Genomic DNA, 72089 nt, shown 5'->3' with positions numbered 1-72089 from the left:
GCTGACACTGGTGCAGGGAGGGTGTGTGTTGGTATGGCTGTACATTCTGGTATTGTAGTGCTGCTGCTACACATTTCAGCACATTGGGTTTGGCTGACAGTGGGCACAGACAGGGTCTGGCTATGTAGGGGGCACTTGGGACCACACTACCTTGTCCCGACTTATTGCTGTTGCACTTGTGACACATCTGACTGTGGGCCTTTACATTGTTGAGATGGAATGGTGTCAGGATCAGCTGCACTCCCTATCAGATAAGATATAAGTAGCAGAGTTTTCGACGAACTGAAGGTTATGCAGGGTGGAAGGCTGGCCAGGAAAGCATTGGATAATGGATAATGGATGGTGGAGGTGACAAAGTCATGGATGAGGGGTTCAGTAGCAGGTGGGCTGAGGTGGGGATGGAGGTGGCAATGTTGAATTCGGCAGTCTATGTGATGGAGAGGATACGGGGTCAGAGACTCAGCTCAGGGTCGAATTGGATGTTGAGGGTGTATTGGCTGGTGACCCTGCAATGTTAGTTGGCAGGATTATCAGTGTTGGTCTTCAGCTGCATGTAGTTTAATTGATGGTGGAAAGGCTGGGAGAAATGATTGTTCCTTTCCCACCTTTCAGTGCCTCTGCTGCTTGACAGATTCCAGTTGACGTCCTTGTGCCAAGTCTGCACATTCCTTCTCCTTTCCTGTTGCTGCCAATCAATCTAATGTTGAATCTCCACCAAGTCTATCTGAACCCCTCCCTCTGTCCTCTTCCATTCTCGAGATCTCTTCATTGCAAACTGTCGACGGGACATTGGCCATCTCAATTTCTCTGCTCCACTCACTCACTCCAAACTACCTCCCTCTGAACTTGCAGCACTCCGCTCTGTCAGATCCAATACCAACTTCGACATTAAACCTGCTGACTACCAATGCATTCACTATTTCTAGGGCCACTTTCTTAAGTACTCTGGGATGCAGACTATCAGGCCCCGGGGATTTATCGGCCTGTAAAGTGGACAAAGGAGAACCAGTTGATGTGGTATATTTGGACTTTCAGAAGGCTTTCGACAAGGTCCCACACAAGAGATTAATGTGCAAAGTTAAAGCACATGGGATTGGGGGTAGTGTGCTGACGTGGATTGAGAACTGGTTGTCAGGCAGGAAGCAAAGAGTAGGAGTAAATGGGTACTTTTCAGAATGGCAGGCAGTGACTAGTGGGGTACCGCAAGCTTCTGTGCTGGGGCCCCAGCTGTTTACACTGTACATTAATGATTTAGACGAGGGGATTAAATGTTGTATCTCCAAATTTGCGGATGACACTAAGTTGGGTGGCAGTGTGAGCTGCGAGGAGGATGCTATGAGGCTGCAGACTGACTTGGATAGGTTAGGTGAGTGGGCAAATGCATGGCAGATGAAGTATAATGTGGGTAAATGTGAGGTTATCCACTTTGGTGGTAAAAACAGAGAGACAGACTATTATCTGAATGGTGACAGATTAGGAAAAGGGAAGGTGCAACGAGACCTGGGTGTCATGTTACATCAGTCATTGAAGGTTGGCATGCAGGTACAGCAGGCGGTTAAGAAAGCAAATGGCATGTTGGCCTTCATAGCGAGGGGATTTGAGTACAGGGGCATGGAGGTGTTGCTACAGTTGTACAGGGCCTTGGTGAGGCCACACCTGGAGTATTGTGTACAGTTTTGGTCTCCTAACTTGAGGTAGGACATTCTTGCTATTGAGGGAGTGCAGCGAAGTTTCATCAGACTGATTCCCGGGATGGTAGGACTGACCTATCAAGAAAGACTGGATCAACTGGACTTGTATTCACTGGAGTTCAGAAGAGTGAGAGGGGACCTCATAGAAACGTTTAAAATTCTGACGGGTTTGGACAGGTTGGATGCAGAAAGAATGTTCCCAATGTTGGGGAAGTCCAGAACCAGGGGTCACATTCTAAGGATAAGGGGTAAGCCATTTAGGACCGAGATGAGGAGAAACTTCATCCTTCTCACTAGAACCACTGTCCCCAAGTACATTCGGAAGGTTATTTGTTTCATTCCTCGTGAAGACAGAACCGAAGTATTTGTTCAATTGGTCTGCCATTTCCTTGTTCCCTATTATAAATTCACCTGAATCCGACTGCAAGCGACCTACGTTTGTCTTCACTAATCTTCTTCTCTTCACATATTTATAGAAGCTTTTGCAATCAGTTTTTGTGTTCCCGGCAAGCTTCCTCTCGTACTCTATTTCCCCCCTCTTTTTTAAACCCTTTATCCTCCTCTGTTGAATTCTAAATTTCTCCCAGTCATCAGGTTTGTTGCGTTTTCTAGCCTATTTATATGCCTCTTCCTTGGTTTTAACACTATCCTTAATTTCCCTTGTTAGCCACGGTTGAGCCACCTTCCCCCATTTTATTTTTACTCCAGACAGGGATGTACAATTGCTGAAGTTCATCCATGTGATCTTTAAATATTTGACATTCTCAACCCTTTAAGTATCCCGTGACAGTCTATTCTAGCCAATTTACGCCTCATAGCGTCGAAGTTACCTTTCCTTAAGTTTAGGACCCTAGTTTCCGAATTAACTGTGTCACTCTCCATCTTAATAAAGAATTTTACTATATTATGGTCACTCTTCCCCAAGGGGCCTCGGACAACAAGATTGCTAATTAGTCCCTTCTCATTACACATCACCCAGTCTAGGATGGCCAGCTCGCTCGTTAGTTCCTCGACATATTGGTCTAGAAAACCATCCCTAATACACTCCAGGAAATCCTACTCCACCGCATTGCTACCAGTTTGGTTAGCCCAATCAATATGTAGATTAAAGTCGCCCATGATAACTGCTGTACCTTTATTGCACACATCCCTTATTTCTTGTTTGATGCTGTCCCCAACCTCACTATTACTGTTTGGTGGTCTGTACACAACTTCCACTAGCGTTTTCTGCCCTTTGGTATTCCGCAGCTCCACCCGTGCCGATTCCACATCATCCAGGCTCATGTCCCTCCTTACTATTGCATTAATTTCATCTTAAACCAGCAACGCCACCCCGATCCTTTTCCTCTCTGCCTATCCTATCCTTCCTAAATGTTGAATACCCCTGGATGTACGGTAGCACTGCCGATTACAGGAATCAGTTCTTTTGTGTAATTTCTTAGTTTCGTGCGAACTGGAGTTAAGACTGGCCTTGAGGCCTTGTTGCACCACAACCTTTGAAAGTCTTTTTGCCTGTGTCCAGCTCCATTGACACTGGGAGTCCATTTAATTCAACATTCAGCATTATCGGGGGACAATTCGTGGTGAATGTGTGCACCTCATGTACCTCTGCCTCCTCTATCTGAGGCTCTGGTTTGTTGTGATCCTCCATGGATCTGTCCTCCTCTGCAACATGGTGGTTTGCAGATTTAACAGGCTTAGCAGCTCACCTGCAAACTCATTGGAGGTGTCCCATTGTTCCACAGTCCTTGCAAACATACTCTTTGAATCGGCATGAATGGAAATGATGATCACCCCCGCAGGGCCAACAAGGTGTTAATGGCCTTGCATTCAACACCCTTGATGTTGGACTCTGAGTTATCTGCGGACATGTAGCTGCAGGTATGTGTGACCTGCTCTGTACGTTACGATTCGAAAACAACATCGCTTTGTTCACAGTAATTGTAGCAGCACTTGTGTGCTGAGAGATTTGTTTCGTATTGTCACTGGTGGCAATGAATGCCTGGACTATCGCTATAGCCTTACTCAAGGTTGGGGTCTCTACAGTCAAAAGTTTGCGATGTATGATTTTGTAGCCAATGCCAAGTACGAAAAAGTCTCTGAGCATGTGCTCCAAATGTCCTTCAAATTCGCAATGTCCTGCAAGGCGTCTTCGCTCAGCGACATAACTCGCCACTTCCTGACCTTCAGAACTTTTGTAGGTGTAGAACTGGTACCTCACCATCAGAATGCTTTCCTTCGGGTTCATATGCTCTCGGACCAGTGTACACAAATCCTCGTATGATTTCTCCGTGGGTTTCGCTGGAGTGAGAAGATTCTTCATGAGGCCATACGTTGGTGGCCCACAGACGGTGAGGAGGATCGCCCTTCATTTGGCAGTGTTCTGTTCCCCATCTAGCTTGTTGACCACGAAGTATTGGTCAAGTCGCTCAACAAAAGTTTCCCAATCATCTCCCTCTGAGAATTTCTCCAGGATGCCCACTGTTCTCTGCATCTTTCGGTTCGCTATCTATATCTCGTCGCTAGTTGTTGTGTATGGAGAAAGAATCAGACTGAACACTGTGAGCTCAAAGTAAAGTGTCTTTTATTGCAGGTCTCCAGAGTGCCTCTCCAACCTGTGAAGCCTCCTTAAATACCTGTGCTCCCAAGGGATTATGGGATCCCTTGGGACTCCAGGGAATGAGCCCTCTGGTGGCTGTACAGAGTAAATACAAGTCAACATATATAACAGGGGGCAAAGACAGGATCTAGCTATGTAGGGGACCCTAGGTGCTATACTACCTTGTCCTGACTTGTTCCTGTGACACTTGTAGCTAATCCGACTGTAGTCCTTTACATTGTTGTTAAGGAGGCCCTGGCTTCATTGGAGCCAGAACTACATGGAGTGTGGATAAAGAGAAACCAGCATGGTAAAATTTCAAATTTAGTTTGAGGATGAGAAAGCTAGGTCTCAAACTAGTGTCCTAATTACAACGGTATGAAGGCAGAGTTGGTTAAAGTGGACTGGCAAGATATATTAAAAAGAAAGAAAGACTTGGATTTATATAGCACCTTTCACAACCACCAGACGTTTCAAAGCGCTTTACAGCCAATGAAGTACTTTTGGCGTGTAGTCACTGTTGTAATGTGGGAAACGCGGCAGCCAATTTGCGCACAAGCAAGCTCCTACAAACAGCAATGTGATAATGATCAGTTAATCTGTTTTATGTTGATTGAGGGATAAATATTGGCCAGGACACCAGGGATACATCCCCTGCTTTTCTTTGAAATAGTCAAGGGATCTTTTACGCCCACTTGAGAGAGCAGATGGGGCCTCGGTTTAGCGTCTCATCCGAATGACGGCACCTCCGACAGTGCAGTGCTCCCTCAGTACTACACTGGAGTGTCAGCCTAGTTTTTTTGTGCTCAAGTCCCTGGAGTGGTAAGACTGAAGAAAAGCAGTGGCAAACATTTAACGAGATATTTTATAACTCTCAGCAAAGATATAGTTCAGTGAACCATCTGTGACTAACTAAGGAAGTAAAAGATGGTATCAGATTGAAAACAAAGGCATACAATGTTGTGAAGAACAGTGGAAGGCCAGAGGTTTGAGCAAAGGAAGACTAAAAAATTGATAAAGGAAGAGAAGATAGCTTATGAGTGTAAACTAGCAAAAAATGTAAAAACAGACACTAAAAGCTTCTACAGATATCTAGAAAGGAAATGAGTAGCTAAAATAAATGTTGGTCATTTAGAGGAACCAATAATGGGAAACAGGGAAATGGCAGAGTCTTTGAACAAATATTTTGTATCAGTCTTCATGGCAGAAGACACTAAAAGCATCCCAATAATTGATCATTAAGGGGCTATTGGGGGGGAACTTAAAACAATCACTATCACAAGAGAAAAAGTACCCGGCAAACTAATGGGACAAAAATTGGACAAGCCCCCTGGACCTGATGGCTTACATCCTAGGATCTAAAAAGAGGTGGCTGCAGAGATAGTGGATGCATTGGTTGTAATCTACCAAAATTCCCTGGATTCTGGAGAGGTCCCAGCGGACTGTAAAACCGCAAAAGCAATGTCCCTATTAAAGAAAGGAGGGAGACAGAAAGCAGGAATCTATAGACCAGTTAGCCTAACATCTGTCATTGGGAAAATGCTGGAATCCATTATTGAGGAATTAGTGGCAGGACATTTAGAAAATCATAATGCAGTCAAAACAGAGTCAGCATGAATTTATGAAAGAGAAATCTTGTTTGACAAATTTGCTGGAGTTCCTTGAGGAAATAACGAGCAGGGTGGATAAAAGGGAATCAGTAGATGTCGTGTATAATATTTGGATTTCCAGAAAGCATTCGATAAGATGCCACATAAAAGGTTACTGCACAAGATAAGAGCTCACGGGGTTGGGGATAATATATTCGTGTGGATAGAGGATTGGCAAACTGTAACTAGTGAGGTGCCACAGGGATCACTGCTGGGACTTCCACTAATTACAATTTATATTAATGACTTGGATGAAGTGTAGACAGATTTGCTGATGATACAAAGATAGGTGGGAAAACAAGAATCTACAAAGGGATATAGATAGACCAAGTGAATGGACAAAAATTTGGCAGATGGAGTATAATGTGGGACAATGTGAGGTTATCCACTTTGGAAGGAAAAATAAAAAAGGGAATTATTATTTAAATTGGGAAAGATTACAAAATGCTGTGATACAGAAGGATCTGAGGGTCCTTGTACATGAAACAGAAATACTTAGTATACGGTTACAGCAAGTAATTAGGAATGCAAATGGAATGTTGGTCTTTATTGCAAGGGGATGGAGTATAAAAGTAGGGAACTCCTGCTACTACTGCAGAGGGATTGGTCAGACCACAACTGGAGTACTGCGTACAGTTTTGGTCTCCTTATTTAAGGAAGGATATACTTGCATTGGTGACAGTTCAGAGAAGGTTCTCGAGGTTGATTCCTCAGATGAAGGGGTTGTCATCGGAAGAAAGGTTGAGCAGGTTGGGTCAACACTCATTGGAGTTTAGAAGTTTGAGAGGTGATCTTATTGAAACATAAGATTCTGAGGGGTCATGGCATGACCGGGTAGATGCAGAGAGGATGTTTCCCCTCGTGGGATAATCTAGAACTACGAGGCATAGTTTCAGAATAAGGGGCCGCCCATTTAAAACGGAAATGAAGAGGAATTTCTTCTCTCAGAGGGTCATGAATCTTTGGAATTCTTTAACCCAGGGAGCTGTGGAGGCTGTGTCACTGAATATATTTAAGGTGGCGATAGACAGATTTTTGAACGATCAGTGAGTCAAGGGTTATGGGAGCGGGCGGGGAAGTGGAGTTGAGGCCAGGAACAAATCAGCCATGATCTTATTGAATGGTGGAGCAGGCTCGAGGGGCCAAATGGCCCACCCCAGCTCCTATTTCTTATGTTCTTCTCACGATGACATGCACTCAGAGGACTCCTCAGTGACTGCTGCAAAAAGCATCAGAGCACAGCTCATCACTGAAGCCCTCTCTTCTGTATAACACTGTCTACCTTTGAGACCAGGGCCTGACCTCCTTCTCTCACACTTTCAGATTAAGGAACATTCCCTCAATCCACTACCCATCTACAGCATGACAAAACATTAGTCCTCTTTGCCCCAACAGCAGCATGCCAATACTCATCACATGAGTGAATGTCAGCACCAAATGAGTGTAAGCTGAAGGCCAGTATTGGAAGAGGTGATTGGTTGCTCCTGCTCTACTGAAGGATCATGGGACTGAGGTGACCCTCCTGTTGTGGTGGCTTGTTCCTGGAATGGAGCCTCTGCTGGCTGTATCTCTGGAGCTTGTTCCTGGAATGGAGTCACTGCTGGCTGTATCTCTGGAGCTTGTTCCTGGAATGGAGTCACTGCTGGCTGTATCTCTGGAGCTTGTTCCTGGAATGGAGCCTCTGCTGGCTGTATCTCTGGATTGTTCCTGGAATGGAGCCTCTGCTGGCTGTATCTCTGGAGCTTGTTCCTGGAATGGAGCCTCTGCTGGCTGTATCTCTGGAGCTTGTTCCTGGAATGGAGCCTCTGCTGGCTGTATCTCTGGAGCTTGTTCCTGGAATGGAGCCTCTGCTGGCTGTATCTCTGGAGCTTGTTCCTGGAATGGAGTCGCTGCTGGCTGTATCTCTGGAGCCTGTTCCTGGAATGGAGCCTCTGCTGGCTGTATCTCTGGAGCTTGTTCCTGGAATGGAGCCTCTGCTGGCTGTATCTCTGGAGCTTGTTCCTGGAATGGAGTCGCTGCTGGCTGTATCTCTGGAGCTTGTTCCTGGGGAGCCTGGTCTCACCTCCCATGTCTGGCCTGGTGCTCTGAGGGGGAAGGCCAGAGGCCTGGCATGTGTTGCTGTCCTGAGTCGAGTAAATGGAGTAGAGGTACAGACCAGAGAAGACCACCATTGACTGCAGTGAAACTATTGATGAGGCAGCCAATAAAAGTGCAAGACGAGCTGCAGCTTGCTCTGTTTACAGAAACAGAACTTTCCAATTCTGGATGAACAACTTGAGATGGCAAACCAGCAAGTAACATGTGAGTACTGCATGATCCATTGAAATAGTGCTGGTGAGGGGTCCTCCCTGCTGGTTATCGCCATGTTGTGCTGTGTGAGGGCAGCATGTGGTGAGTGAAGCGCTGGGACAATCGAGAACAGAAAACGGGTCCTTCAAACTGCGCAGGGCCTAATTTAAATAACACATTTTGTCCCTTTAGTAATCTGAACGGGAGCTCCTGATGCCAGTGCATCCACCTGAACCAATATGGCTGAAAATGTGCCTGCGCTTCCTGCCCGCCATATTGGGACCTTAGTCGGCCGGTTAGCGCCCAAAAACTGTGCTGCGCAGACAAATTTCCAGGCCCTCGTCTTTAATTTAAATGTCTGAACAATTTTCAAGCACTTTTGGCGAAAGCACAAAAGTCATTTCCAATTTCTAACCTTTCTTACCCGGCAGCACCACAGGTACAACGTGTAACTAAATAAGTAGAAGAGTTCCAAGACTTACATCCTCATAAAAAGCAAAACTCTTCAAAGAAGTTGAAACCATTTGATTGATTACGTTATCGGCATTGTTAATCTTCATTGTGCAACACAGTACTGTTGGGGCAGACAGAATTGAAGGTTGTTCATCTCATTTAAAATGTAAAGTGTTGTTTCCTAACACTGTCTTATGTGTGCACAAGGATCTGAGACAGACCTTATGGTTTTGGGGAATGATATTAAGTTGAAATTAATATCTTGCACCTTAACTAGTTTTTCTTAAATCTCACATATATATTCACGTTCCCCAATAATTAACGTAACAACCCCAGATACAGGTTGAACTTCTCTTATCCGACACCCTTGGGACCTGGCCTGTGCTGGATAAGGGATTTTGCCGGATATGGGGAGGTCACGTTAAATTGGATGATACAGGTACTGAGCAAGGGGATATCAGGACTGGTTGGCTTGGGGCTAGGAGTGCGGCAGAGCGATCGTGGGGGGGACGGGGTTGGGGACGGTGGTGGATCGCGGGGTCAGGCCAACGATTGCGGGAGTCAACAGCGAGGAAGGACTTCAACCTGTTCATATCGGAGTTCTGCGCATGCGCCACCTGGTGGCCGGGAATGGTGCCGGACGAGGGGTAGTGCCGGATAAGGGAGTTCTGGACAAGGAAGGTTCGACCTGTACCTTAATTGCTGTCAACATTCACTCCTTATTGCAAAGTCCTGACCCTGCAGTACAGACTTACACGAGGCATATGTTGAAGTCAAGGTCACTCTGGACCTGCTTATTTCACAGCTCTCGAGTGCCACACTTGCCTGAGACCTGCCTTTATATACCTGTGTGGAACAGGTATGCAGTGTCTCCTGCAAGTGCACCCCTGGTGGTAAAGTATGCTTGTGGTTACAGGTTATATCTAGTTACAGTCATGTATAGCATGGTAAGATACAGTTATATACAGTCGTGTGAGATACATGACACTTATTTACTCTCATACCCCTTAAAGCATCAATTCCCTGTTATGGGTGATTAGCTCAGCAGTGCCAATTGCCACGTGACAATCACGTGTTGTGAACTCAGGAATGTTGACATCATTTACTGCAGTACTTTACTGCAGTGGCCACTGTAGAAAACCAGTTTCATAATTTAATCAGACCCTCGGCTGTAAATTCAGGTGAGTTGGCCTCAGTTACACCAATTCAGTTCAAACCCAAAAACGGAGAAAGTCAATGAGGCAGAAATTGCTGGAGTGGGGCATCTCGCGTGCTCCATTTGTGAGACTTTGTCCTCACCCTTCAGTTTGTGAACTGCTGGAAATGCGAGTTGATAACGGTGAGTTAAATGTACACGGCATTATTAGTGTGTTGTGAGGACAATGAGCGTCTCGAGCCTCAGTGAATGATGGGACCAATAATCTGTCTCCTTAAACAATGAGATTTAAGGATTGGGAAAGAAACAGGGACAACAGAGTAGGAGAGCGAATTAGAGCCAAATTAGGCCCAGAAATAGATAGAGAGGGAAAAAAAGACTGGATTAAAGAAAGAGAGATAAAAAGTGACAAAGGAAAAGTAAGAAAATAACATTTAAATTTTTAATTTTCAAAATCTCTGAGGACAATTTACTCCCTGCAGGAATGAGAATCCACAGTTTAAATGTTTGCCTTTCTGGGCTGGATGGGTTGAGTGGTATTGCAGGAACATAAATCTCATCATTAAAAGGGTCCTTATGTTGTTAGTTCTTACTGCCCTAATGCAGCAATTTCTTGACCCACACGGGGGCGTGGTTTCTCCTGAGACAGGCACATCACACTTTAAAAAAATCACTTTAGATTCCTGGTTTCGCTCGCCACTAAGATTCTGTGTAAGATTCAAGCTGATCCCTTGTCTTACTAATTACGAGATCCCAGAGTCTAGTGTCAGCAAAATTAACACTTTATTTATACAAGACGTATCTTGTCCACCAATTATAGTACAATGCAAGTCCTGCACATCCACGGTAACTTATATCAGATCAGGTCAGCTCGCTGCATGAAACCTTGGTGTCCCACGTTCAATCTGCCCCCTGACACCAAGACTCTCACTATTTATACCCTTCAGTGAACAATCCATGTCACCGGTCCGACCCCTGACCTCACGCATGGTCACAGTGAAAAACTACAGCTCGTCCCCTTTCCTATCTGTGCTTCACAAGGACACATTCCTTGTACCTTGCAGCTTCCGTTACATTCCTCATTCCTTCAGTCATTTTCTCATTACCCTGAAACTAACTTCCTGACTGTTCAGTGCATTATTGATTATAATTTCACAAACATAAGTATAAACAACCACGTTATAATCTAATCTATTCGATTAGCCACTCTTGCTGAAGCAAATATTTCCTTATCTTGTTACAACAGTTGTTTTATCCGTGGTGCCGTGATAAACTATCTGCATCTTTCTATCCAGCTCAGGCTTGCTTCTCTTTTCCATAATGCTGATTATATCAATCACTTTATATCAATGTATTTAGCCTTTTTATGTTAATGTACATATATACTCAATGGAATGGGAGTGCACACTCAATGGAATGAGAGTACACATTCAACGGAATGGGAGTACACAGCCAATGGAATGGGAGTACACAGTCAACGGAATAGGAGTACACAGTCAATGGAATTGGAGTACACACTCAATGGAATGGGAGTACACACTCAATGGAATGGGAGTACACACTCAATGGAATGGGAGTACAGAATTAATAGAAAGATGCTGAAAGGTTGTGGATGAATGGAAAGACTTGGGGATTCAGATTCAGATTCAGAATTCTGTGAAAATCTGAGTGCAGGTAAATCAAGCTACAAAAAAGGCCAATAGCATTTGGGGCAAAACCCATTATTGAAGAGACGGTAAGGCCATAGAGAGAGTGAAGAGATTCACCAGGGTCACCGGTGGTGGAGGCGGTGGATACGAGTCCAGTGGCAGAGGCAGCAATCACCAAACTACTGTGTCCTGGATGGTGTTGAGCTTCTTGAGTGTTGTTGTACTGCACCCATCCAAGTGAGTGGTGAATATTCCGCCACACTCCTGACTTGAGCCTTGTAGATGGTGGAGGCTTTAAAGGCTGAGCAGGTGATCCCTCGTCCTAGACAATCCAGCCTCTGTCCGCGCAGCACTCTGGGTTGGTTCAGGTTTGAGACCAATGCCGAAGTTAATGGACACATCTTATCTTAGAGTTCTGCAAAGTTGGGAAGTTAAATGTATGGTAAAGTGACACTGGGTTTAATAGGACTTGATGGAAATCCACTACCCATTTGCCACATATATGAGGGACTGAAGTTTGTGGTGTGTAACTGGTTACACTGCACTGAGAAATTAAACAACACCTGAACTAACTCTCTTTATTGGCACACTTAATGTACCCAATAGGTCCAGGGAGCTGAAGGCCACTTTCACCCATGGGCTCCTGCCAACAGCAGGAAATATTTACAGTTGTGGTTTTTCAGAGAAACAGAGAGCGCAGGAAGAGGAACTGTGTGAGATAAAAGGTCGCATTTCGCTAACTGCCTCTCACATGTTCTTCAAAGACCAGAAGTTCTTCCAGCTGATGACATGGAGCTCGACGATTATCAAACTCTCAACAATTTTCGTCCTGACCGACTGAGAGGAGACAGAGGAACACAGGAAGCGTTGAAGCCAGGTACCCATCAGTGATCTGATCATTATTGTATCATTTATTCAGTTTGAGTTAATCAGCTCAAATTCACTAACAGCCTCAGATCAATTAACAACAGCGAAAAGGTCATTTCTCATTGGTTGAGAGAGCATGTTGTCAGGAAATTCCATTTCTTCAGAAAAACTGATGGATTTTAGAGCTGAACAGTGAATAAAGCAGTGGGGTCATAAACCCCTGTAACCATCCCTTTAACTGATGGTGTTAACACACAGTGAATAAAGCAGTGGGGTCATAAACCCCTGTGACCATCCCTTTAACTGATGGTGTTAACACACAGTGAATAAAGCAGTGGGGTCAGAAACCCCTGTGACCATCCCTTTAACTGATGGTGTTAACACACAGTGAATAAAGCAGTGGGGTCAGAAACCCCCTGTGACCATCCCTTTAACTGATGGTGTTAACACACAGTGAATAAAGCAGTGGGGTCATAAACCCCTGTGACCATCCCTTTAACTGATGGTGTTAACACACAGTGAATAAAGCAGTGGGGTCATAAACCCCTGTGACCATCCCTTTAACTGATGGTGTTAACACACAGTGAATAAAGCAGTGGGGTCAGAAACCCCCTGTGACTATCCCTTTAACTGATGGTGTTAACACACAGTGAATAAAGCAGTGGATTCATAAACCCCTGTGACCATCCCTTTAACTGATGGTGTTAACACACAGTGAATAAAGCAGTGGAGTCAGAAACCCACTGTGACCATCCCTTTAACTGATGGTGTTGTTGGCTCACACTGAAATCTGTGAGGAAGGTTTTGAAGTAAAGATGCTGGATGAGGGATGGTGAAAAGTTGAAGAAATGATGAGGATAGAGGTGTGAGCTGAACGAATGGTCTTTATTCCTTGTACCTTGCAGATTACCCGAGTCAATGATACTTTGTGACTGCTATTTGTAACTGTCCGTAACTTGTGTCACTTCAATTTCCTGCCCAGTTTAGGGGCCGAAGTTGTCCCTCCCGACAAGGCCTCTGGCCACCTGAAAGTGTCTGCCACGGGGCAGCGCTGTATAGCCGCCGAAACCCTCCCTTGTGGGCCGGTGGACCGAACTTAAAATATGCAGAGCTCGCAGCGGCTCTCCCCTTTAACTGAAGGGCACCTCCGCTGCGGTGAAAAACTTATAAAAACAGAAGGTGCACCTCGTTTCGGGTGGAGGTGAATTTTTAACCCCTCGATCTCTAACCTGCTGCTGATGAATGTTCTTGAATTGAAGAAATGTGCGTTCGATCGGCCCAATCATGCAAAGTTTAAAAAACTCCAGTGTTGACAAGACTCGGCTCCTCTGCCTCTTCTCCAGGTCCAAATGAGAAAAGGTTTGGAGCCTTTTCCACAAGATGGTTCCCTCTCATCCTTTCAGTGATGACTTGCACTTACACTTTGCAGAACATGGTGTGCGATCAGCAGAGCCTGTCCGAGGAAAACAGTCATCTCTGGTCATCTACATTCTCCTGGGTCTCTCCATCCTGCTGTCTGTAGTCATTCTTGGCACTGCAGTTATACTGTGTAAGTTTTGTGAAATTTTAAACTTTGGAACTTATTGTTGTGAATTCTGCAATGACAGTTAACAAAGCTAATACAGCGATGTGCATGAAGCAGCATGTATTAATAATGTAGGTACTGGGCCGGAATTTGCTGAAACAGTAACTGTGTGAATGCCGCACGCCACTATTAATGTACAAATCGGCCAATAACTTGTGGCGGGGAAGGGACACCCTTGATGATTTGCGCTGCTCTGACGTTACCTTCGCAAAAAACGATATCTCGCCCTTAATCTCCCCGTGAGTTTCCTGAGGTTGCTTCATAGGTACCCTGTTAATAATGTGATATTTGTTAATGAGTGCTAGTCAACCTCCCTGGTCTATAAAGTGAACAATTAAATGTCTGGAATCTTATTCCGTCAATTAGTGAATTGTTGTTGGAGATTTTAAAAATGTCAAATTTAAAATTTTATTTTTTTCCTACTTTTCCTTCCTGTCTCCTTCCTCTGTCTCTCTTAAACCGATCTTTTGCTGACATTGAATTTACTCTCAGTCATTCCTAGTTCACTTCTCTGTGTTTAAATCTCATTAGTTAAGGAGTTAACCTGTTGTTCCCGTCCTTCACTCAGGTCCTAGATGCCCCTTTGCCCTCGCCACGCTGCTATGAGCTCGAACTTCCAGCAAGTTACAGCACAAAAACCCTTTGAGCTGAAGGGGGCAGGAAAAGTCCAACTAACGGCACATGGTGCGAGTTGCCCCACTCCAGCAAAATTTGGCCCAATATTAATTCAGTAGTGGGACCGGGGACCAGTAACAGTAAAGGTGATCCTACTCGACAGTGTGGGGCAGGACACATAACCACACCTTGTAGTAAATACAAGCTCACTGGTCGAACAGGGAATTGGTCACATCCTTACACTCCTGGGTTGAAGTTCCTTACAGCATTAGAGCAAAGATACACACATAGGGCTAGATTTTCGGTTCTGCTCATTTCAGAGTGGTAATGGCGGCAGGGCGGTAAAGTGAGCCTGGGTACAGTTTGCGTCTCAGTTAGCAAAATTCATCAGCTGGGCCCTGAGTGTGAGGCAGAGCGATAAGGGAGGCGTTACACCTCTTTTAAGCCGGCTGACCAACTGAAAATCCATTGCCAAAGAGCCGGCCTCGGAGTGCTCCAGGAGAGGATTCTGTGGCAAAAAAAAAATCACACCTGAAAGCACAACAAACATTCCCAATACCTTAAACATCCCACAATAAGCTACATCGCAAAAATAGAACAAAACAAAACCATCACACTTACCTCATTCACCAATTCCAGCACTCACCGCTGCTGGGACAGCTCTGATCACCTGGTTTTCCAGGCCGTCCCACCGTGGCACACTACGGGACGCTATATGGTGAGCACACAGCAAATTTCAATGTACGAGCAAAATACTGTGGATGCTGGAATCTGAAATAAAACCAGAGAATGCTGGAAATCTCAGCGGGTCAAGCAGCATCTGTGGAAAGAAAAACAAAGTTAACATTTCAGGTCGACGACCTTTCGTCAGAACTGCCAAATGTTCGAAAAGAACAGGTTCTCAAGCACTGAAAGGGGGAGAGTGAGAAAGAACAAAAGGGAAGGTCTGTGATAGGGTGGAAGGCAGGAGAGATTAGAGAGACAAAGGGGATGTTGGGTCGAATTGAAATGGTAATGGTAGAAGTTAGAAAAAAGTCAATCTGGATCATCATATGCAGTCTCTCGAAATTGAGGAAGACTTGCTTCCACTCTAAAAGTGAATTCTTGGGTGACTGAACAGTCCAATATGGGAATTACAGTCTCTGTCACAGGTGGGACAGACAGTCGCTGAAAGAAAGGGTGGGCGGGACAGGTTTGTCACACGCTCCTTCCATTGCCTGCGCTTAATTTCTGTATGCTCTCGGCGACGAGACTCGAGGTGCTCAGCGCCCTCCCAGATGCACTTCCTCCACTTAGGGCGGTCTTTGGCCAGGGACTCCCAGGTGTCGGTGGGGATGTTGCATTTTATGAAGGAAGCTTTGGGTGTGTCCTTGAAACGTTCCCTCTGCCCACCTGGGGCTCGCTTGCCCTATAGGAGTTCCGAGTAGAGCCTTGCTTTGGGAGTCTTGTGTCAGGCATGCCAACAATGTGGCTTGCCCAACGGAGCTGGTCGAGTGTGGTCAGTGCTTCGATGCTGGGGATGTTGGCCTGATCGAGGACGCTAACGTTGGTGCATCTGTCCTCCCAGGGGATTTGCAGGATCTTGTGGAGACATCATTGGTGGTATTTCTCCAGCGATTTGAGGTGTCTACTGTATATGGTCCACATCTCTGAGCCATACAGGAGGGCGGGATTGGGTGTGAATGGCAGAGTAATGACCAGCTGCCATTATAGACAAAGATTTAAAAAACGGAGAAGAACAAAACATAAGATGGGGGGGGAAGACAGCCAAAGATGGCCAGAGGTTATGCTCTGAAATTGTTGAACTTGATCTTGAGTTCAGAAGGCGGTAAAGTGCCTAAACGAAAGATGAGCTGCTGTTCCTCGAGCTTGCGTTGAGCTTCACTGGAACAGTGGAGGAGTCCGAGGATGGAGATATCAGAGTGGGAGTGGAGTGGAGAATTAAAGTGACAGGCGACCAGAAGCTCAGGGTCACACTGAACGGAGGTGTTCAGCAAAGCGGTCACCCAATCTACGCTTGGTCTTCCCAGTGTAGAGGACACCACATTGTGAGCAACGAATACAGTGTACGAAATTGAAAGAAGTACACGTAAATCGGTTTCACCTGGAAGGAGTATTTGGGGCCCTGGATAGTGGGAAGGGAGGAGGTAAAAGGTCAGGTGTTGCATCTCCTGCACTTGCACGGGAAGGTGCTGTGGGATGGGGAGGGGCTGCAGGGGGTGACTGCGGTGTGGACCAAGGTGTCCCGGAGGGAGCGGTCCCTTCAGAGTGCTGAGAAGGGAGGGGAGGGGAAGATGTGATTGGTAGTGGGATCACACTGGAGGTGGCGGAAATGGCGGAGGATGATCCGTTGAACGTGCAGGCTGATGGCGTGAGGACAAGGGGAACCCTGTCATGGTTCTGAGGGGAAGGGGTGAGAGTAGAGATGCAGGAAATAGAACGGGCATGGTCGAGGGCCATCTTAACCACGGCGGAGGGGAATCCTCGGCTGAGGAAAAAGACATATCAGAGGCACGAGTGTGAAAGGTGGCGTCATCAGAGCAGATGCAACGGAGACGGAGAAACTGGGAGAATGGAATGGAGTCCTTATAAGATGTGGGGTGGGAGGAAGTATAGTCCAGGCAGCTGTGGGAGTCAGTGGGCTTCTAGTGGATACTGGTCGAAAGTCTATCCCCAGAAATAGAGACAGAAAAGTCGAGGAAGGGAAGGGAAGAGTTGGAGATGGATTATGTGAAGGTGAGGGAAGGGTGGAAATTGGATGCAAAGTGAAGAACATTTTCTAGTTCAGGGCGAGAGCAGGAAACGGCACCGATACAGTCATCAATGTACCGGAAAAAGAGGTGAGGGAGGGGACCCGAGTAGGACTGGAACAAAGAATGTTCCACATATCCCACAAAAAGGCATAGATAGGACCCATGCGGGTTCCCATAGCAACACCTTTAATTTGGAGAAAGTGAGTGGAGTTAAAGAAGAAGTTGTTCAATGTGAGAACAAGTTCAGCCAGACGGAGGAGGGTGGTGATGGATAGGGACTGGTTGGGCCTCTGCTCGAGGATGAATCGGAGCGCCCTCAGGCCATCCTGGTGGGGGATGGAAATGGAGAGGGATTGGACGTCCATAGTGAAAAGGAGACGGTTGGGGCCAGGATACTGGAAACTGTTAAAATGACGAAGGGCGTCGAAGAGAGTGGACAAGGGGAGAAGAAAATAGAGTCGAGATAAGAAGAAATAAGTTCTGTGTGGCAAGAACAGGCTGAAACGATGGGTCTACCGGGGCAGTCCTGTTTGTGGATCTTAGGCAGGAGGTAGAAGTGGGCTGTGTGGTGTTGGGGAACTATGAGGTTGGTGGCTGTGGAGGGAAGATCTCCAGAGGAGATGAGGTCAGTGACAGTCTGGGAAATGATGGCTTGACGATCGGCAGTGGGGTCATGGTTCAGGGGGTGGTAGGAGGAGGTGTCAGAGAGTTGGCGATCAGCCTCTGCAAGGTAGAGGTCGGTTTGCCAAACAACAGCGCCGCCCTTTTCAGCAGGTTTATTCACAAGGTTGAAGTTGGATCTGAGCGAGCGGATTGCTGCAAGTTCAGATGGAGGTAGGTTGGAGTGAGTGAGTGAGGGGAGCAGAGAAATTAAGATGGCCGATGTATCATCGGCAATTTGCAATGAAGAGGTCTAGAGAGGGTTCGAGGCCAGAGGGAGAGGTCCAGGTAGAGCGAGATTTCTGAAAGCGTGAGAAAGGGTCGGCTGTGTGGGGGGAAGACTCCTGGCCGAAGAAGTGGGCAAGAAGGCGAAGGTGGCGGAAAAAGAGCTCAGCATTGTGCCGAGCTCGGAATTCATTGAGGTAGGGGCGTAAGGGGATGAAGCTCTGACCTTTGCTGAGGACTGATCGTTCGGGGTCAGAGAGAGGAAGGTCAGAGGCGATAGTGAAAACATGGCAGGGGATGAGATTGGAAGAAGGGATGGGATCAGGGGGAAGTGTCGGGGAGAAGGTTTCGGAGGGGCATTGGTGTCCAAGAGTTGTTGGAGTTTACAATCCTTGATACCTGAAAGGAAGGAAAAAGGTTTTTGGTGAAAGCGCCAGATTTCAAAGGATGCCGGTTTAATGCTCCCAGGCAGTGCTGCTCTGTGCCCCCGGCGGGACACTGGGATCTGGCCGGCCGCCCGGAAACCATCCCCGCCTCCATTACCGCCCCCTGGGGCACAAACATAGGCGGCAACATAGTGAAAATCCAGCCCCTACTAGGGAGACTCTTACCTCCTTCTGCCTGACAGTAACTGGACGGAATGGGACTGAAAAAAAAGACCTGGATTTATATCACGTCTTTCAGACCACCGAACCTCTCAAAGTGCTTTTCAGCCAATGAAGTACTTTTTGGACTGTTATAAACACAAACAGTAAAGTTCCTGCTCGTTCACTGGCCCGCGGACATTTTAATGCTGATGTTTTCTTGGGTGGTTGAGGCACTTGTTTGACTCAGACGGGAGCCTCATGAATAAATGTAATTCGGAGTCCTGTGATGTACAAAAGAAGGCTAAACTATTTTAATAACTGACTGAGCAGAGCCTATTGAGCCACATCAGCCACCTGTTCTAATCCCATCGCTGTTTGCACCCCGCACTCTTTGCAATCTTACTCTTTTTCCCTAAAAGTCTAATTCCCTTTTAAAAGGATTTACGAGGGTAGATTCTGATCTGTGGAGATGTGAAGAACTGCAATGTGACTGCTGGCTGCTATTAGTGTGGAGGCCATTTCAACTTCCCTGGGAAACTGTGCTCAATGGAGGGGCTGCCCCGCTCAGACCTGCCCCGTTACATCGCACTGACTGGGGGCATGTCTGGGGCTTTCCAGGACACGCCCAGGAATTCTGCCCATTGTGCCTGATAGACCCAGTGATAGGCACACTGCTGAGAGCGGGCACGGGTCCAGTTGTGTCCTGAAGAAGTCCCATGAATAATGAACACGGAGGTGATTGATCCTGAAGGGACTTATTACCTTCACAGAGTTTACCCTCTGATCCCTGAGGGGCAGGTCAACATTTTCAAACATTTATCTTTGCTTTTAGCCTCTGGGCCTTGTCATGGAGTTGCAGGGAGTTGCTCCTCAGTTCACCTGCTCAGTGCGGTGGACACCTCCATCGGGGAACTACAGCTGTGTGTGCCCATCTTGGATATCCCAATTACCCCATCCACAGGATTTGGGAAAGGATCAAGGAGACAGAAAAAGAGCAGCGAGAAGTCCCGCCCCGCTGCACTTCTGTCCCCTCAAAGGGTCAACGGGAGCTTTGGGCCAAGGACTCTCTCTCCATTCTCTTTGCAGCTCTTCACATCCCCACAGATCAAACCCAAGCCCATTACTTCCATCTCTATTTTTGTCTCTTCGCTCCTCTCTGCTCTCCTGTCTACTCCCCTTCCTATCACCCAGTCATGTCACCTTTCATTTTTCAAATGTCATTTGACCCCACAATTCCTTCTCCAACCCAGCCTACTGTCCTGGCACTGTCAGGTTTGATCCCCCTTTGGATAAGCCCACAGCTTTCCCCTGTGCCTCTGTCGAAGGGTCTATTGAGGAACCCGTCACTGCCTCCTTACAAGTAGCAACCCTAGCTGCCGCATCCTTCTCTTTTTCTCAATCTGTCCCAGTTCCTGTCCCGGTTCGTATTCCTGGCACTGACCTTGTCCCTATCGCTGGCACTGTTCCTATCACTGGCACTGTTCCTGTCCCAGTCCTTGTCGCTGACCCTGACCATGGCACTGCCCCTGATCTGGAATAGCTCTTGCACTACAGAAAGTGCAGTAATGCCATTGAAACACAGTTAGATAAGGGACTAACTTTTCATATTAATAATACCGTTTTAGTGTGAGCATTGAGTGCAAATTGGGCCACAAATGAAACGTAACCATATTTCACTGTAATTTTTCAGTCTCACAATTATCAGCCGCCCTCGAGGAAAAGTCGCCGGCCTTCAGGACCCAGCTGTCTGGAATGAGAAACTGTGAGTTACTGGAGCAATTGTCGTACAGGGACGGGGTGGGGTGATGGGCTAAACACTGGCCATTCATATCTGGGATGTGCTTCCAATCCAGCCCAGACTGGAGAAAGGCCTTTCACAACCTCAGGATGTCCAAAGGTGCTTTACAGTCAATGAAGTACTTTTGGAATGTAGTCACTGCTGTAATGTAGTTAACGCAGCAGTCTACTTGCACACAGCAAGATCCTGTAAACAGCAATGTGGTAATGACCAGAAAAGCTGTTTTAGTAATGTTGGCCGAGAGATAAATATTGGCCAAGACATCGGGGATAACTCCCCTGGTCGTCTTTGAAATAGTGCCATGGGATCTTTTACAGCTACCTGACGGACAGCACCTCAGGCAATGCAACACTCCCTCAGTACTGCACTGCGAGCATCAACCAGGAATTTGTGCTCACGTCTGAAGCGGGGATTGAACCCATAACCTCCTGACTCAGAGGCGAGAGTGCTACCCATTGAGCCACAGCTGACACTAAAAACATAAATACCCTGTGTGATGGCCGTAAGGGTCAAGCATGAAGTTTCACTCCAGTTCATAGTGTAGCCCACAACATAAAATGGGGTCATGGATGGCCAATGTCGAATACATTGACCATGTCAACTGGTGTAAAGAAAAGAAACAGATCCACTGGTGCTGTAGGGGGCGCCAGTGTAGAAGGAGCTTTACTCTGTATCTAACCCGTGCTGTACCTGCCCTGGGAGTGTTTGATGGGACAGTGTAGAGGGAGCTTTACTCTGTATCTAACCCCCTGTACCTGCCCTGGGAGTGTTTGATGGGACAGTGTAGAGGGAGCTTTACTCTGTATCGAACCCGTGCTGTACCTGCCCTGGGAGTGTTTGATGGGACAGTGTAGAGGGAGCTTTACTCTGTATTGAACCTGTGCTGTACCTGCCCTGGGAGTGTGTGATGGGACAGTGTAGAGGGAGCTTTACTCTGTATCTAACCCCCTGTACCTGCCCTGGGAATGTTTGATAGGACAGTGTAATTGGAACGTAAGAAATAGGAGCAGTCGGCCATCTGGCATCTCGAGCCTGCTCCGCCATTCAATAACATCATGGCTGATCTGATCTTGGCCTCAACTCCACTTCCTTGCCCTCTCCCCATAATCCTCGACTCCCTTATCCTTTAAAAATCTGTCTTTCTCCACCTTAAATATATTCAGTGACCCAGCCTCCACACCTCTCTGGGGTAGAAAATTCCAAAGATTCATGACCCTCTGAGAGAAGAAATTCTTCCTCATTTCTGTTTTAAATGGGCGACCCCTAATTCTGAGACTATGCCCCAAGTTCTGGATTTCCCTGTGAGAGGAAACATCCTCTCTGCATCTACCCTGTCAAGCCCACTCAGAATCTTACACGTTTCAATAAGATCACCTCTCAGTCTATTAAACTCCAATGAGTATAGGCCCAACCTGCTCAACCTTTCTTCATATGACAACTCCTTCATCTCAGTAATTAACCTCGTGAACCTTCTTTGAACTTCCTCCAATGCAAGTATATCCCTCCTTAAATAAAGAAACCAATACTTACTCACCAATAACCTGCTCACTGATGCCCAGTTTGGGTTCCGCAAGGACTGCTCAGCCCCAGACCTCATTATAGCCATGGTCCAAACATGGACAAAGAGCTGAATTCCAGAGGTGAGAGGAGAGTGACTGCCCTTGACATCAAGTCAGCATTTGACTGAATGTAGCATCAAGGAGACCGAGTAAAACTGAAGTCAATAGGAATCTGGGGGAGTCATACCTAACACAAAGGAAGATGGTTGTGGTGGTTGGAGGTCAATCATCACAGCCCCAGGACATCGCTGCAGTTGTTCCTCAGGGCAGTGTCCTAAGCCCAACCATCTTCAGCTGCTTCATCAATGATCTTCCCTCCTTCATAAGTTCAGCAGCCCGTGCCCACATGCTGCAAGACCTGGATGACATTCAGGCTTCGGCTGATAAGTGGCAAGTAACATTCACAGCACACAAGTGCCTGACAATGATTATCTCCAACAATCGAGAATCTAACCACCGCCTCCTGACATTCAACGGAATTACCATCACTGAATCCCCCACCATTAACATCCTGGGGGTCACCATTGATCAGAAACTTAACTGGACCAGCCACATAAACACTGTGGCAACAAGAGCAGGTCAGAAGCTGGGTATTCTGTGGAGAGTGTCTCACCTCCTGACTCCCCAAAGCCTTTCCATCATCGTCAATACGCAAGTCAGGAGTGTGATGGAATACTCTCCACTTGCCTGGATGAGTGCAGCTCCAATAACACTCAAGAAGCTCGACACCATCCAGGACAAAGCAGCCCGCTTGATTGGCAGCCCAAGCACCACCTTAAACATTCACTCCCTCCATCACCGACGTACCGTGGCTGCAGTGTGGATCATCTACAAGATGCACTGAGCAACTCACCAAGGCTTTTTTGTCAGCGCCTCCCAAACCCGCGACCTATACCACCCAGAAGGACAAGGGCAGCAGATGCATGGGAACACCACCACCTCCAAGTTCCACTGCAAGTCACACACCCTCCTGACTTGGAAGAACATCACCGTTCCTTCATTGTCGTTGGGTCAAAATCCTGGAACTACCTCCCTAACAGCACTGTGAATGCACCTTCACCACAAGGACTGTAGCAGTTCAAGAAGGCGACTCACCACCACCTTCTCAAGGGCAATTAGGGATGGGCAATAAATGCTGGCCTTGTCAGCAACAACCACATCCCAGAAACTAATTTTTTTTAAACTGTACACAGTACTCCAGGTGTGGTCTCACCAATGCCCTGTACAGTTGCAGCAGGACTTCCTTACTTTTATACTCTATCCCCCTTGCAATAAAGGCCAACATTCCATTTGCTTTCCTAATTACTTGCTGTACCTGCATGTTAACTTTTTGAGTTTCATGTACAAGGACCCCCAGATCCCTCTGTACCGCAGCATTTTGTAATCTCTCCCCATTTAAATAATAATTTGCTTTTTTATTTTTCCTACCAAAGTGGATAACCTCACATTTTCCCACATTATACTCCATCTGCCAAATGTTTGCCCATTCACTTAGCCTATCTATATCCCTTTGCAGATTCTTTAGATCCTCCTCACAATTTGCTTTCCCACCTATCTTTGTATCATCAGCAAATTTAGTTACATTGCACTCGGTCCCATCATCCAAGATAGATTTAATATAGATTGTAAATAGTTGAGGCCCCAGCATTTAAAATAATGAAAGGGATAGACAAGATAGAGGCAGAGAGGTTGTTTCCACTGGTCGGGGAGACTAGATCTAGGGGGCACAGCCTCAAAATATGGGGGAGCCAATTTAAAACCGAGTTGAGAAGGAATTTCTTCTCCCAGAGGGTTGTGAATCTGTGGAATTCTCTGCCCAAGGAAGCAGCTGAGGCTAGCTCATTGAATGTATTCAAATCACAAATAGATAGATTTTTAACCAATAAGGGAATTAAGGGTTACGGGGAGCGGGCGGGTAAGTGGAGCTGAGTCCATGATCTTGTTGAATGGTGGAGCAGGCTCGAGGGACTAGATGGCCTACTCCTGTTCCTAATTCTTATGTTCTTATGATCCCTGTGGAACCCCACTGGTTAGTTTTCCAACCTGAAAATGACCCATTTATTATGACTCTTTGTTTTCTGTTAGTTAGCTAATCCTCTATCCATGCTAATATATTACCCCCAACCCAGTGAGCTCTTATCTTGTGCAGTAAACTTTTATGTGGCACCTTATTGAATGCCTTCTGGAAATCCAAATACACCACATCCACTGGTTCTCCTTTATCCACCCTGCTCGTTACATCCTCAAAGAACTCCAGCAAATTTGTGAAACATAATTTCCCGTTCATAAAACCATGCTGACTCTGTTTGACTGCTTTATGCTTTTCTAAATGTCCTGCTACTACTTCCTTAATAATAGACTCCAGCATTTTACCAATGACAGATGTTAGGGTAAATGCAGTGGTCTATAGTTTCCTGCTTTCTGTCTCCCTCTTTTCTTGAATAGGGCCACTACATTGCGGTTTCCCAATCTGCTGGGACCGCTCCAGAACACTGGGAATTTTGGTAGATTACAACCAATACATCCACTATCTCTGCAGCCACTTCTCTTAAGACCCTAGGATGCAGGCCATGTGCTTTTAATGTCTTCTACTGTGAAGAACGAAACAAAATATTTGTTTAAAGTCTCTGCCATTTCCCCGTTTCCCATTATTAGTTTCCCAGTCTCATCCTCTAAGGGACCAATGTTTACTTTAGCTACTCTCTTCCTTTTTATATACCTGTAGAAGCTCTTACTGTGTTTTTATATTTCTTGCTAGTTTACTCTCATAAATTATCTTCTCTCTCTTCATCATGCTTTGAGTCGTCCTTTGTTGGTTTCTAAAAATTTCCCAATCTTCTGGCCTTCCACTGTTCTTCGCAACATTGTATGCCTTTGTTTTAAATTTGATACCATCCTTTACTTCCTTACTTAGCCACGGATGGTTTATCCTTCTCTAAGAGTCTTTCTTTCTTACTGGAATATACCTTTGCTGAGAGTTATGAAATATCTCCTTAAATGTTTGCCACTTGTTATCTACCGTCTTACCCTTTAATTTTTTTCCCCAGTCCACTTTAGCCAACTTTGCCTTCCTACCTTTGTAATTGCCTTTATTTAAGTTTCGGACACTAATTTGAGACCTAGCTTTCTCACCCTCCAACTGAATTTGAAATTCTACCATGCTATGATCACTCATCCCAATAGCATCCTTTACGATGAGATCATTAATTAATCCCATCTCATTACACATTACCAGATCTAAAATAGCCTGCTTCCTGGTATTGTTCTGAGAAACCTTCCCGAATACACTCTATGAACTCTTCCTCAAGGCTACCTTTGCAATTTGATTTGTTCGATCAATATGAATATCAATTATTGCCGTACCTTTATTATAAGCCTCCATTATTTCTTGATTTATACTCTGTCCTACAGAGTTGGCTAAAATGGACTGGGAAAAAAAATTAAAGGGTAAGATGGTAGATAGCAAGTGGCAAACATTTAAGGAGATATTTCATAATTCTCAGCAAAGATATATTCCAGTAAGAAAGAAAGACTCTTAGAGAAGGATAAACCATCCGTGGCTAAGTAAGGAAGTAAAGGATGGTATCAAATTGAAAACAAAGACATACAATGTTGCGAAGAATAGTGGAAGGCCAGAGGATTGGGAAATTTTTAGAAACCAACAAAGGACGACTCAAAACATGATGAAGAGAGAGAAGATAATTTATGAGAGTAAACTAGCAAGAAATATAAAAACACTGTAAGAGCTTCTACAGGTATATAAAAAGGAAGAGAGTAGCTAAAGTAAACATTGGTCCCTTAGAGGATGAGACTGGAGAACTAATAATGGGAAATGGGGAAATGGCAGAGACTTTAAACAAATATTTTGTAGACTACTGTAGACTACTCCCACCAGTGACATCTTTCTCTTATTATTTATTATCTCTACCTAAACTGATTCTACATCTTGATTTTCTGAGCCAATATTATTTCTCACGACTGCACTGATCTCATCTTTTATTAACAGAGTTACCCTGCCTCCTTTTCCTTTCTGCCTATCCCTCCGAAATGGCAAATACCCCTGAATATTCAGTTCCCAGCCTTGGCCACCTTGCAACCACATCTCTGTAATGGCCATCAGATCAGACCCGTTTATTTCTATTCATCTATCTTGTTACGAATGCTGCGTGCATTCAGATTTGTGTAGTGGGAGTTTTACTCTGTATCTAACACGTGCTGTAGCTGCTCTGGGAGTGTGAGATAAGACAGTGTAGAGGGAGCTTTACTCGGAATCTAACTCATGCTGTACCTGCCCTGGAAGTGTTTGACGGGACAGTGTAGGGTGAGCTTTACTCTGTATCTAACCTCGTGCTGTACCTGCCCTGGAAGTGTTTGATGGGACAGTGTAGGATGAGCTTTATTCTGTATCTAACCCATGCTTTACCTGCCCTGGGAGTGTTTGATGGGACAGCGTAGAGGGAGCTTTACTCTGTATCTAACCCATGCTGTACCTGCCCTGGGATGACGACACTTGATGACTTTATTGTCAATAGTGCTATGTCTCACTTTGATGTAGAAACATATTTAGAAAGAACATTTTTTTAAAGTACTTGTGAAATGCTGAAAGATATTCACATGAACAAATATTTGCTCCCACACACCGTTTCCTCATGACCACATCTCCTGCCTAAGTTTTTCTCACAGTATGAGTTGCAATATTTTGTTGTATTCAGTTACCTTTTGGCTGGTTGTCAGAGCTGGTGAATGCAGCACTTTCTGTTCTTTCAGCTCCTCAGTACTCGCTTTTCGTGCCTTTACAAGCGTTGTTTGTGTTGGAAATATCCTGAGCTTTGCTGCCACTGGCTGCAGGCAAAGACTCCAAACTCCAACAGAAAGTAAATCCATCAACTTGCAAATCACTAACTCCATCCCTTCCCCATCACTGTCTCCATCCCTTCCTTCCCCATCACTGTCTCCATCCCTTCCCCATCTGTGTCTCCATCCCTTCCTCATCACTGTCTCCATCCCTTCCTCATCACTGTCTCCATCTCTTCCCCATCACTGTCTCCATCCCTTCCCCATCACTGTCCCCATCCCTTCCTCATCACTGTCTCCATCCCTTCCTTCCCCATCACTGTCTCCATCCCTTCCTCATCACTGTCTCCATCCCTTCCCCATCACTGTCTCCATCCCTTCCTCATCACTGTCTCCATCCCTTCCCCATCACTGTCTCCATCCTTCCCCATCCCTGTCTCCATCCCTTCCCCATCACTGTCTCCATCCTTCCCCATCCCTGTCTCCATCCCTTCCCTATCACTATCTCCATCCCTTCCCCATCTCTGTCTCCATCCCTTCCCCATCACTGTCTCCATCCTTCCCCATCCCTGTCTCCATCCCTTCCCCATCACTGTCTCCATCCTTCCCCATCCCTGTCTCCATCCCTTCCCCATCACTGTCTCCATCCTTCCCCATCCCTGTCTCCATCCCTTCCCCATCACTGTCTCCATCCCTTCTCCATCACTGTCTCCATCCCTTCCCCATCACTGTCTCCATCCCTTCCTCATCACTGTCTCCATCCCTTCCCCATCACTGTCTCCATCCCTTCCCCATCACTGTCTCCATCACTTCCCCATCCCTGTCTCCATCCCTTCCCCATCCCTGTCTCCATCCCTTCCCCATCACTGTCTCCATCCCTTCCTTCCCCATCACTGTCTCCATCCCTTCCTTCCCCATCACTGTCTCCATCCCTTCCCCATCCCTGTCTCCATCCCTTCCCCATCACTGTCTCCATCCCTTCCCCATCCCTGTCTCCATCCCTTCCCCATCCCTGTCTCCATCCCTTCCCCATCCCTGTCTCCATCACTTCCCCATCCTTGTCTCCATCCCTTCCCCATCACTGTCTCCATCCCTTCCCCATCCCTGTCTCCATCCCTTCCCCATCCCTGTCTCCATCACTTCCCCATCCCTGTCTCCATCCCTTCCCCATCACTGTCTCCATCCCTTCCCCATCACTGTCTCCATCCCTTCCCCATCACTGTCTCCATCCCTTCCCCATCACTGTCTCTATCCCTTCCTTCCCCATCACTGTCTCCATCCCTTCCTCATCACTGTCTCCATCCCTTCCCCATCACTGTCTCCATCCCTTCCCCATCACTGTCTCCATCCCTTCCCCATCTCTGTCTCCATCCCTTCCCCATCCCTGTCTCCATCCCTTCCCCATCACTGTCTCCATCCCTACCTCATCCCCAACTCCGTCCCTGTCCCCAGCAATGTTTCTAATCTCTGCCTGTTTCAGTTTCAGAAGTTGTTTCTGAATTGGAACAACAGGTCCGCGAGTTACAGAAGAAACTCGCTGAGTTGCAGAAATCAAGTAAGTGATTTTAAATTCAAGTGTGGTTAAATTGGGCCATGTGGTGATTACTTTTCCGTTGAAGCACGGGCATCTAAGCATCCAAAATGGGGTCCATGTCATCCAAGGTTACCATTTCATGCTTTGGTAACTTTCACTTTAATAGGAAGAGCTTAACTTAATCCAGATGTGTGTCAATGATTGTGCTGCAGCAGATGGTGCAACATGGCATTGTGAAGTCAGCTCTCCTCGAACATATCCAGGTTTGGGAGAAGGTTCGATAAACCCAGGTCCTGAGATAGTGCTGGGTGGGGCCAAAATGCCTCAAAAGTCATCGCAGCTTATTTGTTGACCCCTCTTGGATTCCTTGCCTTCACCAAGTGTTGTGTGTTCAGAACTCTCAAAGGAATACACATCCTCACCTCGTGCTCAAAATCTGAACCAATCAAGTATAAGTGGATTTGATTGGTTCACATTTCCCAGGAGCTGATTGATCCCCTTGGAAGACAAGGCACACCCAGCAGTTTCTCTGGAAGTGTAATTAGATCCTCACTGCCTACATAATCAGTTACTTTGAAAAGTGTAATTCAAGCCATTCTGACTGCCTACTCCAGACAGAACAGAGCTCACTTGGCACAGACAGGGCTCGCCCTCGTGGGTTAAGGCCATCTCCCACACGCAAACAAGTTCCTGTCCCCACCGCCCAAGTTCCTGACCCACTCACCCAACTGCCCCCCTGCCCAAGTTCCTGACCTTCCCCCGCCCAAGTTCCTTAACTTCTACCCCCAGGTTTCTGACCTATCGCCCCCACCCGGCCCAAGCTCCTGACCTCCCGCCACCCAAGTATCTGGCATTCTCCCCTGCCCTGGTTACTGAACTTCTTTCCCCTGCCCTGGTTACTGACCTTCTCCCCACTCACCGGATTTATGACCTTTTCCCAACCCCCATCATCGATAGGGTTTTGTGTACGGGTCATGGATTATTAACAGGATTATTGGGTATGAAATGAATAGTGACAGTGTTGTGACTTCCAGATTTCATCCAGTCCAGTGATGTCAGTTGCCACACATGCACCGAGATTTCCGAGAAATTAGCGAGGTGTAGGGGGAGGAGAGCGAGAGAGAACATGGTGAGGTTGGAAGACTGATCCGTCTTACCATCTGAATCACATTCTCCCTCTTATTCCCACTCCCCACTTCCCCACCCAGCCCTTCAGACCTGGATCACACTCTTCCCCATCCCCACTCGGCTCTCCGTATTTTACACCCCAAAATTCCTGACCTGCCCTCTCCTCCCTCCCTCCCCACCTGACTCTCCCCCCTCACCCATTTCTCTTATGCTCCTCAATCCCTCCCCTCCTCTCATTCACCCTCCAATTCACTCTATCTTCCCCCATCTCTCAATTCCTTCCGATTCCCTCTCTCCACCTCTCTCTCTCATTCCCCCTCAGATTCCCTCTCTTCCCCCCCCTTCTCTCATTCTCTGTCCGCTTCCCTCTCTCTCTCATTCCTCTGATTTCCTCACCCCCCTCCCTATCATTCCCCCTCTAATTCCCTCTCTCTCATTCCTCCACCAATTCCCCCTTCTCCTTCTCTCTCCTTCCCCAGTTCCCTCCCTCCCCCTCTCTCTCATTCCCCCTGCAATTCCCTCTCATTTCCCCTCTAATTTCCTCTCTCCTTCATTCTCCCTCCAATTCCCTCTACCCCACCCTCTCTCATTCCTCCTCTGATTTTCTCTCTCTCTCCCCCTCATTCCCCCTCTGAATCCCTCCCTCCCACTATCTCACTCTCCGTGCTCCCTCCGATTCGTTCTCTCCCTCTCATTATGGCTCCAATTCTCTCTCCCCTTCCTATCATTCCCCCTCCGATTCCCTATCTCTCGCCCCCTCTCATTCCCCCTCTGACCTCTCTCTCCCCCCTCTTATTCCAACCCAATCTCCTCCCTCCCCCAGTCTCACTCTCACTCCAGACTCTCTCTCTCCTCGTCTATCAATCCCTCTCCGATTCCCTCTTTCCCCAGTCTCTCTTATTACCCCTCCATTTTACTTCTCTCCTCCTCTCTCTCTCCTGTCTTTCTCTCCCCCTCCCATTCCTTCTCTCCCCAGTCTGTCTCTCTCTGTCTCCCCCAGTCTCTCTCTCATTTACCCTCCAATTCCTCTCATTCCCCTCAGATTCCCTCTCTCCGCCCCTCGCCCTCTGTCCCGTCCCCTTCTCTCTCTCTGTCACCCTCCAATTCCACTTATTCCCCCCTCTCTTATTCCCCCTCACTCCCTCTTCCCAGTCTCTCTCTCCCCTTTATTTCCTGTTCTCCCTTCCTCTCTCTTCTCATTCCCCCTCTACCTCTCTCATTCTCCCTCTCTCCCACTCTTCGATTTGCTCTCTCCCCCTCTCCCACCCCCAGTCTCTCACTCTGTCACCTCTCTCACTCCCCCTCCATTTCCCACTCTCTCCCCAGTCTTTCTCTCTCCCCCACTACTCTCTCATTCCTCCTCTGATTTCCTCTCATTTCCCCTCTGATTCCCTCTCTCTCGGTCTCTCTCCCCCCCCACTCTCACATTCCCCCCTAACCCTGTCACCAGTCTCTCCCTCTCCTATTCCCCTTTCGATTTGCTCTCTCCCCCTCTCCCGCCCCCAGTCTCTCTCTCTGGCTCCTCTCATTCCCCCTCCAATTCCTGCTCTCCCCCAGTCTCTCTCCCATCTCTCTCTCTCTCAATCCCCCCTCTCCCACCTCATTTCTGTCCGATTCCTGCTCTCCCCCAGTCTCTCTCTCCCCCCTCTCTCATTCCTCCTCCCCTCCCTTTCTCATTCCTCTCCTTCCCCCACTGATTCCGTCTCCTCCAAGTCTCTCTCTCTCGCCCCCTCTCTCTCCTCCTCCCTCATTCCCGCTGATTCCTTCCCTCCCCCAGTCTCTCTCTCCCCCTTTCTCATTTCCCCTCCAATTCTATCTCTCCCCCTCTCTCATTCTCCCTTCGATTCCCTTTCACCTCCCCATCATTCATTCCCCTCCCTCTCTTATCATTCTCCCTGATTTCCTCTCCACCCCCCTCTCATTCCCCCTCCCACTCTCTGATTCCCTCTCATCCCCCAGTCTCTCTCATTCCCCCTCCAATTCCCTCTCTGCCCCATCTCTGATTCCCTCTCTCCCCGCCCTCTCAATTCCCCCCCGATTCCTTCTCTCCCCCAATATCACTCTCTCCCCTAGTCTCTCTCTCTCCCCCTCTCATTTCCCCTCCGATTCCCTCTCTCCGCCTCTCTCATTCCACCTTACTCTCTCTCAATCCCCCTCTGATTCCCTCTCTTCCCCTCCCTCTTTCTCATTCACATCCGATTCCCTCTCTCCCCATGTCACTGCCTTGTCCCCCTCGATCTCCCTAGTCTCCCAATCAAACCATGCACCACATCCCCACCAAACCCACACCAATCACCCCCATCAGACCCGAGTTGCTGGACACTCGTTGTGTTATTATACACCTAATGAATTATTGCACATCCAGTGTGATATGGCACAAAGTGTTATTGAACACACACAATGTGTTACTGAACATCCTGTCGTTATTTTACACTTGTGTGTTATTATATAGCCAGTGTGTGATTCCAACCCAGTGTGTTATTGCCCTCTCAGCGATTTGTGATATACCCTGTGTGTTATGGCATGGACAATGTGCTTTTGTACACTCCGAGTGTTACTGAACACCTGGGGAGCAAAATTGTCCTTTTTTCAGAGGTCCGTTAGCGCCTCCAGGGGTTGTTAACGGGCACAAGCCCGGGGGGGGGTGGTTTGCGGGGCGTTACCGGCTCCCGGGAAATAGTCTGGGAGTTTGCGGATGGGCTGCCACGGTGAAATGTGTCACTACGCACTATTGTAGTGCCCCGGGCCGACGACTCTTCAGCGCCGTGCGCCCATCCTGTGGGGAAAGTTGCTCCACGTCCCACGAGGCTGGCCGACATCCAATCGCAGGACGGATGTCATAGGGGAGGTCGCCAGTGCACAGGGCCATCCTCTTATTTCTTTTGGTGACTCATGAGTCGGCTTCTCTACCTGTATGTTCACGTGGTCCACGCCGCCATCGTGCAGCCCGGCTCTCAGTGGAGGCCTTGCAGAATGCGCAGTGGCCCTCGTTACTGGACCCTCAGGGACTGAAATTGCCGCTTCCCTTCAGGCCTGTTGTCACTGGAAATCAGCGGCCATGCTGCAGAGTGGAGTGGCTGCCGACTTTTCATGGAATGGCCAGCGATAGCCCAATTGCCCTGCTGTGGTTTTCCGGCGGTGTGCATCACCCCCAACTTCCGTGGCGGTGATGGCCAGCACTCTTAAGTATGTCATCACTGCACTAACCGCCGAGGTCCCGGGCCGGAAGCGACATTGCCGTATAAACATCGTCCCACAGCTGGGCGGTGCCAAGAGTGGCTTTTTTCGGGTGGTGCATAGCTCCTAATGCACACCGCCAGAGTGCCTTAAAGGTGTGTTGCTTTCAGTTGATTTTGTGTCCGCGACTTTTCCCGTTGTTTCACTCGCAGTGCAAGGATACAGTGCTGCTTTGCAAGTGCTGGAGGCGCTTTCCACCTGCAGAACACGGAGGCCACTTCGAGGAGGCTGGGCTTGTGGAGGGCTTTGAAACGGGGGCAGTGATTGCAGGCCAACGCCTCCTGCACATTGTGTGCACCGCTAAGGCACGGAGGAGAAGGTGGCACCGGGGGCAAAGGCTGCAGAGGCAGCGGGCAAGGGCCGCAGGTATCATTGCGGCACAGCATGGAGGGGGCCAGGGAGATGGAGACAGAGGGGTGCCACACGATGGCCCTCAGCAAGGGCGTCCCCTAAGGAGGAGAGTGAGGTACGCGGACCCTCTACGCCAGATACTTGGCCAGCAGGCCAGGAGGCTGCTTGCAGCGGAGCCAGATGCTGGGCAGCAGCAGTCTGCAGAGGTGGAGGAGGCAGCAGAGCAGCAGGGAGAAGCCAATGAGCCACCTCACAGAGCAAGACGGCTACACAGAGGTAGGGGCGCCAGGCCATATTGAGAAAGGGTCTTCCGCCAGTAATTCTCATACGCTGATATAGAAACATAGAAATTTACAGCGCTAAAGGAGGCCATTTCAGCCCATCATGTCCGCGCCGGCCGACAAAGAGCCGCACAGCCCTCGGTCAGCAGCCCTGAAGGTTACATATAACCCGATGAACAATGAACAATGACGGAAAGGTAAAGGGCACCCACCCCAACCAGTCCGCCTCACATGACTGCAACACCCCTTACACTGAAATATTCTACACTCCACCCCAACCAGAGCCATGTGATCTCCTGGGAGAGGCAAAAACCAGATAAAATCCCAAGCCAATTTAGGGAAAAAAAATCTGGGAAATTTCCTCTCCAACTCATCCAGGCTGTTATTTATTGAACCATTTGTAACCTGTGTTACACTACCACCAGAGGGCTTACCTGTTGGAGTCCCAAGGGATTCCAGCATCTCTTGGGAGCATGGTATATAAGCAGACCACCCACGAGGTACCTGCACTCTGGAGTCTTATTAAAGGAGCTAAGGTCACTCTTGCTCATTGTACTCAGTACTCAGTTTCATCCTTTATTATGAACGAACAACCGCGCGACAATGCAATGAACAGTTGGTATCCTGGAGAAGTTCTCAGAAGGGGACGATTGGGAGGTCTTTGTGGAGAGACTCGACCAATACTTTGTGGCCAATGAGCTGGAAGGAGATGAGAACACTGCCAAACGAAGGGCGATCCTCCTAACTGTCTGTGGGGCAACAACCTATGGCCTCATGAAGACTCTCCTAGCTCCGGCAAAACCAACAGCTAAATCCTATGAAGAATTGTGTACGCTGGTCCGGGAGCACCTAAATCCTAAGGAAAACGTTTTGATGGCGAGATAGCGGTTCTACACGTGTCAACGGTCGGAGAGCCAGGAAGTGACGAGCTATGTCGCCGAACTAAGGCACCTCGCAGGACATTGCGAATTTGAGAGATTCCTAGCGACTTTTTTGTACTGGGCATTGGCCATAAAGTAATCCTTTGCAAATTGTTGACTGTTGAAATTCCGAATCTAAGTAAAGCCATAACGATAGCCCAGGCATTTCTGTCCACCAGCGACAACACCAAACAGATTTTACAGAGTAAAGAAGTTTCGGCCAGTACTGTGCACAAAGTAACATCGGTTTCGAGCAGGAATATACACGATAGAACGTCACACCGGCTGCTGCTGCACGACCTCAGATGAGTCAGAGTCCGCCATCAATCATTAATGCGAGGCAGTTAACACTTTGTTGGCACTGTGGAGGTGATCATCGGCCCCATCAATGCCGCTTCAAGCACTATGTGTGCAACGGTTGCAGAACAATGGGACACCTCCAGCGAATGTACAGACAAGCTGCAAACCACCACGTTGCAGAGGAAGATCGATCCATGGCGGCTCAAACTGAACTAGAGATTCTAACCGAGGAGGAAGAAGTGTATGGGGTATACACATTCACCACGAAATGTCCACCAATAATGTTGAAAGTTGAACTGAACGGAATTCCAGTATCTGTGGAACTGGACACGGGTGCGAGTCAGTCCATAATGAGTAAAAAGGCCTTCGACAGGCTGTGGGGCAAAAAGGCACACAGGTTCAAGCTCAGCCCCATTCACACCAAACTAAGGACTTACACCAAGGAACTAATCCCTGTAATTGGCAGTGCTGAAGTCAAAGTCTCCTATTATGGAGCAGTACACGAACTCCCGCTGTGGATTGTGCCAGGGGATGGCCCCACATTGTTTGGCAGAAGCTGGCTGGGAAAAATCCGCTGGAACTGGGACGACATCCGAGCACTTTCGTCCGTCGATGACGCCTCATGTGCCCAGGTTCTGAGCAGGTTTCCATCGTTATTCGAGCCAGGCATTGGAAGCTTCTCGGGGGCGAAAGTGCAGATTCATTTGGTTCCCAGTACACGACCCATCCACCACAAGGCACAGGCGGTACCATATATGATGCGTGAGAAAGTGGAAATTGAGTTGGACAGGCTGCAGCGAGAAGGCATCATCGCGCCGGTGGAATTCAATGAGTGGGTCAGTCCGATTGTCCCGGTACTTAAAGAGGACAGCACGGTCAGAATTTGTGGGGACTATAAAGTAACGATTAACCGTTTTTCGCGACAGGACCAGTACCCGCTACCCAAGGCAGATGACCTATTTGCAACCCTGGCTGGAGGGAAGACTTTCACCAAGCTGGACCTGACCTCAGCCTTCATGACGCAAGAGCTGGAGGAATCTTCGAAAAGCCTCACCTGCATCAACTCACACAAAGGTCTGTTCATCTATAACAGATGCCTGTTCGGAATTCGGTCGGTCACGGCAATCTTACAACGGAACATGGAGAACCTGCTAAAGTCAATCCCTTGCGCTGTGGCTTTCCAGGACGACATACTGGTTACAGGTCAGATAACCATTGAGCACTTGAAGAATCTGGAAGAGGTTCTTAGTCGGTTGGATTGCGTGGGGCTCAGGTTGAAACGCTTGAAGTTTGTTTTCAGGAGGTCGAATTCTTGGGAAGAAGAATCGCAGCAGACAGCATCAGACCCACCGATGCCAAGACGGAGGCCATCAAGAACGCGCCGAGACCATAGAATGTGACGGAGCTGTGGTCGTTCCTGGGACTCCTTAACTATTTCGGGAATTTCTTACCTGGGTTAAGCACCCTGCTAGAACCCCTACATGCGCTATTGCGCAAGGGAAACGACTGGGTATGGGGGATTCACAAGATGCTGCCTTTAAGAAAGCCAGAAATCTGTTGTGTTCAAAGAAACTGCTTGTCCTGTATGACCCTTGTAAAAGATTAAGGCGAGCTTGTGATGCGTCATCGTACAGGGTCGGGTGTATGTTACAACAGGCTAACGAATCGAGGATTTTGCAACCGGTCGCTTATGCGTCTAGGAGTTTGTCCAAGGCCAAAAGGGCCTGCAGCATGATTGAAAAAGAGGCTCTGGCGTCCGTTTACGGGGTAAAGAAAATGCACCAATACTTATTTGGCCTCAAGTTTGAGCTTGAAACTGACCACAAGCCGCTCATATCACTGTTCTCTGAGAGCAAAGGGATTAACACCAATGCCTCTGTCCGCATCCAAAGATGGGTGCTCACACTGTCGGCATACAACTATGTAATCTGTCACAGATCGGGCGTAGAGAACTGCGCAGATACTCTCAGTCGGCTGCCATTGCGCACCACCGGGGTGGAAATGGCACAGCCTGCGGACTTGCTCATGGTAATGGATGCATTCAAAAATGAAAAGTCCCCCGTTACGGCTCGCCAGATCAAGACCTGGACCAGCCAGGATCCTTTACTGTCCTTGGTAAAAAAAACTGTGGCCCCCATGGGAGCTGGTCCAGCGCCCCAGTGGAGATGCAGGAGGCAATTAAGCCGTTCCACAGGCACAAAGACGAAATGTCCCTGCAGGAGGACTGTCTGTTGTGGGGCAAGAAAGGCAGAGATATGTTCATTTGTGAACTGCACAGCACCCACCCGGGCATTGTAATGATGTAAGCCAGAGCCAGATCCCATGTGTGGTGGCCCGGCATCGACTCAGATTTAGAGTCATGCGTGCGCCAGTGCAACACTTACTCTCAGCTGAGCAATGCACCCAGAGAGGCACCGCTGTTTGTGGTCGTGGCCCTCAAAACCGTGGTCGAGGATCCACGTGGACTATGCGGGCCCATTTCTAGGCAAAATGTTTTTGGTTGTCGTGGACGCTTACTCAAAATAGATTGAATGTGCAATAATGTCTGTAAGCACGTCCACGGCCACTATTGAAAGCCTACGCACCATGTTTGCCACGCACGGCCTGCCTGATGTGCTAGTCATTTGGACATCAGTCAAACATTTGGACCAAATCAAATTGCAGTTCACCAACAGCTACAAACAACCCGATGAAGACACCACCAACTTTGACCCTCCAACACACACACTAGTGGCAACTGACATCATGGTTGACCACGAAGCCGAACTCACCATCCCGAGCAGCCCGGCAAGGCCGGCTGCCCAGCAGCCCAGTGAAGAACTAACCAACTCACCCACATCCGCATTTGTACCGTGACGATCGACAAGGGAGCGGAAAGCCCCAGATTGTCTCACCTTGTAAATAATTGTACTATTGACTTCACGGGGGAGTGATGTTGTAACCTGTATTACACTACCATCAGAGGGCCTACCTGTTGGAATCCCAAGGGATCCCAGCATCCCTTGGGAGCACGGTATATAAGCAGGACACCCATGAGGGACCTGCACTCTGGAGTCTTATTAAAGGAGCTAAGGTCACACTTGCTCATTGTACACAGTACTCAGTTTCATCCTTTATTATGAACGTATCACAGGCGATCAAAACTTGTCCAGGAGATCATCCTGGCTGTATTCGATTCCCTGCAGTATTTACCATTATAACTGCGCCGGCCAACAAGAGGTTATCCAGTCTAATCCCAATTTACCAACTCTACGTCCGTAACCCTGCAGGTTACTGCACTATAAATGCCCATCCAACCATCTCTTAAAAGTGGTGAGGATTTCTGCATCCACCACTCTTCCAGGCAGTGAGTTCCAGATCCCCACAACACTGCGTAAAGAAGCCCCCCCTCAAATCCCCTCTAAATCTTCCACCAACCACCTTAAAACTATGCCCCCTCATAATACACCCTTCCACCAATGGAAATAGTCCCTTACTATCCACTATGTTCAGGCCCCTCAATACTTTGTACACTTCGACGAGGTCTCCTCTCAACCTCCTCTGTTCCAATGAGAACAAACCCAGCCTATCCAATCTGTCCTCATAACTAAGATTCTCCATTCCAGGCAGCATCCTAGTAAATCTCTTCTGCACCCTCTCTAGTGCAATCACGTCCTTCTTATAATATGGCGACCAGAACTGCATGCAGTACTCCAGCTGTGGCCTAACCAAAGTACTATACAATTTAAGCATAACCTCCCTGCTCTTATATTCTATGCCTCGGCAAATAAAGGCAAGCATTCCGTATGCCTTCTTAACCACCTTATCCACCTGGCCTGCTACTTTCAGGGATCAGTGGACCAATGGTGGAGCTTTGGAGGCGTGGCCTATTCAGTTGGAGCCTGGAGCAGTGAGAGAAGGAGCTACCTGCTGTTGCTCCTGCCTGGAAGGCCTTTGTGAGACCTGTGAAACAGCCCTGGAAGAGGAGGAAGGGGCTTACTACAATTCCAATCCATCCAGAGGGAGAGGAGGCGAGCAGAAAATTCAACAACCTTTAATACTGCTACAGAGAGTTCGAGAGAGGGGGAAAAAGAACAACAACTATCCAGTGTGGAAGGAGGGAGAAACTTCATCAACCAAAGGTGGGTGTGTTTTGGTGCATTCCCCTAAAGACTTTGTTGTATTGGTGGGGAGAAGAAAGAAGACCATTTCGAGGGCCAGAACATCGCGGGGGGTGTGTGTGTGTGGAAGTGTGTGTGGGGGTCTTGCTAAATAACTAGGCCCCACACACCACTGAAGCACCCCTCCCCCATTGCCTAGCCTGGGATAGCTGGAACTACCTGGCTGAAGAACTATTAATTACCCTATTTAACATCGTTGTGAGTGTGTGCCTGGGTGGCTCCAGCTGCCCCAGGTGAAGACATCTTCTCCCCCCACCCGAAGACCATCTACAAAAACTGTGTTTTTTGCCATCTGGGGGGTGCACCCCAAGAAACACCCACCCATCGCTGTGAGGAGAGACCTGCCCTCACAGCTTCCCTCTTTCCAACCCCTCCCTCTCTCTTTCTCTCTCTCTCTGTCTCTCCACTCTCTCTCTGAGAGCCCTTTCCTCCTAATTGAAAAAACAATTAAGACAACTGAGCAGAGGGAGCAAGGCCCCTCCCCAATTGTCAACGAGGGGAGAGGTGTGCCTCATTGAGAGCTCCTCTGCTCATACACTTAAACGAGGCCAATTTAAGAACATTAAGGCCTGTGACTTTGGGGTGAGTGTGGCCCTTAAAGGGACCCCGGGATGGCGACTCCATCCACGCCGGTGGCAGAGCCAGCTAAGACGTACGCGCAGGCGGCGTCCACATCCACGGCGCCTCCTGCGGCCCTGCCACCTTTCAGACTAATAACAAAGAAACACGGGGTCAAGAGCTACACTCACCCCACAATGAGCCCGCCCAGCTATTAACCAACTTCCCCCGGGAGTCGCTCGGCCCGGAAGAAACAAAATATTTTAACAATTTTAATGATTCTGTACACGCTGGGCCGGGGGGTGGCGGTGGGGAGGGGGAAGAACAACAACCCTCGCCCCCTACTTTGGAGCTGGGGTACTTGGAGGACCTGGAGAATTTCTTTGGCCGGGTCTCTCTGTGTTCCCCGGCTCCTGGGGCGGAGGAGGAACCCCTTCCGCTGTCGCTTCCTGACCCAGCACCGCTTTTAAAAGAGCCCAGTGGGGACTCCTCTGCCGTCGATCCTGGGGGTGGGATCGGGGCAGAGCCAGGGTCGGATGGAGCGGCCGGGCCATTTGCCGTACCTTGTGCGGTCAATGGGCCGGCTGCTGGCGGCGACCTCCCGGAGGGGGACGGGGACTCGCTGGGGGACGAGGGAGAAGATCTCGAGTCCATCGCCAGTGAGGCAGTGGATCTCCTCGTGCCCGCCGCTGAGTCCCCCCTCATTCCTGCAAAGGAACTCCGGGACGTTTTGGTCCAGAGCCAGGGTCGCCGCAACCGAGCCCATCTGGCCCTGGAAAGATGGTCCGAGCCGGGGCTGCTCGTCGCGTCCGTCCGCGCTGCCGCTAAAACCATGGCCGCGGGCGGGCCCTTATCAAAGGCGCAAGGCCTTGAGCTGCGCCGGCTCAAAAGGTTCCTCGCTGGGCTGCTGAGGGAGTGGAGGTCAACAAACGACTCCACTCCCCCCCCACAATAGGTTAGGTAGAGGTTGCACTATGCTTTTGTCATGAAGATAACCATAGCCAGCCTCAACATCAACGGCGGCAGAGAGGCACGTCGTAGATTTAACAATTTTTCGCTCCTGCGGGAGGGGAAATATGCGGTGTGCTTCCTGCAAGAAACCCGCATTTTCAGCCGGAGATCTTGGGGGTCGAGGAGCCCGTGCCAGGCCGCTTGCTGCACGTCACGGTTCGCCTGGGGGACGTGCCGCTCCATCTCGTGAACGTGTACGCCCCTCAGCCCAGCCCGCAGCAAACGCGCTTCTTCGAAGAAGTGTCCGCTCTTCTTGGCTCCGTCGATGTCGGCGACTGCATTGTCCTCGGGGGGGATTTTAACTGCACCCTCGAGGCGAGGGACCGCTCCGGTGCCCCGCAGAGCATGACGGCGATGGAGAAGTTGAGGGACCTGGTCTTGGTGGACGTCTGGCGAAATCTCCATCCCGACTCCAGCGCCTTTACTTGGGTGAGGTCTGGAGTAGGATGGTCCAGAGTAGACCGCCTTTACGTGTCTCGGGCATATGTTTCCTGTGTCCCGGCGGCCTCCATGCGGCCGGTGCCGTGTTCGGACCACCACCTGGTGTGGGCGGAGCTCGCTTCGCTCCGCGCGAGGACGGGGTCCGTGTACTGGCATTTTAACAACCAGCTGCTGGAGGACGTGCGGTTCCAGGACTCGTTCCGTCGTTTCTGGTCCGACTGGAGAAGGAAGCAGGGGGGCTTCCCCTCCTTGAGGCTATGGTGGGACGTGGGCAAGGCTCATGTCCGCGTCTTCTGTCAAGAGTACGCGAGGGGGTCGACCAAGAGGCGGGCGGCCAGGGTCGGGCGCCTAGAAAAAGAGGTGCTCGACCTGGAGTCCCGTCTCGGTCAAGTCGTCGAGGACCCGGCCCTGCGGATGGTGTACGAAGCGAAGAAGGCCGCGCTGAAGGACCTGCAGCTCGTCGGGGCCCGAGGCGCGTTCGTGAGGTCGCGGATCCGGTTCCTGCGGGATCTGGACCGCGGCTCCACCTTCTTCTACTCGCTGGAAAAAAGACAGAGTGTCCGTAAGCAGCTCTTGACGCTGCTGGCCGACGACGGCTCTCTCGTCTCGGATCCGGAGGGCGTCAACAACAGGGCCCGTGAATATTACGGGGCTCTGTTCTCTCCGGAGCCGTCCAGCGAGGAAGCGCGTAGAGTTTTGTGGGAGGACCTGCTGAAGGTCGGCCCGGAGGGCGCCGAAAATCTGGAAGCTCCGCTAAGCCTGGCGGAGCTGACTGGCGCCCTCGACCGGCTCTCGAAGGGAAAAGCCCCGGGGCTGGACGGGCTGACCGTGGAGTTCCACAGGGCGTTCTGGGACGTCCTGGGGGGCGACTATGCGTGGGTCCTGGGAGAAAGTCTGGCGACCGGGGAGATACTCCTCTCTTGGCGCAGGGCAGTCATCGTCCTGCTGCCTCAGAAGGGCGATCTCCGCCTCCTTAAGAACTGGCGCCCGGTCTCCCTCCTCAGCACGGACTACAAAATCTTCGCCTTGGCGCCATGCTGGACCACATGATCCACCCCGACCAGTCCGACACGGTTCCGGGCCGGACAATCCACGATAACATCCATCTGGTCCGGGACCTCATCCATCATTCCCAGGAGGCTGGTCTGTCGGTCGCCTTCCTATCTCTCGACCAAGAGAAGGCGTTCGACAGGGTGGATCACGACTATCTGTTCGGAACTCTGCGCGCTTTTGGGTTCAGGACGCATTTCGGCGCCCGGACCCGACTTTTGTACGCCGCCGCGGAGTGTCTGATAAAGGTTAACGGGTCTTTGACGGCGCCCCTTCACTTTGGGAGAGGGGTGCGCCAGGGATGCCCCATGTCCGGCCAGTTATATGCCATCTGCGTGGAGCCTTTCCTGCGCCTCCTGCGGACGAGGTTGACGGGACTGGCTCTGCAAGGGCCGGGCGTGGAGGTCATCCTCTTGGCTTACGCCGATGACGTGCTCCTCGCGGTAGAGGATCCCGCTGACCTGCGGAGGATGCGTGAGTGCCAGGAGATTTACTCGGCCGCATCCTCTGCCAGGATCAACTGGGAGAAATGTTCCGGACTCCTGGTGGGTCAGTGGCGGGTGGACTCCCTGCCAGAGGAGCTCAGGCCTTTTGCCTGGAGCATGACCCATCTCCTCTATCTGGGAGTCTACCTTAGCCCCGACGAGGAAGCCTGGCCGGCGAACTGGCAAGAGCTGGAGGCCAAGGTCGCCGCTCGCCTAGGGCACTGGACAGGACTGCTCCGAGTGCTGTCCTACAGGGGTCGAGCGCTAGTCATAAACCAGCTGGTGGCCGCCATGTTGTGGTACCGGCTGGTAACTTTGACCCCTCCCCCTGCATTTGTCACCAAGATACAGAAGAAGCTGGTGGACTTCTTCTGGAACAACAGGAAGCACTGGGTCTCTGCCGCGGTCTTGAGTCTCCCGCTTGGGGAGGGCGGTCAGTCGTTGGTGTGCGTCAGCACCCAGCTCGCAACTTTCCGTCTTCAGACCCTGCAGAGATACCTTTACGTCGAGCCCCCTCCCAGGTGGCGTGCTCTGGCGACGTATTTCTTCTGCCAGCAGCACGGCCTCAACTACGACATGCAGCTCCTGTTTGTGAGCTTGGGGGGCGTCAGGACTGCCTTCCAGGAGCTGCCTGTCTTTTACAAGGAACTCACCAGGGTCTGGAACAAAGTCTCCACCAAGCGCAGCTCTCCGCCGGCTGGAGTGGCGGCTGTCCTGCAGGAGCCGCTGCTCGGGAATCCGTACCTCCACGACCGAGGTTTTAGGTGGCGGTCAGACGAGAGGGATGTGGCTGGTGAGGTGACCAGGGTCAGGGACCTGCTCGATGGCGGAGGAGCGGGCTGGATGGCGCCAGATACGCTGGCGCGGCGCCTAAATTCCGCCAACTTCCGCCGTGCGGCTGATGCCATCGAGCCAATAAAAACAGCTTTGGGCCCTGACTCCATTAGGTGCATCGAGGAGGCTCAAGCACGTGGGGAGATCCCGTCCGAACTGACCCCCGTCCGGACGGAATTCCTCATCGGCGCCAAACCTCGGAACCTCCCTCGGGAGCCGGCACCTCACAACTTGAGCCGCCTCGAGGAAATCCCCTCCGTGCCTTTCAGTTCCGCGCGGAGGGGTTTCCTGTACGGGCTGCTCCTGCACACTCTCAACTTTGCCATCCTTGCCTGCCATCCGGATACGCCATGGTGTACCATCTTGCCGTCCAGAGGAGACGGGGGTCCCCGATGGAGGGCACTCTACGTGGGAGTCCTCCCACTATTTATAGGGGGCTTGGCCTGGAGTGTGGTGCACAGAGCAGTGCCGTGCAATAAATGTTTAAGCCGGTTCACGGGCTCCCAGGCCGCCTGCAATTTCTGCGGTCTGGAAGAGTCCGTGTTCCATGTTTTTATTGAATGCACGAGGTTGCAGCCCCTGTTTTATTATTTAAAGGGGCTGCTCCTGAAATTCTGGCTGCACTTCAGTCCCACACTCCTGATCTTTGGGCACCCTGTGCGGAGGGGAGCGGGTAGGTCCGAGGGCCTCCTCGTAGGACTGCTCCTGGGCACGGCCAAGGGTGCCATCAGCCGGTCCAGGCAGCGGGCGGTCGAGGGGGTCGTTCAACCTGACTGCCTGCCTCTCTTCCACGCGTACATCCGCGCCAGGGTGTCCTTGGAGATGGAGCACGCGATGTCCACCGGTACGCTCGCGGCCTTCCGCGAGAGGTGGACGCCGGAGGGACTGGAGTGCATCATCACGCCCGGCAACCAAATTTTAATATGATTTTATGTTTTAAAGTTTAATTTGTTTTAATTGCCGATGTTTTTAGTGTCCCCCTCCCCTTTTATAGGGGGCACTTGGAGAAAAAAAAAAATGATTTTAGTGCCCCAAAAAATTTTTTAAAAAAAACAAAAACACAAAAAAAAAGAGCATTGTAAATGTTTGGTGCGTCCCCCAGATCGGGGGGACACGATTTAACGTTTTAGTTTCCTCCCAAAAATAGTTCTGTGGACAAGCACTCCAAGGTCCCTTTGTTCATCTCCACTATTAAATGGCCTACCACTTAATGTTTATACCCTTTCCTTATTAGCCCTCCCAAAGTGCATTACCTCATACTTCTCTGAATAAAATTCCATTTGCCACTGCTCTGCCCACCTAATCAGTAGATTGATATCCTCCTGCAGCCCATGACTTTCCTCTTCCTTGTCAACCACACGGCCAATTTTAGTGACGTTTGCAAACTTTTTAATCATACTCCCTATATTCAAATCTAAATCGTTGATATCTACCACAAAAAGCAAAGGACCCAGTACTGAGCCCTGCAGAATCCCACTGGAAACATCCTTCCAGTCACAAAAACACCCATCAACCCTTTGCTTCCTAGCTCTAAGCCAATTATGGATGCAACTTGCCACTTTGCCCTGGATTCCATGGGCTTTTACATTCATGACCAGTCTACCTGTGGGACCTTATCAAAAGCTTTGCTGCAGTCCATATACACTACATCGTATGCACTACCTTCATCGATCCTCTTGGTTACCTCCTCAAAAAATTCAATCAGGTTAGTCAAACACAATTTTCCCTCATCAAATCCGTGCTGACTGTTCCTAATTAATCCTTGCCTTTCCGAATTTAGATTTATGCTGTCTTTCAGGATTGTTTCCAATAATTTTCCCACCACTGATGTTAGGCTAACAGGCCTGTAATTACTCGGCCTATCCCTTTCTCCCTTCTTAAACAAGGCAGTCCTCCAATCCTCCGGCACCATGCCCAAATCCAATGACGATCAATGCCTCCGCAGACTTAGATTCAGGAAGGACATCGTGACTGAGCTCTGTAATCTCCTGCAGGCAGAATTGGAGCCACAGACATGGGGGAGGACCCCCCCTGAGTGTGGCATCCAAGGTTACTATCACCCTCAACTTTTATGCGACTAGGTCCTTCCAAGCTGCCACTGCGGACATGTGCAACATCTCGCAGTTTGCAACCTACACCTTGATACGGGAGGTCACAGAAACTCTGTATAGGAGGAGGGCTGACTACAGCTCCTTCCCCATGACCAGAGGCAAGCAATTGGAGCAGCAGACTGCATTCCCGTGCAATGCTTCCCCAGGGTACAGGGGATCATTGACTGCACCCATGTCGGTCTCCTCAGGGCACCCCAACAATCTCCAGAGCAATTCAGAAAACGCAAGGGCTTCCTCTCCCTCAATGTTTATCTCATTTGCGACCACAACCGCAAGACCTTGCAAGTAGATGCCCGGTTTCCTGGCAGCAGCCACGACTCTTTTATACTGTGCCAGAGCGTTGGGCCACGCCCCCTACTGGTCCCAATGAAGATTGCGGCTGGCTCCCTGGTGATAAGGGCTACACACTGAACACTTGGCTCATGACTCCTCCGCGCAACCCTCGAACTGCTGGGCAGCTCGCACACAATGAGAGTCTGACGGCCACCAGGACCATCATCAAACACACTATTGGCATCTGAAACAGAGCTTCCGTTTTTTTTAACTTCAAAATATACTTTATTCATAAAAAAATCTGTACAGTACATTCAAAGGCATTTCAGTGCATTTAGTTGCGGTCAGCAATCCCATACACTACATTTGGGTGCTGACGGCAGTTCCGTTCGATACATTTCCTTCCTTTCCAGTTCAAGTACAATTCGGTACAATACGGGATACATTGTAGTACATTCAAACAAATTACATTTCATGTGTCACTATACAGTATATTTACATTTTTCTTTTCAACATGCATTTCGAAACAGACTTTGCATTGTACATGGCATGACAAAGGTGTTTACAGATCATGGTGCTCCATGTACACAAAAAGTAAATTACAAATACAGCCCGAGGGAGGTTTGTACTAATTCCTGCCCCCGGGTTTACCGTGGCAGAAGGGCTTTAAACTGTGGCCCTTCCCCACCGTGCCTTTGCGGCGACTGCACCAATTTTAAGTGCGTCCCTCAGCACGTAATCCTGGATCTTGGATTGTGCCAGTCTGCAACACGCAGACGTGGACATCTCCTTGCTCTGGAAGACCAGCAAGTTTCGGCAAGACCACAGAGCGTCTTTGACCGAGTTGATGGCCCTCCAGCAGCTGGTGATGTCTGTCTCGGTGTGTGTCCCTGGGAACAGCCCGTAGAGCACAGAGTCCTGTGTTACGGAGCTGCTCGGGATGAACCTCGACAGCAACCACTGCATCTCTTTCCAGACCTGTGTTGCAAAGGCGCAATCCTGAAGTAGGTGGGTGACAGTCTCATCCGCCCCGCAGCCGACTCGGGGGCACTGTGCCGTGTTGCTGAGACGCCGGCTGTGCATGAACGCTCTGACGGGTAGGGCCCTCCTCACCGCCAACCAAGCTACGTCTTGGTGCTTGTGTGAAAGCTCTGGCGATGAGACATTCTGCCAAATAAGTTCGACAGTCCGTTCAGGGAACCACCCAACAGGGTCCACCTTCTCCTTCTTTTGTAAGGCGTCCAGGACGTTACGTGCTGACCACTGTTTTATAGCCTTGTGGTCAAAGGGGTTTCTTCTGAAAAACTTTTCCACGAAGGACAGGTGGACAGGCATGGTCCAGCTGATGGGGGCGTTTCGCGGCAGCGTGGCCAGACCCATCCTTCGCAACACCGGGGACAGGTAGAACCTCAGCACGTGGTAACACTTGGTGTTTGCGTACTGGGGGTCTGTGCACAGCTTAATGCAGCCGCACACAAAGGTGGCCATCAGGATGAGGGCCACGTTCGGAACGTCCTTTCCTCCACTGTCCAGAGATTTATACATTGTGTCTCTGTGGACACGGTGCATTTTGGAACTCCAGACAAAGTGCAAGACGGCCCGGGTGACTGCCGCGGCACAGGAGCGAGAGATGGGCCAGACCTGTGCCACGTGCAGCAACCCCGAGAGCACCTCACTCCTGATGACCAGGTTCTTTCCTGCCATGGAGAGGAAGTGCAGCTTCCACCATCCCAGTTTTTGCTTCACTTTGGCGATACGCTCTTCCCAGTTTTTGGCGCACGCCCCATCCACTCCGAACCATATTCCCAACACTTTCAGGAAATCTGGCTTGATGGTGAAGGGAATGGAGGCTCAGTCGGTCCAGTTGCCAAAGAGCATGGCCTCGCTCTTGCTGCGATTGACCTTTGCTCCCGAGGCCAGTTCAAACTGGTCGCAGATTGTGAGCAAACAGAGCTTCCGTTGCCCTGGACTGCTCAGGGGATGTGCTGCAATACCCGCTTGAGCTTGTCTCCATATTCGTGGTGGTGTGCTGCATGCTCCATAACCTCACCATCATGAGGGCACAGCCATTGGAGGACGAGGCAGCAGTGGCACCTGTGGAGGAGGAGGAGGCACAGGAAGAGGAGCAGGATGGGGCATCACCATCGTGACCCTGCAAGGGAAGCACAACGCCGTCTCCTAGCTGCGCAGTTCACGTAACTCAATGCCCAGTTGAGCCTGCACCTGGCCATGTCCATGGGCCAACCTGTGAGCCCTCTCACACATCATTCCTGCACAGTAAAATGAGAGACCTGATCACAAAGTTCAAACACAAAATAAACATTTATTAGAGCTCCCAAAACATTCACGTAATTAATTATCACCCTAGTGCAAGTCCTTACAACTCATCTTAAGCAGACCTATCCTTACACCACGCCGCAGTGTCCCCCTGTGGCTGCCTCATGGGCCCGAAAAAGCGGAGATTCCCTCTAATTACCACACAATCCATATCGGTGGTGGAATGTGGTGCGTGTTCCCCGTTTCGGGCCGGGGGGGGGGCAATTACGGCCCCTGGGTGTGTTATTAGAAAGACCCATTACTGTCCGTTTGTGGAGGCCATGCTGGGGAATCCTGTGGCCGCCGCTTTGTGATCAACTGGCTGACCCTACCCGAAATCATGTTGTGGGTTTTCCGGCCTGGACCCAATTCCGCCCCAATGCTGATGACCGCTGCAAGCGCATCATTAGAACGTGCAGCGCTGCTCTCCCTCACCTGAAAAAGTCACCGAGCAAAATTTACCTCAAAAAATCAATGCCCCGCCGCACGGTGCCCCCGACAGCTTTTTCTGTCGGTGCACTTTATCCGGAGTGTGTGCAACCCGGCAGTGCGGCGGCCTTTCCAGGGGAGGGCCCACTGCCGCGGCCGCCATGTATTTATTTTTGCCAGCCGACCACCCCTCTTGGGTGCCAGGCCGCTGGCCCAGCCGAAGCCCTCGCTGGTGGCCCAGTGGCCGAAGATTTAAAATGACTGATAAAATGACTGGTGATGTCACCACTACTCCATTGCTGATTGCCAGCGGCGGAGTCCGGGTCCCAACCCAAATTCAGCTCTTAGCCTGCCTTTCAGTCGGTCTCCTGCCCCCACGATGACCGACTTCCGGTCCAACGTTAAAAAAAAACCGAAGTGCTGAAAACCACCGGCGAGGCCGCTTCAACGATCCTGGGAGAAAAACATTTCAAAAACGGGTCGGTGCACCAGCTTTCTTGGGGAAATGAATTTCGGCCCCTCCCCCAATTGTACATCCAGTGCGATATGGCCCACACAATGTGTTATTCAACACCCAGTGATGATCCGCCCACTGAGCACCTTGAGTCTCGTCGCCAAGAGCATGCAGAAATCAAACACAGACAGCAGAAGGAACGTGCGGCAAACCAGGCTCCCCACCCACCCTTTCCTCCTGTGACAGAGATTGTAATTCCTGTATTGGACTGTAGAGTCACCTGAGGACTCACTTTTAGAGTGGAAGCAAGTCTTCCTCGATTTTGAGGGACTGCCTATGATGATGATGAGTGATGTGTTACAGTATGCACAGTGTGCTTTTTTACACTCCACGTGTAATTGGATGCCGAGGGTGCGAAATTCGGTTACGGTCTAGTGGAGGCCATCAGAGGCCTTGCAGAGTGTGCAGCGGCCGTCCCCTTTAAGCGAAGGGGAGGGGCGTTGAAATGCGATCCACTTCCTTCGTGGGGCGGTAAACCCAATTCAACGGCTGGGGCGGGGCTTCTGCGCCGGGCACAGGAAGTCCTAACCCCAACAGGATACCGCCCCCAATCGGGGCGTAGCTCAATTTCACCACCCACCCCCCCGCCCTCCCAAGTGTGTTATTGTACTCTCGGTGAATTATATTCCACACGATGTGTTACTGAACATGCAGTGTGTGATTGAACATTCAAATCCATCTGTTGAATCTTTAACTTGTCCTTATAATCACATTTCCTCTTTATCGGCAATGAGAGGTGAACAAAACTGACAGTGATTGAGAATACATTTAAACAAGACATTTCTCTCCTCCAGAGAAGTAGCAAGTCTGAGATTTATCTCAATTGAAATGTTTCCATAATTTTTTAATATATTTTTCTGATCTTCCTTTATCCACTTCCCCCAGCCAAACCCCCACCGCACATTGCCCACTGTGTCTGTCTGATCCCTTGGTCCCGACAATACCAGAATGATTCATTGACACCATTGTTCTTGAACAGATACTGAAATATCGAGCAAGGTGTCGTCACTGCGGGAAGACACTGACAACCTCCGCAAGAAGCTGTGCCTGAACCTATCAGGTAAGAGCCACCGCGAGACTCCAGGGCGTCGGATCGTAGAAATAATCCGGGCCATTACGGGAAAGCTGCCGTTTCAGTATTGAGAAACCTGGGTGAAGGGCCATGGCCCTGAGCTCCCATCACCATCACGCTTGTACAGAGCTGCTGAGGAAACGAGGCCAATCGAGTGGTGCCCCCCAAGTTTGGGTTTGAAGAGAAGGAAACAATGATATTGGAGTTAGTGTGCATTCAGGCACTCTGGGCGTGCTGACTGCCATTTACGCTGATGAGCTGGAATGTGTGAGGAAGGCACCCACCAGAAAAGGGCTGGGGGGGGGTAATGTCACCGCTGCTTTAAATGTGCGAGAAGGAGTCCCACCAGCAGCCAACCCGCCCAGTAAAACCTCGCAGGATTGGCCTCAGAAACTGACTGACCAGAGCTGCTACAAGAATTATCTTACCGGAGACCAGAAGGTTACAGAAAGAGAATTAAAGAAAGCCTTGCATTTCTATAGCACCTTTCAGGATGTCCCAAAGTGCTTCACACCAATAAAGTATTTTTGAAGTGTAGCCACTGTTGTAATTAAAGGAAATTACGCACTGCAAGCTCCCACAAACAGAATGTGATAATGACCAGATAATCTGCTTTTAAGTGATGTTGGATGAGGGATAAATATTAGCCAGGACATAGGGGAGAACTCCCCTGATCTTCTTTGAAATAGTGCCATGGGATCTGAGAGTTTAACAGCTCATCCGAAAGGCAGCACCTCCAACAGTGCAGCACTCCCTCAGTATTGCACTGAAGTGTCAACCTAGATTTTGTGCTCAAGTCTCTGGAGTGGGACCTCTGACTCAGAGGTGAGAGTGCTACCCACTGAGCCACGGCTGACATCTGCGCACGTGCTGCTGGGCTCATTGAATTCTGATGACTTCGGTAAACTTCCACATTCATTTATTCTCACCTTTTACTATGCATTCTCTTGCCATGGGAGCCTTGCATTGCCGACGTACTCTGGTTGGAGGAAGAGTAGCAGTCCAACATCCAGGATGAGCAGCAGGTGGGCCTGTTAGAGCACAGCAGAAGAGGAGGGCAGACAGAGGCACGGACCAGGTGAAGCCCTCTCGGTGACCTTCTCACTCCACTCACCTGATAAGAGACAAAAAGTCCCCCTGCATCAATAGCTCTTGTTAACCCTTGATCACTCCCTTCATTAAAGAACCGTATAAGGGGTATTGTAGCACAGTGGTTATGTTATTCGACTCGTAATCCAGAGGCCAGAACTAATGATCCGGAGAAGTGAGTTCAAATATACCACCACGGCAGCAGAGAAATTTAAATTCAGTGAATTAAATAAATCTGTAACGAAAAGCTAGTGTCAGTAATGGCGACCATGGGCTCAAAATTGGCCCGCCCCTTTTTTCGGCACACTCACCAGAGATGCTCCGACTTTGTGGGCTGAAAAGGGCGCCGATAAAATGTCCCCCGATTCTGGCCGCTGTGTTGCCTCTCCCGGGACTTGGCGCGGCGTGGCCAGTCGATTGGGGGGCGGAGCTAGGGCCCTGCGCCAGAAACAGTGTCGGCAGCTCTCCACGTGCGCGTTGGAGTGTGCACGCATGCGCAGTAGCTCCGGCCCGCAGCCTCTGTGTGCATGCTGCAGCATGGGACCTGATGCGTCCTGCCCCTATCCCAGGTCGAGTGGCCTCTTTCACAGGCCGGCCCGCTGCCTTCCCTGGCTAGAAGGCCACAACAAGCAGGTTGGTACGAGGCCCAAGCTGGGGCAGCAGGGATGGGGGGAGTTTTGATTGCGGGGGGGGGCGGTGGTTTGATCCGGGGGAGGTGGCGTTTTGATCCCAGGGGAGGGGGGGGTGGAGTTTTGATCCGGAAGCCGGGGAGGAGTGGGGTGAGTTTTGATCCGGGGATGGGTGTGGGTAATTTTGATCCAGTGAGATGGGGGGGCAGGGGGGGGGCGTGTTTTGATCCGGCGGGGGGAATTCCAAACCGCAGGCTGGATTCGATTACTGACCCCATGGGAGTAAGGGGTTCCAATCCCGTGGGCGGTCCGATATCCAGCCTGTAGGGAAGATCTGATCCCCAGACGTGTCCGATCTCTGACCCCAGTTGCTGTTCTGAGCCTGGAGGGTCTGATCCCCAACCCCGGGAGGTAGGGTTGTTTGTAAGGGGCGGGTCGATGGTGGATGAGCTTAGGCGGCTGGGAGAACATAAGAACATAAGAATTACTAGTAGAAGGTACTTCTATTTTTTATTTGGATATTGTGAAAAAATTATGGATATATGTTTGTCTGTTTACTTTTTTTATTTTTGTAGTTTAAGCTTCCATGAATGCTTCTGTTATATAGTCAATTAACTTTGCAAAGTTTGTCATATGATGTCCTATATAGCTGTTGGATCCTATTCACATTCTTTCGTCAAGTCATTAAGTTCTGCTGGCCTCTGATGTACCTTCCTGCGCTGATTTCTTAACTCTACGCAAGGGTTTTCTGTGCAGCCACAAGTGGCCACATATGTTGGCCTAAGTCAGTTTGGAGTAACTATTAGCTGTCCAAAGTGGCCTAAATGGCCAAAACGGGCATAGGTGGTTGGTGACGCCCCCTTTTGTAAAAAAAACTAAACTAAACGAAAAAAATCCTAACAAACTCACTTACACTGGCGCAAATTGAATGTGCAAAATGGGGATTTTTAAGATACTCCAGAAAAATCAAGTTGCTCCAAAGAAAAACGGAGCACCTCCTGGCCAATTTTGCGCCCCATGAAACTACCGGACTTACCCGGTCTGACCTATATTTGACTCCAGACCCACAGCAACGTGGTTGACTCTTAACTGCCCTCTGAAATGGCCCAGCAAGCCACTCAATTGCCCTAAACTGCGAAGAAAAACAATAAGAATAAAACCGGACGGACCACCCGGCATCAACCGAGCACCGGCTCTGGACACGGCAATGGCATACCCAGCCCAGTTGACCCTGCAAAGTCCTCCTCACTAACATCTGGAGACTTGTGCCAAAATTAGGAGAGCTGTCCCACAGACTAGTCAAGCAACAGCCTGACATAGTCATACTCACAGAATGATATCTTTCAGCCAATGTCCCAGACACCGTCCCTCATATGTCCTGTCCCACCCGTCCTGTAGTACAGTTGGGAGGGAGTGGTCCTGGGAGTCCTCAACATTGACGAATAGCATCAGGTCAAGCATGAGCAAGAAACCTCCTGCTAATTACCACTTACTGCCCTCCCTCAGCTGATGAATCTGTAATTCTCCATGGTGAACACCACTTGGAAGAAGCACTGAGGGTAGCAAAGGGGACAGAATATACTCAGGGTGGAGGACTTCATGCCATTCACATCTGGGTTGATAAGTGGCAAGTAACATTCGTGCCACACATGTGCCAGGCAATGACTATCTTCAACAAGAGAGAGTCTAACCACTATCCCTTGACATTCAACGGCATTACCATTGCCAAATCCCCCACCATCAACACCCTGGGGGAGTCGCCATTGACCAGAAATTTAACTGGACCAGCCACATAAACACTGTGGCTACAAGAGGAGATTAGAGGCTGGGTATTCTGTGGTGAGTGTCTCACTTCCTGACTCTCCAAAGCCTTTCCACCATCTACAAGGCACAAGACAGGAGTGTGATGAAATACTCGCCACTTGCCTGGATGAGTGCAGCTCCAACAACACTCAATAAGTGTGACACCATCCAGGACAAAGCAGCCCATTTGATTGGCACCCCAACCTCCACCTTAAACATTGATTCCCTCCACCACCAGCGCACCGTGGCTGCAGTGTGCACCATCTACAAGATGCACTGCAGCAACTCGCCAAGGCTTCTTCGACAGCACCTCCCAAACCCGCGACTAGAAAGACAAGAGCAGCAGGTGCAAGGGAATACCATCTGCTCCAAGTTCCCCTCCAAGTCACACACCATCCTGACTTGGAAATATATTGCCGTTCCTTCATCGTCGCTGGGTCAAAATCCTGGAACTCCCTCCCTAACAGCACTATAGGAGTACCTTCATCACAAAGACGGCAATGGTTCAAGAAGGCAGCTCACCACCACCTTCTCAAGGGCAATTAGGGATGGGCAATAAATTCTGGCCCTGCCAGCGATGCCCACATCCCAGTAACCAATAAAAAAAAGAAACCTATTCAGTCATCAGTGACATTCTGACAATGTAAAGCAGCTGCATTAAAAAACAACTTTCAAATGTGGAAAAGGTGATTAATTTAGTCACAAATACAAGGTTGAACCAAACTCTTTTGACATCAAAGAACTTTTCTGAAAGAAATTCGATACCGATAAAAAGCTGCCAGTGCCACGGTGGTCCGGTGTTAACAACCACCAAAAATGTTGGCATGGCAGGTCCGATAAATTGGCAATGGTGGCTAATTAACGTTCGCCCCGCACGAAACTCACTTTGCAATGTCATTCTGGGAGTGTTCTTCCCGCCAGGAGGCCTCAATGTCGCGTGGCCGTAGTGTTATTGTAGCACGAGCAGACTGCTGCTAAAGCAAGTGTGTCATATCCGAAAGCTGTTCAGTCTCTTGAAGGGGACTTGCCTTCTGAAATAAAAAAAAAATCATGTAAAAATAGGTAGTTTTTAGGCCTTCCAGCTCAACTGCCTTCTGTGGAAAAAAATTGTATTGAGGAGCCCGAGTGAGTTTAGGACACCAGTGGTACCAGCGCACTGCTTTCTCCCGTGTAATAACGGGTAATGAAATGGACAAGCCGTGGAATTTATGTTTCACAGAGTAACTATTTGTAGTGTTTACAGATTCCCAATGTACACATTGTGCCACCGGCTGGAAGTACTTCGGAGGCAAATGTTACTACTTTTCATCATCTGTGAAGGACTGGAACGCAGCTAACATGCATTGTTTCTCCACCCGGTCTCACCTGATAGTCATTGACACTAAAGAGGAGCAGGTGAGGATTTGCAGTCACACGCAGGGGCACTATTACCAAAACTGTCTCTGCAAAAAAACTCTTCCAAGTCATTTACAACAGCACTATCAAATTCCCATAATACGAAAGCAAAATACTGCGGATGCTGGAATCTGAAATAAAAACAGAAAACGCTGGAAATCCCAGCGGGTCAGGCAGCATCTGTGGAGAGAAACAGTTAATGTTTCGGGTCTGTGACACTTCGTCAGATCTGGAAAAGTTCGAGATATAACAAACTTTTAAGAAAGTGCAGGGGCCCTGAGAAGGGGAGGAGAGGAACAAAGGCAGAGATTATGGTCTGAAATTGTTGGACTCGATGTTGAGTCCAGAAGGTTGTAAAGTGCTTCTGACCATATTTTCTTCCCTTTCCTTCTCTTTTTTTTTTACAACCCCCCATTCCCCTGCCCCACCCTTTTCATTTTAATTTTTTTTCTCTTTCCCATGGCAGCTGGTAATTATTCTGCCATTCACACCCCAGATAGTTTATCTTTGTCACACTCACAAAGGATGTAATTTGTGACTTTGATGAGAGCTGCTCCGGTACTGTGGTGAAAACCAGATTGAAGGGATTCAAATATTGAATTCATGGAAAGATGGTCATGGCTTTGGGAGGCGACAACATGTTCAAGTGGTTTGGACAGGAAAGGGAGGTTGGAGATGGGGCGATAGTTGGCAAGCAAAGTGGGGTCAAGGGTTGTTTTTTTTGAGGAGAGGGGTGATGACAGCAGATTTGAAGGAGAGGGGAACAGTACCCGAGGAGAGAGAACCGTTAACAATGTCTGTTAACCTGGGAGCCAAAAAAGGAAGTTGGGTGGTCAGCAGTTTAGTGGGAAAAGGGTTCCAGCGAGTTACAATCAGTTACCAGCTGTCCTGTGACGTGTTTTTTCTCTTTGCTGCTGTTCTCGGTGTGTCTAGCCTCTCTCTCTCTCTCCTCTGCTGTTTATATCCTCGTTCTCCTCTCTGTTTCCAACCAGGCCCATGCTCATATGCTTGCTTAGATTAAGGATTGGTTAACGGATAGAAAACAGAGAGTAGGAATAAATGGGCCATTTTCGGCTTGACATGCTGTAACTGGTGGGGTGGTGCAAGGATCAGTTCTTGGTCCTCAGCTATTTACAATCTACATCAATAATTTAGATGACGGGACCAATGGTAATATATCCAAGTTTGCAGAGGTGGGAAAGTAGGCTGTGAGGAGGATGCAAAGAGGCTTCAAATGGATATAGACAGGTTAATTGAATGGGCACGAGATAGCAGATGGAGTAAAATGTGGAGGAATATGAAGTTAGCCACTTTTTCAAGAATAGAAAAACAGACAATTTTTTAAGAGGTGAGAGACTAGCAAATGTTGGTATGCAGAGGGACTTAGGTGTCCTTGTACATGAATCATAGAAAGTTAACATGCAGGTATAGCAAGCAATTGGGAAGGCAAATAGCATGGTAGCTTTTATTGCAAGAGGGTTGGAGTATAGAAACATAGAAGCAGAGAAACATAGAAATTTACAGTGCAGAAGGAGGCCATCTCAGCCCATCGTGTCCGCGCCGGCCGACAAACAGCCGCATGGCCCTCGGTCAGCAGCTCTAAAGGTTACATACAAAGCCATAAACAATAACGGAAAGGCAAAGAACACCCAGCCCAAACAGTCCGCCTCACACAACTGCAACACTCCTTATACTAAAAACATCGACACTCCACCCCAATTGGAGCCATGTGATCTCCTGGGAGAGGCAAAAATCAGATAAAAACCCAGGCCAATTTAGGGAGAAAAAATCTGGGAAAATTCCTCTCCGACCCATCCAGGCGAACAAAACCAGTCCAGATCACCCTGGCCGTATTCTATTCCCTGCAGTACTTACCATTATATCTGTGCCGACCAACAAAAGGTCATCTAGTCTAATCCCAATTACCAGCTCTAGGTCTGTAACCCTGCAGGTTACTGCACTTTAAGTGCCCATCCAACCATCTCTTAAAAGTGGTGAGGGTTTCTGCATCCACCACTCTTCCAGGCAACAAGTTCCAGATCCCCACAACCCTCTGTGTAAAGAAGCCCCCCCTCAAATCCCCTCTAAACTTTTCACCAACCACCTTAAAACTATGCCCTCTCGTAATAGCCCCCTCCACCAATGGAAATGGACCCTTACTATCCCCTATGTCCATGCCCCTCAATATTCTGTACGCCTCGATGAGGTCTCCTCTCAACCTCCTCTGTTCCAATGAGAACAAATCCAGCCTCATAACTGTCCTCATAACTAGGATTCTCCATTTCAGGCAGCATCCTTGTAAATCTCCTCTGCACCCTCTCTAGTGCAATCACGTCCTTCCTATAATACAGTGACCAGAACTGCAGGCAGTACTCCAGCTGTGGCCTAACCAGATTATTATACAATTTAAGCATAGCCTCCCTGCTCTTGTATTCAATGCTTCGCCAATAAGGGCCAGCATTCCGTATGCCTTCTTAACCACCTTATCCACCTGGCCTGCTACTTTCAGGGATCTGTGGACAAGCACTCCAAGGTCCCTTCGTTCTTCTACACTATTAAATGGCCTTCCGCTTAATGTACAAACCCTTTCTTTATTAGCCCTCCCAAAGTGCATTACCTCACACTTCTCTGGATTAAATTTCATTTACCACTGCTCTGCAGTAGATTGATATCCTCCTGCAGCCCATGACTTTCCTCTTCCTTATCAACCGCACAGCCAATTTTAGTGTCATCTGCAAACTTTTTAATCATACTTCCTATATTCAAATCTAAATCGTTGATATATACCACAAAAAGCAAGGGACCCAGTATCTGCGGAACCCCACTGGAAACATCCTTCCAGTCACAAAAACATCCATCAATCATTACCTTTTGCTTCCTACCTCCAAGCCGATAAGAGTAATGAATTCTTGCTGCAATTATATAGGGCTTTGGTGAGAGCACAACTAAGGAAGCATATACGTGCCTTAGAGGGGTGCAACAAAAGCTCACTAGATTGACTCCTGAGATGGGAGAGTTGTTCTATGAGGGGAGATCGAGTAGAATGGGCCGATATTCTCTGGCGTTTTGAAGAATGTGAGGTAATCTCATTGAAACATAAAATACTTGCAGGGCTTGACAGAAGTTGCTGAGAGGCTGTTTCACCTGCCTGGAGAGTCTAGAACTAGGGGTCACAAACTCATGATAAGGGGTCAACCATTTAGGACTGAGAGAAGGAGCCATTACTTCACTTAGCATATTGTAAATCTTTGGAATTCTCTCCCCCAGAGGGCTGTGGATGCTCAGTCGCTGAGATTAATTTATGGACACTAAGGGAATCAAGTGATAGGGCGGTATAATGTATTTGCTTCCTGGGTTCTTTGCTCAAGAATTCATAGCAACATTTTGCTATTACGAACTAGTTGATTTATTAGCAAAATGTTTACCAATTACACTACACATTACCAGTTCATCCACCAGGCTCACAATCACCTGCCTCATCATGCATCCCCTGAAACCAACTGGCTGGGGATTTATTGAGTCTTGTGAACATCACGTGACTGGCTAAGCCACTCCGGCTCTGCAAACCTGTGAGCATACTCACAGCTACATACATTACAGGCGGCAAAGTGCAGTTGAGTTACAAGATGACCGTATGGCCTACTCCTGCTCCTATTTCTTATATTCTTAATCAGGATCACCGCCAAGCCAGCAGTCCACACTCACACAATCCAGCTGGGATTACCGTGATCAGGAACAGTAATTCTTGTCCATTTTGTTTCTTCCTGCCGAGCTCAACAACTTGCATTTATACAGCGTCTTTAATAGTGTAATCTGACAAAAATACAGGGTCACACTGTTGGCAGTGGTGCTGCAGCATGACCAGTGTTAGGAGGGTGTAATTACAGCGTTGGTATTGTCATTTTCCATTCTAAATGTGCCGAGGAATTTATAATGGAAAATATATAAAAATGAGGAGAGAATATCAGATTCTAAAATGGGATCCTAATTCCGGTTCAATACCCCTTCACCCAATGACTGTGTGTGCAATGCCTCATTTTAAAATATTAAGATGGTGACAGATTTTCACTTGTATAATGTATCATTTTTTTTTAATTGTAGAATTTTATGAGCGGCAACATAATGAATCAGCACCACTGGATAGGGCTCAGTGACCTCTCTGTGGAAGGACAGTGGCACTGGGTCGATGGGACTGACAATGAAGCCACAGGAACGTAAGTTTGAAATGTTACTGCTATATGGTCACACTTTCTCCCACGCCGATCGAACGCCCTCTATTTCAAGGCTGGTATGGCAAAGAAATCCCAGATTCCCATCCTTGCTCCGAGTCGGATTCGCTATTCCTATTCGAGGTGGAGATATGGGTACGTATAATATATTTATGCTTGGGGTTACCTGACACCAGAGGGTGCCACTGTTAGATGTCACGCAGGTAATACAGGAAATTGGATCTTGTTCTTATCCGAAGTGGGAATGAGATCGAACGGGTACACAACCGAGGCAGTTTATAATAACAGGACTCTTGTGTTATTACATTGGCAACGAGGTAAACTAAGAACTTTCCTTTTTACAATGGACATTATTGGAATTCTGCACGAATTTGTGGAGGATTGGGTGGATTTTGTTGACCGCCTGGATCAATATTTTGTTGCCAACAAAATGGAGAGGGAGGCTGATGCAGTCCGTCGCAGGGCAATTCTCCTCACCGTCTGTGGTCAGAAGGTTTACGGCATCATGAAGAACCTTCTCTCGCCTTTACGTCCAACTGCCAAGTCTTACGAGGAATTGTGTGATTTGGTGCGTCACCATCTAAAGCCGAAGGAAGGGATCATCATCTCACGCTATCGCTTCCACACGCATGTCCGTGCTGAGGATCAGGACGTGTCAGGATTCATCGCCAACCTGCGACGTCTTGCTGAGCCATGTAAGTTCGGGAACACGCTGGAAGACAGGTTGAGAGATGTTTTCATGATCGGCATCAACCATGATGTGATTCTTTGAAATTTATTGGCTGAAGAGAAACTGGACTTGAAAAAGGCTATTGTGATTGCCCAGGCATGCATGACGACTGATGAGAACTTGAGGCAGATATCATCCAAACGTTGGAGCTCCACGGTAGGCTTGTCAGGTACTGTAAACAAGATTGTGTCATTTTCTAGCAAAGCTGCTCATGGCAGGGCCAAGTCAACTGTTTACGTGAAACCTGTAGCTACTCAAAGCCCGACAACTGGTATGAAGCTGAGTTCACAATGTTGGTGTTGTGGGGGCAATCATCGGCCTCATCAGTGTTGGTTTAAACAATACTCCTGTAATGGCTGTGCGAAAGTGGGACATCGCCAGAAAATGTGCCCACAACTGAGCAAGCGTACTGCTGCTGCTGCTCATCATATTATTGATACACAACTTGAGGAGGAAGTGTAAGTTTGTATTCATTCTCGTCAAAGAGCCAGCCAATAACTGTTAATGTGAAGCTGAATGGCGTGCCTGCATCAGTGGAGCTGGACATGGGTGAAATCAGTCAATCATGAGCCAAGTGACATTTGACAAGCTGTGGAACACTGAGGCTGTGAAGCCTAAGCTGAGTCTAGTCAAGGCCAGGGAACTAATACCTGTGATTGGCAATGCAGTAGTCAAGGTGTCGTATGATGGCGTGATCCAAGATCTACCATTATGGATTGTCCCAGGTAATGGTCCAACGCTGTTCGGTCGGAATTGGCTCAAGAACATCAAGCTGAACTGGAGTGATGTCAAAGCATTGTCCTCGATGGACGACACTTCTTGTGCTCAAGTGTTGAAGAAGTTTATTTTTTTGTTTGAGCCTGGCATTGGTAATTTTACTGGAGCCAAGGTGCAGATTTACCTGGATTCTTGATGCAAGGCCTGTCTATCACAAAGCTTGGTCTGTCCCTTAAAAAATGAGGGAGAAGATTGAGATTGAGCTTGACAGACTCCAACGTGAAGGGGTCATATCACCTGTCGAGTTCAATGAGTGGGCCAGCCCTTTTGTTCCTGTGTTGAAGAGTGATGGCACTGTCAGGATTTGCGGAGACGACGTGGTTACGATTAACCGATTCTCGAAACAGGTTCAGTACCCGTTACCGAAGGCTGATGACCTATTCGACATGATAGCTGGTGGAAAGTCATTCACTGAGCTAGATCTGACATCGGCCTATCTGACACAGGAGCTCGTCGATAATTCGAAGAAACTGACCTGCATCAACACCCATAAAGGACTGTTTGTCTACAACAGGTGTCCTTTCGGAATTCGTTCGGCTGCAGCCATATTCCAGAGGAATATGGAGAGTCTACTGAAGTCCGTTCCTAGAACTGTCGTGTTCCAAGATGACATTCTGGTCATAGGTCATGACATCGCTGAACATCTGAACAATCTTGAGGAAGTTCTACATCGTCTGGATAAAGGGACTCAGGCTGAAACGTTCAAAGTGTGCCTTCATGGCACTTGAAGTTGAATTCCTTGGTAGGAAGATTTCTGCTGATGGAATCAGGCCTACTGATTCAAAAACCAAGGCCATCAAAAATGCACCCAAGCCTCAGAATGTGACAGATGCAGTCGTTCCTTGGGCTACTCAACTCCTTCAGTAATTTCTTACCCAGATTGAGCACTTTATTAGAGCCACTGCATTTGCTGCTCAGAAAAGGTAACAATTGGGTCTGGGGTATGTCTCAAGATGGAGCCTTTGAGAAAGCTAAGAGGCTACTCTGTTCAAACAAGTTGCTTGTTCATTATGATCCGTGTAAACGCCTTGTATTAACCTGAGATGCATCATCATATGGTGTTGGCTGTCTGTCAAGCCAATGAGTCGGGTAAGCTACAACCTGTTGCATATGCTTCGAGAAGTTTATCAAAAGCTGAAAGAGCTTACAGCATGGTAGTCAAAGAAGCTTTGGCCTGTGTGTATGGTGTAACAAAGATGTATCAGTACCGTTTTGAACTCGAAACGGATCACAAGCCTTTCATTTTGTTGTTTTCTGAAAACAAAGGTATCAATACCAATGCATTGTCCTGTAGTCAGAGGTGGGCGTTGACATTGTCTGGCTATAATTACATTATTCGTCATAGACCCGGTACTGAGAATTGTGGCGATGCACTGTGTCGTTTGCGTTTGCCTACACCTGATGTGAAAATGCCTCAACCTGCAGATCTAATGTGGGTAATGGATGCTTTTGAGTGATGAAACTTCTGTCACTGCTCAACAAGTTAGGATCTGGACCAGCCATGACCCTATTTTGTTGGTTGTGAAATGTTGTGTCCTCAGCAGTGATTGGTCTGAAATACCTACGGAGATGTGTGAAGAAACCAAACCTTACACCCGTCGCAAGGATGAGCTGTCATTCAGTCAGATTGTTTACTGTGGGGTAATCATATCATCATGCCTAATAAAGATAGAGAAATATTTGTACGTAAGCTACATAGCACTCATCCTGTATGACGAAAGCCATTGCTAGGTCTCCTGTATGGTGGCCTGGAATTGACTCTGATCTGGAATCATGTGTGCATCAGTGTAATACTTGCATGCAGCTACGGAAAGTACCAGCGGAATCTCCGTTGAATCTTTGGTCGTGGCCATCTAAACCATGGATCTACATCGATGTTGCGGGTCCATTGCTTGGAAAGATGTTTTTTGTTGTGGTGGATGCATATTCAAAGTGAATGGAGTGTATTATTATGTCATCCAGCACATCGACAGCCACTATTGAGAGCCTACATGTCATGTTTGCTGCTCATGGTTTACCTGGCATTGTTGTGAGCGACAACGGATCTTGTTTCACAAGTCTTGAGTTTCAGGAGTTCAAACCTGCTTCTAATGGTCAAGCAGAGCGTGCTGTTCAAACTATCAAACAAAGTATGAAACGTGTAACTCAGGGTTCACTTCAAACTCGTTTGTCATGAACTTAAGGAAAGGTAACTTTGATGGTATGAGACGTGAATTGGCTAGAATAGACTGGCGAGTGGTACTTAAAGGGTTGACGATGGATAGGCAATGGCAAATATTTAAAGATCACATGGGTGAACTTCAACAATTGTACATCCCTATCTGGAGTAAAAATAAAATGGGAAAGGTGGCTCAACCGTGGCTAACAAGGGAAATTAAGAATAGTGTTAAATCTAAGGAAAAGGCATATAAATTGGCCAAAAAAAGCACAAACCTGAGGATAGGGAGAATTTTGTAATACAGCAGAGGAGGACAAAGGGTTTAATTAGGAGGGGGAAAATAGAGTATGAGAGAAAGCTTGCTGGGAACATAAAAACTGACTGCAAAAGCTTCTACAGATATGTGAAAAGAAAAAGATTAGTGAAAACAAACATAGGTCCCTTGCAGTCAGATTCAGATGAATTTATAATGGGGAACAAAGAAATGGCGGACCAGTTAAACAAGTACTTTGGTTCTGCCTTCACGAAGGAAGACACAAATAACCTTCCGGAAATACTAGGGGACCGAGGGTCTAGTGAGAAGGAGGAACTGAAGGAAATCCTTATTAGGCGGCAAATGGTGTTAGGGAAATTGATGGGATTGAAGGCCGATAAATCCCTGGGGCCTGATAGTCTGCATCCCAGAGTACTTAAGGAAGTAGTCGTAGAAATAGTGGATGTATTGGTGAACATTTTCCAACAGTCTATCAATTCTGGATCGGTCCCTATGGACTGGAGGATAGCTAATGTAACACCACTTTGTAAGAAAGGAGGGAGAGAGAAAACGGGTAATTATAGACTGGTTAGCCTGACATCAGTAGTGGGGAAAATGTTGGAATCAATTATTAAAGATGAAATAGCAGCACATTTGGAAAGCAGTGACGGGATTGGCCCAAGTCAGCATGGATTTATGAAAGGGAAATCCTACTTGACAAATCTTCTTGAATTTTTTGAGGATGTAACTGGTAGGGTGGACAAGGGAGACCCAGTGGATGTGGTATACTTGGACTTTCAAAAGGCTTTTGACAAGGTCCCACACAAGAGATTGGTGTGCAAAATTAAAGCACATGGTATTGGGGGTAATGTACTGACGTGGATAGAGAACTGGTTGGCAGACAGGAAGCAGAGAGTCGGGATAAACGGGTCATTTTCAGAATGGCAGGCAGTGACTAGTGGGGTGCCGCAGGGCTCAGTGCTGGGACCCCAGCTCTTTACAATATACATTAATGATTTGGATGAGGGAATTGAGTGTAATATCTCCAAGTTTGCAGATGACACTAAGCTGGGTGGCAGTGTGAGCTGTGAGGAGGATGCTAACAGGCTGCAGGGTGACTTGCACAGGTTAGGTGAGTGGGCAAACGAGTGGCAGATGCAGTAGAATGTGGATACATGTGTTTTGGGGGCAAAAACACAACGGCAGAATATTATCGGAATGGCGGCAGATTAGGAAAAGGGGAGGTGCAGCGAGACCTGGGTGTCATGGTTCATCAGTCTTTGAAAGTTGGTATACAGGTTCAGTAGGCGGTGAAGAAGGCAAATGGTATGCTGGCCTTCATACCTAGGGGATTTGAGTGTAGGAGCAGGGAGGTCTTACTGCAGTTGTACAGGGCCTTAGTGAGGCCTCACCTGGAATATTGTGTTCAGTTTTGGTCTCCTAATCTGAGGAAGGACGTTCTTGCTATTGAGGGAGTGCAGCAAAGGTTCACTAGACTGGTTCCAGGGATGGCAGGACTGACATATGAGGAGAAATTGGATCGACTGGGCCTGTGTTCACTGGAGTTGAGAAGGATGAGAGGGGATCTCATAGAAACATAAAATTCTGACGGGACTGGATAGGTTAGATGCAGGAAGAATGTTCCCGATGTTAGGGAAGTCCAGAACCAGGGCACATAGTCTAAGGATAAGGGGTAGGCCATTTAAGACTGAGATGAGGAGAAACTTCTTCACTCAGAGAGTTGTTAACCTATGGAATTCCCTACTGCAGAGAGTTGTTGATGCCAGTTCATTGGATATATTCAAGGGGGAGTTAGATAAGGCCCTTACGGCTAAAGGGATCAAGGGGTATGGAGAGAAAGCAGGAAAGGGGTACTGAGGTGAATGATCAGCCATGATCTTATTGCATGGTAGTGTTAATTCCTGGATTCTTTTACCTCAATCTGGTTCAGTAAAATTACTGAGTCGAATACCTCTTGTGCTTTGAACAAAGCAATCTTTATTACCGGCCAGTAAGACCTATCAGACAGAAGATATACTCTCTGGATAGAGCGTACACACTCCCTACGGATAGGTGAAGTTACATCGTAAAGCGTTAACAGTTATACAGTTTTGAAATCAGATAACAAAATACAAATGGATTGACAGTCTAACTCAGCCACTCATTAGTCAATCTATATGAGATGTTCTTCTTGAAAGCTCAAGTATTGCCTCCAAATGTTTCAATCTAATGGTGTGACTATTTACTGAGACCTTGCAATTCTGCAGATGTATTTCATGTTACAATTATATATTATTGTCAGGATTAGTGACTTGAAACCTTGAGACAGACTGTTAGTTATGCTGATGTTGCACTATTTGCAATCTGACATTCTCCCAGCTATTCTTCCATGGCTTATATATTTTCATATATCCCGTTTACTTTACTGTCCTTAATTCCATATATTCCGTTCAGATATCCACAGTAGTGCAGGCTCGAAGGGCTGAATGACCTACTCCTGCACCTATTTTCGATGTTTCTATGTCATGTATATTGCTCAGTTATAGGACAAGACCTCATGCTGTTACTGGTGTTTCCCTTGCTGAACTACTGATGAAGAGAAATCTCAAGACCAAGCTTTCACTTGTTCATCCTGATTTGAATGATCGTGTTGAAAACAGACATCAAAATTGTATCGTGATCGTATTGCTGCATCACGAGATATCTCTGTCAATGATCCAGTGTTTGTACTGAATTATGGTCGAGCTCCAAAATGAATCGCTGGTAACAGAGTGTCCATTGTCGTGCTCAAGGATGGCCAAACATGCAGAAAACATGTTGATCAGGTAAAACTGTGGCACACAGATCACCTGGAACCGTTTGAGGAAGATCCAGTCAGTGACCCACCAACTATCTTTCATTCATCAGTGGCCTCTGTTTTTTTTTTTTTTTTTTCGTTGCCAATCTTTCCAATTCTTTGTCAAATCACAAACGTCAGAGGTCACCTTGCACACATCAAGGATCACTCTGCGCCAATGCTCTTAGCCAAAAGGCCGAGAGCCACTGCACCGTTCCTGGAAGTACTGCAATACCAGGTTCGTGCCATGGAGGTGGATGGGTCAGGCCCCCCACACACCTCTGAGGAGATGGATGGGTCAAGCCACCCCACCCACCTCCTGAACCTGGACCTTCAGTCTCTGATGTTGTTATTACCACTCCCACCAGAACTGTTACTCAACCTCCAGTCACAACTGATTTAGAACGTTCACCTAGAACTAATGTTGAACTGAGACGATCAACTCGAGTGGAATGCCCCAGATCATCTTGTATTGTAATGACTGATACTAAGGTCTTGAAAGGGGGATGTTGTAATATATTTATGCTTGGGGTCACCTGACACCAGAGGGCGCTACTTTCGGATGTCATACAGGCAATACAGGAAGTTGGATCTTGTTCTTATCCGAAGTGGGAATGAAAGAGATCAGGTACACACCTGAGGCAGTTTATAATAACAGGACTTGTATGTTATTACAGTACGATTCACCGCTGTGACCCTGGGCTTGGTGGGAGCAAATAAAACCCACCCGCATTCCTGCTCCGAATCACTTAACTGAAATGTGTGTGCACGCGTGGACAGCTGGCTTGGCTGTATAGCCTCCACTTTGTTTAGTTCACACATGGTCACTTGAGTGTGGCAATGGTGCCCATGGAACATGCCTGGGTATGAGTCAGTTCCTGCAGAAGCATTGACAGAGACAGAGGGGAATAAAGCAACTAAGATGGGAATAGTGCCACTGAGTACCAAGAGAGGGTTCGGCCCATTGCGTCTATGCTGGCTCTTTGAAAGAGTTATTCAATTAGTCTCACTCTGATGCTCTTTATCCATAGCCCTGCAAAATTCCCCAGTCATGTACTTATCCACTGTGAATCTGGGAATGTTTTCCTTATTTCACAGAAAATGGAGAGGCAGATAATTGTCAGATAAATTCCTTCTGTTAAAGCACAATGCAATGCAGTTTGAATATAATTAAAACTTTGTCATGAATCTTACATGGTCACTGTTGGTACTATATCAAGGGGCACAGCAGTGGGAGACTCGTAGGTTACCTGTACAGGTGTGCCTGGCCTAGTATAAAGGGCAGGCCACCAGGTGTGATCCCCACTCTGGAGTTAACTAATAAAGGACTAAAGTCACTACAGTTCAAGTACAACACAGTGCCTCGTGGAATCATTGTTAGAGTATCTAAGGGCATAACAAATAGCGACGAGAATACAAACTTTCTCTCGGAAATGGCTACCCTTGGTACGTTGCAGCAGTTCGCCGATGGTGATAATTGGGACGCCTTTGTGGAGAGGCTAGAACACTTTTTCACAGCAAAGGACCTGGCAGGAGATGACCCGGCCGCACTGGCTGATAAGCGCCGTGCTATCCCGCTAACCAGTTGTGGGCCCAACGTCTATGGCCTCGTCAGGAACTTGCTGGCACCAGCGAAGACAACGACCAAGTCGTACAAGGAGCTCGTAACCCTGATTCAGAGAAACCCAAGCCCAAGGAGAGCATCCTCACAGCCAGACACCGGTTCTATACCCACCGATGGCCCAAAGGCCAGGAAGTCGCAAAATACACCGCAGACCTCAGGCACCATGTGAGTTCAGCACCCACCTCAACGAGCACTGCGGGACATTTTTGTCATTGGAATTGGCCATGAGGGCCTTCTTCGCAAGCTACTGTTGGCGGATACCACAGTCACACTGCAGAAGTGTCAGCCAGTCATTCATGACCTCGACCTGCGGCTCGAGGTAGATGTCTCACCCTCAGGACTCAAACCCGGCAGGGACTGTGCACTGAGTGGCGCTGTTGAGGAGCTGGACTGTAGAGCGTGAATCCTCTCAGGGAGGACAGAACAGACCCCCGAGTCCCTTAACTCAGAGTGCGCCGAGGGGGGCTAATCGAGTAGCCTCATTCTGGTGATGCAGAGGGAATCACAGGGCTCACCAGAGTCGTTTTAAAGACTATGTTTGCAAAGGCTGAGGCACCAAACGGAGAAGCGGATTGCGGTAAAGCAAGCAAGGCACTCTTAAAGGAGGCCTGCAATCCACTACAATTGAAGGGATAGTTCCACACAATTAAGCAATGTACCAAGAATTGTAAGTTGGAGACTAAAGGTGTAACGGATTATGTAAAGTGTATAACTGACCATGTAAAATGTGTAACTGGTAATCGGAATTGTAGACATGCAACCAGCGAGGAAAAGTCACGCAATATGTACAATGTGTAACTGATGATTTGAACTGTGCATATGCAACCAGCGACGAAAGTCGTGCGATCGTGATCGGACCCCGAGAGTGTCCATCATCAGTAAGGAAAAGCTGTGCGATGCAGGATTCCCTCTGCACGCAGCCAATGCAGCAGGCAGACACCCATCGGGTGCACACAGGTCCAGCAAGCTACCCAATGCTGTAGCCTGCGTCACGGGGACCAGAGTCATGCACCACGAAGTGTGGTCACAAGCAGCCAACAAACACGAGCTGTGAAGCAAGCGACCTCAGCAAGGCAAAGGCACCGGTAGTGATACCATGCCCTGGGTCGGCTCAATCTCTCAGGCAACCGATGGCACCAACTGCCACGAGCCTGAAGGAGCAGACTGCACTAAGGCCATACCCCGAGATGTAGGGTCACCTGCCACTGTTTCCCCAGAGGAACCAAGCACCGGCCAGGATCTCAAACCAAGCGACGCTCAGGCCAGCGAGTCAGCAGTTCCCTGTGCACTGCTAGATGACAGTTCCTCAGGGAGCAGCTGGGACCCAGGGCGTAAAGAAAGGACGGGGTGGGGTCACAGACATCTGTGATAATGCCTGCCGCTAGGGACCACGCAACAGACCCGAGAGCAGGCTACGCGAGCCAACCGGCTTCCCACTGCCAGCACCGGGCACTGAACCACCACCAGACTGCAGGGGACATCACCCAGCAGCTCCGGAACTAACTTGTCCTTACCCATCGACAAGGCACCTAACGCTCTTGTCGCACCAGGGAACCACACACACAAAAAAATGCAAAACCCACTTACCTGAACTTGTCTGTACATGAATTCCAGGAGTCCCCACCACACCAATGTGGGAGCAGGGGGGAGAATGGAGTGGTCAGGAACACACACAAACAGCAACCGCCAGCACGCTACTGCACCAACTACCCACCCAAGGTTGAGTCGGCCCGCCAGAGGTCTACCAGACAGCACCCATATAGAGCTAAGCTCAGGGCATAGTTAATGCAGAGGCGATTTGCACTGAAGGTTCAGGGGGCAGTGATGTCATGTAGTGCCACCAGAGAACACAGCAGTGGGAGACTCGTAGGTTACTTGTACAGGTGTGCCTGGCCTAGTATAAAAGACAGTCCACCAGGTGTGATCCGCCGGGGAGGGCGGGGTAAAGCTCGGTGTGTGTGTTACAAGGGACATCGTTGGAGTGGATGAAATCCAGAAGTCACGACACTATCACTATTCACTTCATGCTCAATAAACCTGTTAACAATCCACACACAATTCCCCATCTATGGTGGGGAGACGGGGTGGGGGTAAGGTTGCTTGCCCTGGGGTAAGGGACATCGGCTGAAACTTGGGAGGCTTTTGCTGGGTTGTTCGAGATCTGTCCTCGATGGCTTCAGAAGTCAGAATGGATCAAATTACAATTTGCAATGTCAGTCAGAACTTGAACTGGACGATTCCACTTATACATTCCAGAGAAACTTCAAGGTGTGGCTTATCCTCCAAGGGGACCAATCAGCAATAGGTCATGTGATAATGGAGAGCCAATTAGAGACACGGCGGCCATTATATTAGTACAAATATTTGTGTCCACTAGTTATATACAGCACACTCTCAGCATACAAGTGATTAATGCTCTCTCTGTCTCGCAGGAGCCTGGGGTCCCCAGTGTTAACAACCTTCTCTTAGGCAGTTTCGCAGAGTCGAGGTTAACAACTAACCCCCATTCTGCAGAGGAACAACAGCACAGTGTTTACATCTCACAATCTTGACTTTCATTTCCCATCTGCAGCCAGAAAAAGTGCAGCAGGTGCATGAGGAAAATCTATCACCTTAGACTGCATTCCACGCCATCGGAGGCATTCGCCCCTCGATTATTTACAGCACACTCCAGCCCATGCAGTCGGGTCGGCCGTCAATACTAGGGTTGCCAACTCTAATTGGTCGCATTCATGGAGCTTTCATCACATGACCCTCTCCCTCCAAATGTCCCACCTCCCATTGGTTACCCAACATTTCCTTCCTCGTGGTGTCCAGCCCCAACTGGAAAGTGAACACGCTCTTCATTACCCAAATGGATGATCCTTGACTGTAAGTCAAACAGCCTTTTCTTTCCCATCAACAATTTTTATAAAAGCATTGAAATAACTTTTTTTAATGCCACTGTGATTTTTCTCCAGGGTTGCTCTCAGCAATGCCCAGGAAATTAATCTTCAATTCCTGGAGACTCCAGGACAATTCTGGAGGGTTGGCAACCCTAATCAGTGCTGTAATGTAAGTGGGCATTACAAACCTTTTCCAGTGTCCCTGATCCCATCCCGCAGGAAATCACCGGAGGCAGCAGTTGGAATAAAAAGAGTAGTGGCCACAGGTGGTGTCAAGGGCAGAAAGAAAGAACTTGCATTTCTAGAGCGCCTTTCACCAGCTCAGGATGTCCCAAAGCACTTTACATCTGATGAAGTACATGTGAAGTGTAGTTTCTGTTGTAATGTTGGAAATGTTCCAGCTAATTTGTGCACAATGTGGTCCCAGAAACAGCAAAGAGATAAATGATTAGATAATCGCTTTTAGTGACACTGGTTGAGGGATAAATATTGGCCAGTACACCGGGGAGAACTTCTCTTCAAATAATGCTGTGGGAAATGTTATGTTCACCTGAGAGGGAGACAGGGTCTCGGTTTAACCTCTCCTCCAAAAGATGGTGCCTGGCATAGTGCAGTATTCTCTCAGTACTGCCCTGGACTGTTAGCCTAGATTTTGTGCTCAGGTGTCTGGAATGGGACTTGAACCCACAACCTTGACTCAGAGATGAGAGAGCTACCCACTAAACAAAGCTGACATATTTGTCCAACTCTGACCTTTTGGAATCCCCCATGACCTTTTACGTGGATTCCTGGCCCATCGGAAAGCATGTCTGAGAAACCTCTACCCTGCCTGGGCTCACCATCACAGTGTCGTTCTAACATTGTATTCCTTGATGCTGCTGAAGCGATTATAGAATTGAGGCAAGTCTTCTATCTCCCTGGTTAATTCTCCTGCCATTCTCTGCATTGCAGGTTCTGGGCACCGGGAGAGCCCAATAATGATGGTAAAAATGAACATTGCGCACAGACATTGAACAACGGGCAGTGGAACGATGAGCCTTGCTCGTTCACCTATAAATGGATATGTGAACGACCCTCGTTTTCATATTTTCTTAATTAACCAGAATTAACAAGTGCTGACACTGGCTCTGCTGAAGCTGCTGCAGGAAATGGTAATAACAATCTAAGCTGAAACTGGGAAAAGATGGGGAATAGGGAGCAGAGATGTTTGTGGAGGGGGAAGAGGAGGGGATTTGTGTGGAGGGGGACGAGGAGGGGATTTGTGGGGAAGGAGATGGGGTGACGGAGAAGGCCAGTTGAAGGGGTTATTTGTAGGAAGGGGTGGGAGAAAGGGAGGGGGTGGGGAAAGGGAAGGGCTAAGGGAGGGTCAGCCCCATCGTCGCCACCCACCCTCACCTGCTCCCCGCCCCTCCTCCTCCCCATCCTTGTGCCCCTCACCACCATCCTCGTTTCCCTCTTCCCCTCCCATCGTCACCATTACCCCTCCTCTTCCCCCCCTACTTTTCATCCACTCCTCCTCCTCATCGCTCCTCATTCCCCTTCCTCCTCCCCCTCAACCCCTTCTCCAACTCCTGCCCCTTCCCGTCCACAGGATTAATGTGAACGAAGGGTGATGTGTGTTGAAGAACGTGTTGAGGAGAATGAGGTGTTGATGTGGGTTGGACTGGGGGCCTTTCACCCCTGTGGGGGGTGGATGTGTGGGGTGCTTGGGTTCAAGCCCCCCTCTCGAGGGATGGAGGTCCCCACT

The 72089-nt window shown here is 48.6% G+C and overlaps 1 protein-coding gene across 1 annotated transcript; it reads left to right on the top strand.

The window, feature by feature from the left end:
- The first annotated feature begins 12226 nt into the window (after window positions 1–12226).
- Window positions 12227–71441, top strand: LOC139241458 (hepatic lectin-like). The gene is made up of 6 exons (XM_070870017.1): window positions 12227–12363; window positions 13783–13902; window positions 49842–49922; window positions 54699–54850; window positions 58952–59064; window positions 71294–71441. Exons 1-6 carry the CDS (start codon window positions 12276–12278, stop codon window positions 71439–71441), a joined length of 702 nt encoding a protein of 233 aa, XP_070726118.1. The 5' UTR covers window positions 12227–12275.
- Window positions 71442–72089: the final 648 nt, after the last annotated feature.

This window comes from Pristiophorus japonicus, unplaced genomic scaffold (genome assembly GCF_044704955.1).
Source record: "Pristiophorus japonicus isolate sPriJap1 unplaced genomic scaffold, sPriJap1.hap1 HAP1_SCAFFOLD_1089, whole genome shotgun sequence".
Classification (NCBI taxonomy): Eukaryota; Metazoa; Chordata; class Chondrichthyes; family Pristiophoridae; genus Pristiophorus; species Pristiophorus japonicus.
The sequence above is the reverse complement of the archived record's forward strand: the minus strand, read 5'-3'. Positions and strand labels throughout refer to the sequence as shown.

What these genes read in the sequence shown, in the direction of transcription:
- LOC139241458 (XM_070870017.1), top strand. Translation starts at nt 12,276, where the DNA reads ATGGAGCTCGACGATTATCAAACTCTCAACAATTTTCGTCCTGACCGA. An exon ending in ACAGGAAGCGTTGAAGCCAG is followed by an intron (nt 12,364 to 13,782) that starts GTACCCATCAGT and finishes TACACTTTGCAG; the next exon opens with AACATGGTGTGCGATCAGCA. An exon ending in GCTGTGCCTGAACCTATCAG is followed by an intron (nt 49,923 to 54,698) that starts GTAAGAGCCACC and finishes TAGTGTTTACAG; the next exon opens with ATTCCCAATGTACACATTGT.